At 39.8% G+C, this 72089-nt stretch overlaps 1 protein-coding gene across 1 annotated transcript; it reads right to left on the reverse strand.

Annotated features, from left to right (window-relative positions):
* Positions 1 to 655: 655 nt before the first annotated feature.
* On the reverse strand, positions 656 to 50079 carry cd164l2 (CD164 sialomucin-like 2). Its single transcript, XM_028819414.2, has 5 exons — positions 49686 to 50079; positions 48731 to 48823; positions 17219 to 17293; positions 13570 to 13611; positions 656 to 1190 (listed from the first exon to the last, which is right to left on the reverse strand). The coding sequence occupies exons 1-5, from the start codon at positions 49759 to 49761 to the stop codon at positions 1030 to 1032; spliced, it is 447 nt and encodes a 148-aa protein (XP_028675247.2). The 5' UTR covers positions 49762 to 50079; the 3' UTR covers positions 656 to 1029.
* Between the last annotated feature and the right edge of the window lie 22010 nt (positions 50080 to 72089).

The raw sequence follows: 72089 nt of genomic DNA on the forward strand, positions 1-72089 counted from the left end.
GATTATAGATATAGAGGTATAGATTTTTGTACATCATCTAGGGTTGCTGTCTTATGTCTGCTGAAATAACTTTGGATTCCTGTGGCCCTGATCTGGAATAAGTGTGTTAAGAACAAGGCATAGATGAATAGTTGTGAGATGGCCTATCTTGTAGTTGTGAACTACATGTCTTTGGTAAGTGGGTGGAAAACCAGAGCACCTAGAGGAATCCACACAGATATGGGGAAAATGACACTGGCAAAGATTTGAACTCTGTCTTCTGGAGCATAAACTCACATAAAAATATAACAAATCTGACAAATGAGAAGACCCATTATGACATGGCATCTCATGACATTATGTGATGTCTTTCAATTCAGCACTAGCTGGACTATCCATCTAAGATGGGTGAAATCGAAGTAATCAATGGTAGACCTCAGAATTAACGCATATGTCTCTTTTAAATGGCATTTGCAATGGGATTCGTAAAAGCAGTGTTAATGTTTGTGTGCACCATCTGTTGGAATAGAAAATGCAATGCATTTTTATTACTAAAAATGTTTGTGATGTGCCATAAGTTGGAATGACAGAAACATAGCATTCAGATGGAAACACAGACACTTATCCATTTGTTAAGGTGGATAGCATTCTTCAGGTTCAAAAGCATAGAATTACAAAAAATCCCTGCTTTATTTTATTTAGGATCACAGCAGAAGCTGACAAAAGATGGCAAAAGTCTGCACAGCCCATGGGAACACACAGACAATCCCTGGGTAATTCAGTGCTCATTGAGTCCCCAGTCAATCACACTGAGAACGTATGTGCCCCAAGCAAAGTAGGTCAAACTCAGGACCCAAGCACCTACTTTATATAATTTTCTAAACTAAACTTCATGTCCATACTATGACAGGAAGCTTTCCCATTTCACACTTGAGTCCTTCACAGCCCACAGCCTTACCACATTTAGCACATGCAGAGACCCAGTCACTTCATCCACATCCTCATTAAACAGTCTAAGGTAAAATTATAACAAAAAGAAGAAGAGTGAACCTACAGAGTCTGGTAGGTGCTGTCTCTGGACTTGAAAAACCTCATTACAAAGAAGATGGCTGACTGAATTCCAAGCACCAGGATGATTCCCCCAATGAAGCTTGCCAGGTTGAAGTTCGGCTGAGAGTATACCGGCTCGGGTTCTGTAGGAGCAGGTGCATCTGATATGCATTAAAGAGAAAACAACAAAAGGACACGTGAGCAGCAAAGAGCAAAACACTAATCATGCTGGCAGCTCTATGACATAAAATGTTCAGGAAGAAAAGAAAACACAGTACTAAAAAAACTGAGGTCTTTGCAATTTTTTAAACACTTTTTAGAGTCCATTCATTCATTAGGTGAAGCTGCTTTTTTCAAGGCAGGGTTGAGAGGATGTCAGATCCTCTTTTAGCACAAACATATTCAAGGTAGGAGGATCGTTGCCAGGCCCATTACAGAGCCCCTGATCAGCCCAACAGCTAGTGTTTGGACTGTGGGAATTAAGCAAAGCAAGCACCCCCCCATCCATTAGCAATCTTGTTTAATTGATTTCATGGTTGGGTATATTTGCCAAGAGACCAAATAGCATAGTGGATGAGTTGTTGGGTAAAATCCACATGAGCAAGAGGGGAACAAACAAAATCCACTCCAAGCTTTTACAGTTTGCCAACCCCAGAGAAAGGACTGGGAATGAGTCTGAAAAATATGGATGCTTCAGGGCCATTCCGCTTACTTTTCAGTAGGGAACTTGATGTGTGCCAGATAAGACAGGGGACTAGAGGGCAATCTGTTCTAACAAGATCAACAAAGTAGAAAAGGGTTGTGTGAATCCAATTCTGCATAAACTGGGAGAGTACAATGCAAGTTAACATTGCTAGGGACAAAACAGTGCCATCTATGAGGCTCCTAGCACCATATTATTCTTTTGATGTTTACAATGCCTATAAAAATTATTCATGCCCTTGGAGGTTTTCATGTTTTATTATTATACAACATTGAATAAAAATGGATATAATTTGGCTTTTTTTGACATTGATCAATAGAAAAAAGACTCTTTAATGTCAAAGTGAAAGCATATCTCTGCAAAGTGGTATCAATTAATTAGATTTTGGCTTGTGCAATGAGCCTGATAGAGAAAGCAGCTGCCCAGAAAGGCCATGTCAAAAGCTAGCAAAATCTGACTAGCAGCTTGCTAATGGAGATCCCCCAATGCTAAGTGCCTCATTGTTGAAAACACTCAGATATACTGTATTCATTCTAACTTCTCTCTAAAATCCACAAATTGGACAATCCTGGACACCTTATTGTTTCTGCATGCAACTACTCAAATTTCGGCTTTCTTTGATAGTCTTATAAGACCACTGGTTGGAGATCTTTCTTAATATTTAAACGATGCTAACCATGCTCTCCATTTGTTTGGCAGCTTTAGGTTTCACTGTCCTAACTGCTATATTTTTCCCATGAACAATACCTCTCTGTACACGGCCATTCCTCATTGCTCCTGGACAGACATTCAACAAACGTCCAGTCCAGGATTGTTCCACAAACACCCTCATCAGACTTGCAGAACTAGTTCTAACCCCCAATTCCTTCTATTTTAATAAAAATGTTTTTCACTAAGTCAATGGCATTGCAATGGGTACTAGAACAGGACTTAGCTATGCCAACGTCTTGGTTGGCTGGGTTGAAGAGCATTCCTTTTTTCCTGCTTAGGCTTTACAGCATACCAGACCTTTGCAAAAGATATTTCAACGATTGTATTTGTGCCACCTCTTGTTCCAGAAGCCAGCTACAGGAATTCATGAATGATTGTACCACTTTACATCCATCTTTCAGGTTTATAGTCAATATTTATACCACAACTCTACCATTTTAGATATCAGTCTTTCTATCAGCTTTACAGGACTTAAAACCTCTGTCTATTACACAAGTCAAGTTGGGGAGCATGCACAGTGCGTTGCTGCACCTACTATATGACGAAACAACCCTCCAGGCAGACACGCGGTCCAGACCCACCCTCTGGAAATGACCCTCTATCTGCTGCAGCCAGGTGTTACGTGGGTGACCCCTTGGCCTGGTCCAGCCACTCGGGTCCCCAACAATGAGGATCTTACGAGTCGGATCACCCTCGGGGAAACGTGCCACACGGCCGAAGTGCCGTAAGTGACACTCCCTCACAATGCAGGTAATGTACCTCATTCGCAACTCCATGAGCAACTGCTCATTCGACACAAAGTCAAACCAACGGTATCCAAGGATTCTCTAAAGAGACACAGTACTGAAGGAGTCCTGTCTTCATCTCAGGTCACTGGATAGCATCCATGTCTTATACCATATAGCAAGACAGGAAGCACCAGGACTCTAAAGATTTGGATCTTCGTCCTTTTGCATAGATATCGGGAGCGCAACACACCCTTTTACAGTGACCTCATGAACCCCCATGCTCTCCCAATCCGTCTTCTGACTTCATAGGAAGAGCCACCAGAGACATGAATGTCACTGCCAATGTAAGTAAACCTCTCGACAAGGTCAACACTCTCTCCGCAAACAGATGGCTGTGCCAAAGAGGTCATTAAAGGCCTGGATCTGGGTTTTTATCCAGGACACTCGCAAGCCCAGACACTCAGAGTCCTCAGTCTCTCGAGCGCCCCGATCAGAGCCTCCATTGACTCCGCAAAGATCACAGCATCGTCAGCAAAATCAAGATCCATGAATCTTTCTTCACCAACAGATGCCCCACAGCCACTGGACCCCATGATCTTGCCCAACACCCAGTCCATACAAGCATTGAACAGAGTAGGAGCAAGAACACACCCCTGACGAACCCCAGAATCAACTGGGAAAAACACAGAGGTTCTGCCTCCACTCTGCACATCACTCACAGTACCAGTGTACAGGCTGGTCATGATATCCAGCAACCTCGAGGGGATCCCGTGAACCCTCAGGATGTCCCACAGGGCAGCTTGATCAACTGAGTCGAATGCTTTGCGAAAATCAACAAAGGGTGCAAAGAAACTCTGACGATATTCGCGTTTGTACTCCATGAGAATCCTCAGTGCCAGGATGCGGTCAATGGTAGACTTCTTAGGCGTAAACCCAGACTTTTCCACTGTTTGGTGAGCAAGTGATCACGGATCCTATTGAAGACGACCCTAGCAAGGACCTTACCCAGCACAGAGAGCAGTGTTATCCCCCTGTAGTTGCTGCAATCCAGGCGATCACCCTTCCCTTTCCAGATAGGGATAACAAGTCCCTCTCAGTGAGATTGGGTGGTTCACAGCTAATTGGAGGATCAGCCTCAAGAACCGTGAACCCAGAGATATCCAGTGTCCTAGCTGGAGGATCATCTTTGAACAACTGCTCAAAGTAGCCAGCCCAGCAGGTCACAACTGCAGTGTCATCCATAAGGACCGTTCCAACAGCTGCACTGACTGTGACTCTCTGAGGAACAGATTTAGATGTGCGTAATGCTTCAATTCCTCTATAAGCAGGACGTGGGTCGCTAGACCACAGATGGTGTGTCACTTGCTCACAGATTCCTCTAACAAACGCCTCTTTATCTGCCCTCAGAGCCCTCGCAGTCATCCTTCTCAGTTCCGACTACAGACCAGAGTTGCCATTGAGCCATACGCTGCGACTCCTCTCGATGAAAACCAGGGTGCTCTGTGAGATGAAACACCTTCTTAACAACCTTCAGGGTCTTGTCACGGAAGGTCTCCCACATCACACCAACTTGTAATAGCCACACGGTTCTTTCACAGTTTCTTAGACTCTGCTGTCTCTGCAGTAATGAAGAAGACTCCGAATAAGGAGTTTATTCATTGACAGAGGATACCATATTGTGGACAGGGCCCTCAATCAAGCCAAGAGTAGACCTCATAACATCCACTCTAAGAGGAACTCCAGTAATGAAACCTGCATGCTGCTGGTCCTCCCATTCCACCGTAACACTCTATCTCTTCCACGGGTCATTTAACAAAATTTCCAATTTTTAAGACTGATCCTTTCACATGAGCCTTTTTTCCTAACCCTCCCTTGATCTCCTTCTGTCCATTATCCAACCTACACAAATTTCTCATTTGCAGCTCACTTCACATGGAAGAGCCACATTCCCCATTAAGCACTTTAAGCTGTCAGGGGTGATGCTGTGTCACTTGCAAATTTCTCACCAACAATACCATTATATCTGGACCCTCTGATAAATTTAGCATTAAAGTATGAGCCTCTTACCAGTCTAAAAATCTTATTTAAAATATTTCCTGTAAAACGTGTCCAGCCATCTACCTAGGTGAAACAGGGAGATGGCTTGCAGATCGTTTCAGAGAGCACATTTTAGCTGTTAAAATAAAGATCTTAGAGAGCCTATTTTAGAACACTTCACATCTCTTCTTCATAGCCACACTGATCTCTTTATTTGTGTTCTTTCACAGAGATTCAAAGACACTTTCAAAGAAAAACAGAAGAAGCTAAGTTCATTTCCACACTGCAGTCACATATTTCTCTGGGTCACAATGACTGACTTTCTAATCTCTCTCTTCATCATCTTTAATGGCAGCTTTTTCTCATCTACTCTTACCTTTCCTCTATTTATCTGCTCTGACTTTGTACCTTATATATCCCTCCCTCCTATATATGGTACCTGCTACCTGATGAAGGCTATACAGCTGAAACGTTGTGTCTTTTACCTTCTTTTCAGCATGGAAATGATATGCATACTTATATACAGTATATTACTATTATAGGGCAAAGGATTTCCTTCAGCCTCACTTAAAACTTGGCATAGCTTGGATTATGTGCTAAGTTGTACTCTTTGAGTTTCCAACTTTTCTAGTAATTTTCCACAGGTGTTATATCATATTCCAACATTTTTTTATTTGTTCATTTGGTTAACCTTTCATCTATATACTATTAGGTACTGGTGGCAAATTACATTTCTTTCACATGAGAAATATGCAGTAATGCAGAAAAATACATGAGGGGCAAGTACTTTCTAAGAGGACTTTTCAGAATGGTACTATAAATAATTTGCACATCACACAGCTTGTGGGAGTCATGTGCCACCTTAAGCAGTTGGAGACTGTGCCCCCAAGAGCACAAGAGGGCACACATTTGTGCTAGTGGCACAGCTATTAGGTTAGCTAATTAAATATACATTTACTGGCTTCTTAAGTTACAGGTCTCAATTAATTATATTTTCTCTCCGGGCTGCTTATAGCTCATCTTAAGAAGAGAGCTCTTGAATAAAAGGTTTTAGCAGACTGCATGCTCCAATAAATGGAGTCCGTGTTCAGCGATGGATGTTTAACAGCCTAGTGCTTCTAAATGAAGGACCACAAATCCTAAAGCATTAACAGGAGACTTCTGTGGCAAAGCATAAATAATAGAAATCATGTCATCATATTAATTAAATTAGGCTTTAGCATACTATTTTGACATATGCTGTAATAATAATGATAATAATAAATTGTATTTATTTAGTACCTTTCCTATGCTCAAAGCAATTTACAGAGATTTCAAAATGAACAACAGGTAAAAAGCAGAAAAAGAGATCAAATATACAATGGATACAAAATTATATTACCATAAAACACCAAATAAAATATAAATACAGGAAACATCAAATTTTTAATTAGAATAAGAAACAATAAACTTTAATGAAAAGACAAAAATACAAAACACTACAAGAAAATGCTGAACAATTAACCATATCATCCTGAACACCTGGACAGACCCAATAAACTGATTAATAAACAACAAACAATTTGCAGCATTCTGTTAAGGTCTACATAACAAAGAGTATGATGGGAAATGGGGTCATCCTAGGACCCTAATAAAACAAAACAAGAATGCACTCCCACACACATGAGGAATATTTATGTCAGACACTAGACCAACACACTCCACCTCCAGCTCTAAGTAGTTTTAGCAGTACCAGCAGGTTGTCACGTGTACAGATTACAGTGAAATTCTTACTTGCATGTTCAGCCAGCATGCACACCCTGCCACTCTTCATCAACATGATAAACAAGAAAGTACGGAAATACATAACTTCATTTTAATTCAAAATACATGACTTCATTTTACTTAATAAAAAACACAATTCAGTTTACCTGAATTACTTATTCCTGTTGCTATGCTCTCATTAACTGAAACTTTGTGATAATGAATTATTCTGTGCTGAATCACCCAAATTGAAAACAATTCTGCCGATGAGCCTTATCTGTAAATAACAACCCCACTGTGACATCACTAGTGACGTTCAGCTTGTACAAGCAAATTTAAGCTATAATTTTAAACTATTGACAATTTTGCAGTTAATGTTATACTGTTTGCTTGTGCCACCTGTTTTTTACTTTTTCTGATTGGAATAAATTGTACATCTATGCTCACTTTTATCTTTTCATTCTGGTGACACATTTATTCATAATATTTTTCATTGTATTGTCATTATTCTGTTTATTTATCTATGCCTTTTGCACTTTGCCTTTGTCCCAATAAGTGTTTTGTTATTGTATGTTTCAGAGACAACAGAAATAAATACAGGAGATTCAGAAAGCATTTAGACTCCTTCAGTCTCTATGAATTTTATTCTATTATAAATTAAGTTTTAAATGACTACATTTGAAATTTTTGCAAAATCAATCTTCAATCAATAACCCATAATGACAAAGTGAAAGAAACAGAAATCTCCTATTCATATGAGTATTCAGACCCCGTAGTCAGTACTTTTTAGAAGCCCTTTTGGCAGAAATTCCCACTTTGAGTCTTCTTGGATAAGTATCTATAAGTTTTGTACACCTAGATTTGGTCAGTTTTTCCAATTCTTCCTGGAGGTTCCTCTGAAGTGCCATTAAATTGGATGCAAAGTGTTTGCAAACTGCCATATTTGGGTCTCTCCAGAGATGTTCTGTGGGGTTTAAGTCTGGGCCACTAAAGGAGAGTCAGAGACTTGTCAAGGGGCCACTCCAATGGTATCTTAAATGTATGCTTTAGGTCAGGGGTGTTGAACTCCAGGCCTGGAGGGCCTCAATGGCTACAGATTTTCGTTCTAACTCTTTTCCTAATCAGTGACCACTTTTCACTGCTAATTAACTTCTTTTCTCTTCATTTTAACAGCCTTGTTTTTAAGGATTCAGTCCTCTGAAATTATTTCTTTCCTCATTAAATAAAAGCCAAACAGAAATGAGATGTGAAACTAGCCAATGGATGACCAGCTAAATTGGGATTTCAAATTCCAAACAAATTTCACTCCAACAATCTCTTAATGAGAAGCCAATTCTTGCTGTTAATTAAACTCATTATTTAATTCCATGGCTTGTTGCTTCTCTCATTCTACCACAGCAGACATTTCCAAAACTGTTGATTTTTTTTGTTTTTTCTAAGAACATTGTCAAAATGTTTTGGTGACCTGAGTAATCAACCGTACTGAGTCCTTCACCTTTCTTTATTTTCAGATATTGTGTGATGGGCACAGGTGAGCTGGTCATGTGGCAGCTTGTTTTGTGTCTCATTATTGTTTGGCTGCTAACTAAGGAAAAAAGAAACAACTAAGGGGCCTGAGTCAAGTTAATTAAAACTAAAGCAAAAGAAGCTAATTAACAGCAAAAACTTGTCACTAATGAAGAAGATGGTTAGAATGAAAACCTGCAATCACTGCGTGCCTCCAGGACCGGAGTTCAACACCCATGCTTTAGGTGATTGTCATGCTGAAAGGTGAACCTTTAACCCAGTCTGAGGTTGTGTGCACTCGGAAGCAGGTTTTCTTCAAGGACCTCTCTGTATTTGTCGGTATTCACCTTTCCCTCAATTCTGACCAGTCTCCCTGTCTCTGCCACTGAGAAGCACCCCCATTGTGTGATGCTGCCACCACTATGCTTCACTATGGAGATAGTATTAGACAAGTGATAAGCAGTGCCTGGTCTTCACCACACATAGTTCTTGGAGTTCTGTTCAAAGATGTTCAGTTTTTTGTCTCATCAGATCACAGAATCTTTATCCTCATGCCCCAGGAGTCCATTAAATATCATTCGGCAAACTCCAAGCAGCCATATTGCCTTTTACAGAAAAAGTGGCTTCCATCTTGAATGCTGCTGAGATGGTCATCCTTCCGACAGGTTCTGCCATCTCAGCAGGGGACTTCTGAAGTTCTGTTAAAATAACCATTGGGTTTTTAGTCACTTCTTGCCTGGTTACTCAGTTTGGCTACACGACCAACTCGAAAAAGAGTCCTGGTGGTTCCAGGCTTCTTCAGTTTCACAACTATTGACAACACTGTGCTCCTGGGAACACTCAAAACTTTACAAATAGTTTAATACCGTTGCCCAGATTAGTGCCTCACCACAAGTTGATCACACAAATCTACAGACAATTCCTGAGACTTTCTGGCTTGTTTTTTGTCCTAACATGCTGTGTGAATTGTGGACCTTAATACACAGGTATGTGCCTTTCTAAATGGTGCCCAATCTATTCAGTGTAGTCAAGTGGACTCCAATCAAGTTCTTGACACATCTAGCAAACAGGATATACCTGAGCACAATTTAAAGAGCCACAGCAAAACGTCTGAACAAACTGTATATGAAAGAGAGATTTCAGTTTTTGATTTTTAACAAATTTGCAAACCTTTCTGAAAGTATGTTTTCATTTTGTCACTATGGTTTATTGAAGAGCTGGGCAAACTTTTCTCCTCGAGGGCCACATCTGTATGGTCTCTAACGAAACACATGTGACAAAAAATGTGACAAAAATATAAATTTAATAAATAATCAATATTATTTTCACGAATATGAATAAGTTTAAATCTTTGGTACACAAAGAAAGCAGCAAATAAAATTAGCTTTTTGCTGTAATTGACTTTTTTATAAATTACTTCCAAACTTACTATGCTTAGTTTGAAAATGTCGCTTCAAACTGAGCGCCTTAAAAACAGCAAGACTGTCATGGCATATTAGGCATACTGCTTTACTTTCAATATTTATTAAAAAATAATTGCATGTCCATACCTTGTTAAAAACGCTGCATTCATTTTCAATTTTACATTTTTTCACAGTATCACTCATTGTTAGGGATAAGAAATTTTGAAATACACCGCTTGGATGACAACCATGGCTGAATTAATTGGAGCGATTCAAACACACACGCGAGAATGTGTGTGTTTACATAGCAACCAGTCTTCCGACTACGTGTGATCGAAACATCAGTGTACACGTATGGTTACATGCAGTACAAAGACCACTTCCGTAAACACAATCTTCTGCTTGTTCACAAGTAACGTTATAAACAAACTTGCTCATTTGTTCACATGTTCCAAAACAAGCACTGTTTATGTATTTGTCATTTTTGCTATCAGAATCACATAGGTTTTAAATTTGTGTGCAGGCTGCAGAAATTGACATCACGGGACATATTTTGCCCATGCTTGGTTTATTTAGTCAAGACTGATGAGCAAAAATGGCAAATTCATCACTCCTTCAGTATCTTATGTGACTGCCTCTTTCAGTCACCACTGCTTGACACCTTTAGTGCACAGGTCAATGAGCCATTGAATTGTGGCTTGTAGGATACCATTTTATTCCTGCAGAAGGGCCTGACCAAGCTGCTGGTCATTGGCTGACAGAGGGTCATGTCTCTGGATGTTGCAATCCAGAACATCCCAAAGGTGTTCTATGAGATTAATAATAGGAGAGCAGAGGGTGGCCTGACAATATCCTACTGTAGGGTCAGATTAGGTAGAAAGTGGAACAATGGACCTCTGACAGGTCAATATTCTCAACGACTGGCATCATGGATCTATCCTGCCACTGATGATGGCATTGCACATAACAGCAGTTTCAACAGCAATATGGGTGGCAGATCTTATTTGATCTCTCAGATGCATCAGTCTGAGGTGTCAGTCTTGCTCTGGTGAGGTAAGCAGATGTTTAACAATCATCTGTTCTGTCAGCCTGCTGAAACCTTCTCTGCAGTCCCAACACAGCACAGCAGCTTAATCCTTAGTGTTTGTCATCAGTGGTGCATAACATGCCTGCCTGTAGCTTTCCAATGGTCTGCTCTCTTGCTTCTAGTGATATTTAAGGCATTACAGAATGCACAGAACAGTGACTGTTCTGATCTTTGTCTTGCTGTGACCTGAGGTTTGGGTAATGGCTTTTTTAAAGGTGATCTCATTAGACATTGTTCAACCTCAAAGGGTAAAATATGGCTTGTCAATAGTTGTGGTAATATATATCTACAGTATACCTATTACAGAAAACATGGTGTTTCTTTTTGCCATCAGAACATTTATATATATATATATATTTATATATATATATATATATATATATATATATATATATATATATATATATATATATATATTGTCGTGGATGCCCAGAGGACTTGCCTGGCTGGAAAATCTTCCTCAGGATGCTAGAGGGCAGCCCTATGGGTTGCTGGGGCATCACAAATTCAAACAGGACACACTGGGAATTGGAGTTCACTGTGGCCCTGTTGGGTTCCTTGGGTGCCGCCAGAGGGAGCTGTGGAGGTTGCAGAGCCCTATTATGTTGGGCTATCACCACACCTGAGAGTACTTCCAGAAGATGCCAATGGGCCACCTGTAGTGCTCCCGGGTGTGGTTTAAAAAGAGCCATCTGCCACTACTCAGGGTGCCAGAGTCATAAGGGAGAAAGATGAAGCTTGCTGGAGGAGGAGTAGAGGCCAGAGAGAGAAGAAGAAGGCAAAGAAAGTACTGTGTACTGTAAAGAGCTTATTTGTACTGTGCTGCTGTGGGGAATGACAGGGAAGCGTTTCCTACTTAATAAATGTGTGCTTGCTTGGAACTTGTACCTGGTGTCTGTGTTGGGTTGGGGCTGGAGCACCCCCAGCAGGCCACAAAGATATATAATGTATATCTTTATATATAATACGCTACCGTGGCCGTTCGTTTTTCTGTCCAGGATTTTAAATCACTTGTAGTTTGCAAACCGTTTGAACTATTGACCTGAAATTTGGTTAACATATACTACATGACGTCTACTATGCACTATTGGGGTGATGATTGACCTCCAAGGTTATTCCTCTTTTTATTTTATTTTGTTGTAGAATCAACTCTTGGCAGCAGCCAGCAGGGCATTGCATGCGTATGGGCGCCGTTCTCATCCCTACCACCTTCGCCATCACTTCCCCTACCTCTTCCATCCATCCATTTTCCAACCTGCTGAATCCAAACACAGGGTCACGGGGGTCTGCTGGAGCCAATCCCAGCCAATACAGCGCGCAAGGCAGGAACCAATACCGGGCAGGGTGCCAACCCACCACAGGACACACACACACACACACCCACACACCAAGCACACACTAGGGCCAATTTAGAATCGCCAATGCACCTAACCTGCATGTCTTTGGACTGTGGGAGGAAGTCCAAAGCGGAGCACCCGGAGGAAACCCACGTAGACACAGGGAGAACATGCAAACTCCACGCAGGGAGGACCTGGGAAGCGAACCCAGGTCTCCTAACTGCGAGGTAGCAGCACTACTCACTGCGCCACCGTGCCGCCTCCCCTACCTCTTCATATTTTAAATCATTCTTGAGACAGATTGAAGACTTAAGTGCTAGCTTAACTGAAAAATTAAAGAAAGTGTACTAAGTAATTGCAATTAAAAACACTTAATCAGTTTTAACGCGAAAAGATGCCGATGAAAGAAGAGAATAAGCAGGCCACTAGGGTGGAGAAAACAAGAGCTGCTCATGAATCAGCAAGCGCATCAACCGCTGAGCAAACGAATGCTAAACGTACAGAGAAAGAGGATGAAAATTATGAATGCTCAAGTCAAGTGTATTCACTGCACATTATCGTGCAGTGCGCCATTACTGGTTTATATATATATATATATACTGTAGATACTGTGATCTGTTTACCTAGGCCAAGCTGTACAGGAGTTGTGTTCCACCAAACCACCAGTCAACAGCAGTTTTTGACCTGCTTTTATAATTCAAACTCCTGCAAGACCTCTGCCAAATGTAATGTTTACTGTATTCGCTGTGATAATATGGGCAGCCCAGTGGAATAAAGCATTATTAAAGTATTGTTGATGAAGCTACTTTGTGTTGTATTCTCTGATCCTTCCTTTATTCCCTCTGTTGTGTTTTTATTGGTTTTGTATTAATCTGTCCTTCCTGATCCTAAGCTGATCTGCATTGGTGTCTGTTCTGAGTTCAGGGCTGACTTTATAGCTCCCTACACAGCCACAATACACATGCATATCCCACACAAATTGTTTATATAATATATATAGCATACAGTATGCATCCATATATACACACACATGCAGATACACACAATCATTATGAAAGTTGATTTATAAATAATGATCAGGTTTTATTTAATAACCATTCAAAAGGCTTGGTATGTTGTAGTACATCCATGATTGCACAAGCCTATACATTCATACTGTTATCTACTTTCTGCAAGGACAATATCTTTTGCACAGATATGCTTCTCATCACTTGCAAAAACTTTAGTAGAGAAGACTATTTCAGTATTTTGGGTAACAGCACTCTGAAGAGCAATTTGGTTTTACCTGAGCTGGGGCTCAAGCCGCCGGAAGTTGGAGATGGTTCACCTAAGGAGACAGATCATTGGACAGTATTAATGATGAAAAAATGGAAAGTGCCAAGTTGCAATAACATTTAATGATCACCAGTCCATCAATAATGTATACAATACTTTTTTACACTGCATACATCAACATAAGCTCATTAGAATGCACACAGTAATATTAATTGTTTGTTCCACAACAGTTGAAATTAATACGCAAAGCAAGTCATAACATCACAGGGGCAGAGAAAGTGAAAGAAGTGTGAGGCACTAGCATTAATCACTTCTCCATCTTGCCTTATGGTGTATTGTATAGTAAAAATTTCTGAATGAGTTAGAAGGCTTTACATTTTTTTTAATCTCTATATATAAAATGCTACGGACTGTTCATCTGTCACACAATTACTAGCAAACTACTGGTGCTAGAACCTTGTTCTTTGCCTTGATCAAAAGCTTGTGAGCCAATGCATACTGGAAATTGAAAAAATATCTGAAGTCAGGAACTGACCTCTGCTTGTGGGTTTATTACAGCAAAGTGATTGGCCAACAAAGTAAGTAGCAAAGTGTCAAGCAGATCACAGAGGCTTGTGATGTGACAAAGAACACCATAACAGGAAGAAGAAGAAGAACTGCAGTGTCATCTGCTGTATGTCAAGTACAGAATATAACATGCATATAAAATGATGTTTGTTTTTCTCATAATAATGTTGGGGTGAAAGAGACAATCACAAAAGTTTGGCAAGCAGATCACAAAGAGATGAAAACAAGTAAGTTGCTTCATTGGGTAGCCTCATAGCTTTGCAACAATGGTTTCAACACCCAGATGTGGTCACCACTGTGAGTAATGTGTGTGTCTCCCTATGTCTGTAGTGGGTTTCTCCCAGAAAGTCTGGTTTTCCTTCCACAAGATGAGGCTGTTAGGATGAATGACAAGTCAACGTTGGCCCTGTATGCGTGAGAGTAACAATGGTTTCAACACCCAGATGTGGTCACCACTGTGAGTAATGTGTGTGTCTCCCTATGTCTGTAGTGGGTTTCTCCCAGAAAGTCTGGTTTTCCTTCCACAAGATGAGGCTGTTAGGATGAATGGCAAGTCAACGTTGGCCCTGTATGCGTGAGAGTGGGTGTGTACAGTACATGAGTGTGCCTGGTCATTTCCAAGCATTTGATGCTACCTGGATGACTACAAGTAGAGAAAGTGGGTTCATTAGTGAATGGATAGATAATGTACTTTTAGTGTTTATTGTACACAGGTTCCATTGAGTGTAATAAATCATGCAATTCTTAGTGTTTCCATGTTCCTGTGCTCTAATTGAAAGAATGTATTTAAACCAATTGTACCAGAGCTGTTTACTTTAAAGTGTCTTGGGATGGTAAACAGTATAGAAAGGCATCTTACTCAAGAGCTAACTGGAGGACCTCCTGAACATCTTGTTCGATGAGGCTGCTTTTCCGACAGTTTCTTTACTCATATGGTGGATACTGAATAACCACACAACAAGCACTTTGTCGTCCTTTAATTAATAAGAATGTGTGATGCCAGTAAAAATATTAGGCCCCACTGAACTGATGCATTTTTCTTACACTTGCACAGTATAGACTAACTACCTTATGTATTTACAAATCATTGAGTTTGGAAATCCAGAAACAAACACAGAACACCCTATCATGGACCAGTAGGTCAAAACTTGAATATGACACTGAGATCAGGCTCACAGTACAAATTGATCTCAGGCCAAGTGCATAATGTGAGAGGTCTGCCAAGTTTATTCCCAACAAGGAGTCAGCATTTGATTGAGGAAACGTCTTCTATGGCTTGAAGTTAAATTCGGTTAGTAGAATCAGTGTGGTATGGAGCTTAGTAATTAAAGTAATGACATGTCAGTTGCAAAGCTGCTGGTTCAACCTCTACAATTCGCTTACTGTGCCACTCTGAGCAAGTTACTTATTTGATCCATACTCTTACTGTAAAAATATGGAAACAGTTGGGATTAGGAATTTTATTTTAAAGAAAATTATCACATAAATATAGGGTCAGTTACAGTAATATATCAATGCACCATTTACTAAGCCTACTTAATCTAATTCAGTGTTGGCAGGATGGAGCCTGCTACAGCAGCATTCAGTGCAAGGCAGGCACAACACTGGGTGGGCTGCAAGTCCATGCAAATTACTATTATTAATACCAAGTCTCAATAAACTAGTAAAGAGCCTACAGTATATGAAAGTAATATACTAAATAACAGCCAGCTCGGCTTTATGAAAGGAAGATGTAACTAAGTCAATCTTTTCAATATTTGTTAAGCAGGTTAGTGCAGTAGTTGACAAAAGTAAAGCATACAACAACATTTCCTTAGACTTTCAAAAAGTCTAAATTGTCAAACCCAAAGCTGTAGGCAACAGAGGTAACCTACAAAACTGGATCTCAAGTTGGATAACAGGCACGAGACAAAGAGTACAAAAGAGAGGAGAGTGTTCCATGTGGAGTGAGGTCATCAGTGGAGACCATCAAGGGTCTGTCCTGGGACCACTATTTTTTCTGATTTATATTCATGGCATAGATTTGGGTCCATCCATTCATCTATCTATCTATCTATCTATCTATCTATCTATCTATCTATCTATCTATCTATCTATCTATCTATCTATCTATCTATCTATCTATCTGTCTATCTATCTGTCTATCTATCTGTCTGTCTGTCTGTCTGTCTATTAAGCTTGTGAAATTCGCAGTTAATACTAAAACTGGAGAAATGGCAGACACTGAGGGGGTAGCAAAAATAATTCAAGTTTGAACTAAGCAATATTTGGAAAAAGCAGTTTAATGTAGAAAAGTGCAAAGTGCTATATGTGGGCAACAGAAATGCAAATAGTAAATACAAGATGGGAGTCCTAAAAGAAGAGGCCTCTGAAAAAGATTTAGGGGATTATGTTGACTCAATGTTCTCATCCTCTAAGCAATATTCAGAAACAATTAAGGAAGCAACTAAAATGTTAGGTTATATTGTAAAAACTGTTGAATACAAGTCAAGAGATGTTATAGTGAGACCACATCTGGTGTGCCGGGGGCCGTTCTGGTCACTACAATACAAGAAAGACATAGCAGTACTTGATATTGTGCTATTAGCTAAGACAACCAAGTGTATCCCAGTGCTTAAGTGATAATTAAAGGGAAATGGACTTAAGACTGAAGGCAGGAAGCACTTCTTTACGCAAAAAGTTGTGGGAATCTGAAACAAATTAAAGAGTCGTGTAGCTGAAGCAGAAAACTTGACAATGTTTAAGAAGTATCTGGATGAGACATTGGGAGAGCTTAGCTATTAGCTGAACAAACAAGCTTGATGGGCTGAATAGCCTCCCCTTGCTAGTCAATTATTTTATGTTCTTCTGTTTGTAGTGAAAACCACTATGATGCTTCTTCCACTATGAGTTCTTTGACTTGCTCTGTAGCATTTAAACCTATCACCACAAAGCTTCTATTTCTTCTCAAGATTTAAAATAAGGCTGCTGCTTTAGAGATAGAACTCTAATCATGTCTTTGCTGAACAACTCCATTGCAGTGCAGTCAAATCAACAAAGTAATCAAACCACAGAGTCTCGAATATCAGGGAAGGCTTTCCAACTGTTCTTACCGGAGCATTTGTCTGTATCATTGAAGAGAGAACAACCTTCAGGTGCCTCACTTTTTTCCACACAGCTGGAGTTCCCTGCAAGGAAATGAGCAAGTAAACTAAAAATGAAGCATGTCATACAGTATTTTGAAAAATCACAAGAGTCCCTGTACAGTCTCATAAATACATACATATGTTTGTGCCCATTATGGTGTCTTACCTGTGTCAGTGGTCTCAAAGCCTGCAGTGAGGACCCAGATATTTTTACCAGCTTTTGTTAGGTATTGTTAATTTAACAAGGGTTTAGAATTAAATTGTAAATATGCCCAACATTATTTTAATCATACTTTAAAAATATGCAGTATACACTGTACAAACAACACAAACATAAGCGTAACATTCTCAAATCCACATAATCTAATCCAAGTCCATGGGGACAAACACTGCTGTTCTTAATAATTCAGATTAACAAACTCATTCAATTGCCTAGTGACAGTTTTCATTCTGGAAAAAAGAAATGAGAAAAAGACAAATTTTAAGTATTTTTGTAAAAGTAAGTGATAAAATGAGCCTAATTTGGGTGGCAAGGTAGCACAGTGGTTAGATGTGTTATGTTAGGCCTTAAGATGGACTTGTGCCCTGTCAAGGGCTGTTTCCTGTGGTGTACCCACTCTGGTCCCCCACAGTTTGAGAATGTTTTTCTATGACCCTAATCTTTGGAATTTTTATAATAAATATTTGATTAAAGCCATGTAAATATTTTTGTTACATCTAAGCCTGTGCATTGTGAAATAACATTAGTCTTAAAGACATGACACCTAATTTGCATATAGGCTCATCCATTTGGTGCCATAATTTTGAAAAGCAAACTTATCCACTCCATTCAATTCTTTCCATTCAATGTATTGTTCCTTGTACGAAACCAGCATATTATACTATAATCACAAGTAAAGCCTGAAAAATGAAGTGCAATGTAAAGGCAAAACACATAACAAAGCGACATAGTAATATATATATAATACTAGGGGGCTCTCGCTTCGCTCACCAATCCCTGGGCAGTGCTATCCGCTAGCCTCTTTGCGGCACTGCTGATCGCGTATGGGGAAGCAGATGTACAATTTAAACAGATTGTTATTTTCATGGGAATTGTTACATATGCATAATAGAAATAACTATTTTACATTACAGCGAGTAATTAACCATAGTAAAAAATAGCAAAACATAATAAATTGAAAGAAAATTATGTTTCATGTTGCGTTAGAGGTATTAGTTGCATTATACATTTTCATTCTGTTCGGCTTTGAAATTAAAACGCAAATACTTTTTAAACTTACACTTTTACTGTAAAACTTCAGTAAAAACAATTTTTTTAATTAACTTTTCATCAATATCGCATTGAATTTTGATTCCATGTTTGGATTTACATCGTGACAACATAATGTATAACTGCCCATGAGTGAATATTGTTTCTTTCTCACTAATAAATAAACCGACTTTTTCAAATGTTTGTCCCTGTGATTTGTTAATTATCATAGCAAAAGCTATTTTAATGGGAAGCTATAAACATTTTAATACGAATGGCATATCAAGAACTCCTTTGGTGTCTAATGTTATCCGCGGAAGTTGTACTACATTACCTTTCTTGTCGCCTGTTAAAATTTTACATGTCAGAATTGTTCGACCAATTTTGAATACAACTAATCTTGTCCTATTGCATAGCCCATCACTCAGACATAAATTACGCAATAACATTTCGATACATCCTTCTTTCAACAGTAATTTGGCCATTGGAAGACCAGACGGTGTTAACGGTTGTAGATATTCTACAGGATATTGTAAGTTGATTTTTTTCATCTTCTGCAACATCACCACCACCAACTGTTTCAGCATAGTTTATTGATACGCATTTAACCAATTTGCCATGTAACCGATCAACAATTTTTGCGTTAATTGAGTTAATCATTTCTCTGTGCTAGGATTGCCTGTGTACTCATTTCTTCTGTTGATAACCCTTCAGGATGAAATTCTTCAATAAGATTTGGACATAATAAGTCTTCTTTTATTGGGAACTTAAAGTGAGGAAAACGTAAAAATTTATAAGAGCTCAGGAACTGTGTCTGACAAAAGCACTCACATGAATGAGAGGTGAGAGTACTGTGGGTGTGGTTGAATATGGTTGAGAGGAGGGCAGGACTTGAAAAAATCTCCTGGCAGTAGTCTCGTCTCAAGATTTTCTTTTATAATATATATATATATATATATATATATATATATATATATATATATATATATATACAGACACACACTTAAATGCAAGTAAAAGTCAAGACTAATACTAAAAGTGCCAGAGAACTGGCTGAAACTTGGCTATCCAATGAAAAAGGCATTAACAGACATTTGGACATGAACCCAGAGTATGCTGGCTTGAAAGGAAGAACATACATATAATGAATAAGACTTTATGACCAACACCCTCCAAACCCCACCTCATTAATTCCCCCCACACACACCCATCTCCCCTCCACTCCTTATTTGCTATATATTGCCTTGGATTCCTAAGCGTCTAATCATTTTCCTCTGATGATGAGTCCTAATATAAGTTAAAAGCTTAGGAATAAAAAACTATTTTAAGATATGCAAATTTCCAGCTACAGATATGCAAACTGTATCACAGACTTTTAACTTCCATGTACTGCATATACAGTATATAATAAGTAAATGGCATAAATCCAGTACTCCATTAACAATTAAATTGCTCCAATAATTTAATGTTATGCCTGCCTTTAAGGCCAAAAATATAGGAAGGAAATTTTTCTTCAAAATAAATAGATTTACACTATGCATATGGGTGGAAGTAAGCAATTTCATGAGAAACCAGACAGCTACACGTGACAGTTCAGCCTTTGCCACCAGTAGGTTGTTTTCATGCTTCCACAATAGCAATTACTTACAGGGTTATTAGTGCCCTTCACTCTATAAGTGCATGGCCACTTGAGAAGATTCAGTCATCTTTCTCATCCACAGTGCAATATTCTTGGAAATGTGGCTTTTTTATAAGAAAAGACAGAAACACTGCTGGAAAAGCACAATGCACATACAAATTCTATTTACTAATGGTGTTGAGTTCACTAGACTTGCTTTTCATTCATGCTTTTCAACTCCCCTGCTTTCATAAAGTACAGGAACTGCATCACTGCTGGGTTCCAGACATAATCTCCTTTCTCCAGACAGTCTGACAGTGTCAACAAATTTAAATCCTTCACTGAGATTCACTTCTGTGAAATCTTGAGAATTATTACTGTGGTGAGGGACGATCCTCTAAAGTAGTATTTTTCAACTGAAATGTTTCTCTAGATGGGTTGTTACTTTAAGTTAATAAAAAAAAATGAAATCACCCATTGCTTTGTAGTGGGCTTCTGATTGTAGATTTCAGTTCTACACCCAATGAAAGAGACATTTGGCTCCTGCATACTGAGGAACTGAAATGACTGATATAAGTCCAGTTATGAGCAGATGACAGCCTGTTATACTCCATGTGATTCATTATGAAAACCCATGACCATGGACTAGATCCTAACATGCCCAGTAGCATCACCTACTCTAAACTCTTCTGAATCCATAACAACCAGACAAGATTTATCCCAAAAACATGAATTAGGATTGTTAATGAACATACATCTCAGATTTTCTGAGGGTTATACTTTGTGTTAACTGTGAAGAGTGGCGAGCAACGGCCATTATGTGTCATCTGTGGTGTGGTACTACCAAACGAAAAGCATGAAGCCTCAGCTGTAAAGACATCTGGAAGCATAGCTTGCTACTTAATTAGTTTTACACCAGTTGGTGGGGCAAAGTAATTATTACCGGAGGATCATGTCTCAGAAGAGGTTACAGAGACATTTACCTTTTATAAAAATCCATAACAAAATGATCTTTTACTGTGCAAATCGACATCCCAGAAAAATTCCGTTATTTGAACGATTTGGACGTGACTAAAATTGCAGAGGTCCACTGGTAATAATTACTTTACCCTACCTCAAGCTGTATCAATAATCCCAACATAACAGGGCTTAAAAGGAGTATGTCATTCGACTTTTTTAATGAAAAAATTATAAAAATGATAAAACAAATATTTTAGTGTGTTTGTATAACAAGCCAGCAGGCATTCAGGACAATGTCTCATTGCACACCAAACTGACAAATATAAAAAAGAGGACCCAAATGCAGAACAGCTCATCCTGCCTTGTGCAACAGATGTGAACACCAACATTCTAGACAAGTCAGCAGTCAGCCCACTAACACTTTGCGACAAATATGAAAACCAGACAAGCCCAGGATACCATTTAAAAAGACAAATGGACACTAAATTGATGAAGTATTAAACACCCATGTGTCAAGATATTTTTAGACGAGTCCCATACATACTTCATCTATTATGTACACTGTATTCAAATGTTGAATATGAATTTACTGGTAATTGATAATATGTGCCTTTCAAGGAAAAATGTTGGCTAGTTTCTATTAAAATTACTGCTAATAAAGGATCATCACTGAAGAAAAGTAGATAAAAGTGGGTCTCAATGTTAAAAAGGTTTAGAACCACTGTTCTAAAGAATTTCAGAAGTCAAACTATAGTGTCGGTTAGCTTCTCTGCCCTCTAAATCCTGATATTTTAACATGCCATGCCAATAGACAACACATACTGTGCCTAATAGTTCCAACCTGGTCTACCTCATGGGCACTAGTCAAATTTGGGAATGTAGTCTAACATCTCATAAAGTGTTAATGCCGTGCTTCTGACTGAATTTCAGAATGTTAAGGAGCAATGGGTTATAGGGATATTGGTAGAGAGGCACAGAGAATTGCTGTAAAGCCAAAAAGAATGCTTATAATCTCATAAGGATAACTGATATTGATACCTACATTCTTTATCACAGGCATAGCGAAGCAATGGATGAAACAACACTAAATGTAGCCTAACATCATTCTGTATCACCGTCTCATTACATTATTTATTTTAAATGGAAATGGTGAGATAGCATAAAAATAAAAATAAAATCAATCAAACACAATGCAGGTAATGATGCACTTCCTTTCCTGTCCTAATTACTGTTTTAATTTCAGTTTTTTATAGATTCCTGACGCATTCACAGTTGCAAGTGTAATTAACTACGTAGCTATGATGCTTTGATCATGTCCTATGAAAGCAGAAAAAAGTCAACACAATTTTACCTGGGGCCCTAAAAATAACTAAGACGTCTCTCTTTGGTTTTGTACACTAAGGAGCTGAAACAGGTACCTTGCTCCAGGATATTATATTTCGGCTGTATAGCAGCATTTCATAGCCTTTGAAAATGAAATATTTACCCAAATATGCACAGGCAGTCCGTTTAGTGGAGCAAACCGAGGGATTCATATTAGTAATGTTAGGAGCATTTCAAAACACTGGTTAACTCATTCTGTTACTGCATTCTAAAAGTGTGTAAATCTGGATATTAAAGAATATGTTATACAATACAGTTTCAGTGTTTTTTTGTAAGGTATATCATGTATTATTGTATGGATCTGCCTTTGAAAACATTCATTTGACAGGTTATAATAAAAATACCAAGGCAGAGAATGCAATATTTGGAAATCTGACATTAAGTTGTAATGATGGAACACAGAAACACAAAGCTGATGGCAGAAGGAGGTTCCACCAATGTTTAAAAATTTCAACTTAGGATGATGGTCAGGCAAGCTGAAATTAGTTTTTTGTAACATCTTCAGATTTTAAATGAATGAGTCAGCATCTCAGAGATGTAATCACACGATTGCATGGAGAAACAAATAAGATGACTTGCCTCTTGAGATTCTGCTGTTGAGGAAAAGCTTCTTATTTAAGGATCTTTCTGCCTGTGAGGAAAACTCCTTCCATTCCATTCATTTTCTGTTTTTCTCGGCTCTCTTTATGCCTTGAAGGTATTGTGTCTATCATGAGCATCACTTCTAGTCCATCCATGTTCTGCTCAGTCACTGCTAGTTATGCCTAGGAATGGGTTTGTCTTGATAGTGCTCCTCCACATTGAGCCAGACATTTTACACATACTTGTGGTTTTAATGCAATTCAGTGTGCTTTCTATGTGTGTCTGGGGGGATGATCCATCTGTGATGGGTCCTCTTGTAGTTAACCCACTTTCGGCTCAACCACTTCCACTTTATACTGTGGTTATTGGACAACTAGTGCGGTCACTTCTTATACCTAGGGAGAAGTCTGTTTATGATCAGGGCTCTGCAAGTTCAGCCATGTTCCAATTAGCTACTCTGCTATGTGTTATTGCTCTTGGATTTGGTTGCTTCTTGCATTATTGTGGAAAATGCTTTTCTTTTCACACCAGCACTAAACTTTAAGTTTTTTGGTATGTGGGAGCATAACACCTTCATCTGACAGGCAGATTAGCAGTGCAGACAACTGTTCATTTATTCAACATAATATACATGACCTGAGATGAAGACTGGACTCCTTCAGTACTGTGTGTCTTCAGAGAATCCTTGGGTACCACTAGTTTGACTTTGTGTTGGAGTGCTGAATGAGACACATTACCTGCACTGTGAAGGAGCATCAGGTACGGCACTTTGGCCATGTGGCGTGTTTCCCGAGGGTGATCCGACTTGCAGGATCCTCATTGATGAGGACCCAAGTGGCTGGAGCAGGGCAAGGGGATGCCCACATAACACCTGGCTGCAGCAGATAGATGGTCATTTCCGGAGGGTGGGACTGGACCATGTGTCTGCCTTGGGGGTTGCCAATGCGCTGTATCAGTGCATGCTCCCTAACCTCAACTGACCTTATACCATAAGAAGCACAGGCAGAAATACAATAAAATATGCAACTGGGCTCTTGTAGCTGCCGTAGTTTTAAGATGGTCTTTCACTCCAGGTAGCGCAATTCTTTGTTACAAAACATCTCTAGGTGCAGACACACAGCAGCTTATGTCATTCTCCGATTTAAAGAAGTAAAAAACCCCAAACTAGGTTATTATCTGGTTTATATCTTTATTGGCATGTCCATCATGTGAATGTGGAACCATCCCTCCTTCATTTCCTTAAAAGCACTCAATAAATAATCATGTGAGCTAAGCGAATGTACCATTCAAATGGATTTCTCATCAAGCCTTTCGTTAAATAAAAAAGCAATCCATACCCTAACCAAATTAAATGACAATGCTAAAACAAAGATAAACTGTTAAACCATAACCAAGTCCAGTAATTCCACTAATGTCAGTTCAGCATTTCAGTTTATACAACAAAGTCCGTATATGTTCTTTTGTGGGTGCACCAGTCTAGAGATGATGGTTGTTTCATCCAGTTTACACATGAAGACACTGGTAACATTTTGCTGCTGTTATCTAGGGAGAGGTCTGATTATGATGGGAAATGTTTCCGGTCCTCTCACTTTCAGGTCCAGTATGGATACTCTTTATGTCTAGAGATGGGTCTATCTGTGCTGGGCCATCTTCTAGTCTACTGTCATTCAGGTCAACCACTCCCATACTGTAGGTGTCCTTCCTGGAGTTATTAGACTATTGAGTATGCTCACTCTCTAAGGTTACAAAAAGATCTGATTTTAACCACTCTGATATGTATTCTGTAGTTATATGAACTCGTATTATACTGTAAGTTTAAATAAATGGTCCAGTCAAGATGAATGATCAAAACTAAGACCCTTAAACTTGTCAATGACATTTTGATCCAGCCAACCTTTGAAACACTGCCACCTTTTTAAAATTAAATTCTTTGGATGGTAGTCAAATTGCATTTGTGTTATGCATTGAATTGTACATTATGTATCCTGGATATTTTCCTCCTGGAAAAGTTTGTGAATGTGCCCTGTGGTAGACTGGCATCTCGTCTACCTTGCCCAATAGACCTTAACTTCGGAGTGTCATTCAGAAACTTAAAAAAACAATTCTATATTTAAGAGCTCAATTTCTCTTAGTTATATATCTACAAGTAAGCCCGCGATTCACTAGCGAATCAGAAATCCAAGAATGGCAATCAGTTTCTGTTCCGTCCGATATCTGGATGGATGACAGACATATCATGGAGGGTGGGTGCGTCGGGGGAAATGTCATTTAATTACATAAGCAAATCCGTAGTAAAGCGGTCTCGTTTTGTGGAAACGTGATTCCGTTGCCTTTGCTGACACCGACTGTTGGCAGAGTGGAGCACAGCAAGTTCAGTTTACAGACTGTGGTGTTCGTGTGCCAGCCACTGAGTCTGGGAAGCCGCTGGGTTTGAGTCTGGGGCGGTTCGTTTATTGTTTTTTTCCATCTGGTGTCGTATCTGTGATTTCTGTGGCTGGACTGTTAATAATGTATTACTGTAATACTGTAATGTGATTCAAATATGCTGTGTAGTCTGGACCTTTGTGGATTCCGTACTGTAATACTGTAATGTGATTCAAACATGCTGTGTAGTCTGGACGTCTGGGGATTCCGTACTGTAATACTGTAATGTGATTCACATATGCGCTGAATCATTTCGTTTTTGTTTTCTCCGTGGCTGTGTCGTTAGCTATGGGCTCGGATTTGTATTTCCATTAGTTGAGCTGTTTCGTTTTTGAGCCGTGACTCCTTTGCCTGAGAGCTGTTTCGTGTGCTTCATTTGTCTAGCGGGTGTGTTGTCTGTGGCTGTGTCGTTAGCTATGGGCGGGCTCGTTGCAGTGGCGATCACACTGGTAGGCGTGTTTTCTGTGGCTGTGTCGTTAGCTATGGGCGGGATCGTTGCAGAGCGGCACTGCGCGTGCGCTTCAATGCGCCCTGCGTCCATAACCTTTGGTTAGTAATATGGATCTTATGTCATGTCATGTCATTTTCTAACCCGATTAGTCTTGAACAGGGTTGTGGCAGGGTGCTGGGGCCTATCTCATCTAGCACAGGGCACAAGGCAAAAACAAACCCTGAACAGAGCTCCAGTCCATCACAGGGCATATATACAATATCTCATGTAAACGTGTATTTGTTTAGTATAGTATGTATGCATTATTATTCTTATTTTTATTTGCTTTTCTTTTTATGTAACTGCTTACATCTTGTAAAGTACTCTGAGCTAAAGCATTTAAATGAAAATGTGCTACAGAAAAAAATGTTGTTCTTGATTACTGCTTTGTTCCTGAAAAAGCTACAATTCCTCCCGACTCAGACTAAACAAAAAAGCTGGCTAAATAATGGATACAAGTGTCCTTCATTATTTGTGAACAGCTGTATGTGAGTGAAAACATCTATTAACTTATTGAGCTAAATGGTCATATTCAAACTGTACAGGACAGCAGGATAATCCAAGGCCTCAGGTTTGAAATATGTTAGTGAAGTAAAGGAACAACTTGAAAGAGAGTTGAAAAAAGGTTTTCTGATATATTAGATTTCTAATGATTTATTGCAATCTGCGGAGTAGTGCCTTTGGAAAGTATTCAGATCCCTTCACTTTGTTCACATTCTGTTATATTACTACGCCTTATACTACAATTATTTAATTTTTTTTCCCACATCAAGCAACACTCAGTACTCCAGAATGACTAAGTGAAAACAGGATTTTAGGAATTTCTAAAAATATATTATAAATAAAAATTGGAACATCACATTGACACAAATATTCAGAACATTTGCTATGACAATTTGGCTCAGGTGGATCCCATCCTAGTGCCCATCATCAAGATGTTTCCGAAGGAGTCCACCTGTGGTCAATTCAATTGATTGGGCATAATTAGGAAAGGCACACACCTGTCTCTAGAAAGTTCCAAAGCTGACAATGTGTATCAGAACAAAACCAAGCCATGAGGTCAAACGCATTGTCTGCAGGGCTTAGAGACAGGATTGTACTGGGGAAGGCTATACAAAACATGCTGCAGCATTTAAAGTTCTAAAGAGTGCAGTGGCCTCCATTATTCTTAAATAGAACAAGTTCAGAACGGCTATGACACTTTCTAGAGATGGCTGCTGGCCAGCTTCCAGATGGACAACAATCACTGCAATACTCCACTAACCTAAGCTTTATGGCAAAATGGTCAGATGATACATGAACGCTTGTTTGAATGTTGTAAAAAGGAACATAAAGAACTTTAAGACTATGAGGAACAAGATTCTCTCATCTGAAGAAGCCAGGATTGAACTGTTTTGCATAAATTTTAAGTATTATGTCTGGAGGAAACCAGGCACTGCTTGTGATCTGCACAGTACCATTCCAACAGTGAAGAATGGTTATGGCAGCATCATGCGGTTGATTGCTATTCAGTGGTGGGCACTTATAAACTAGTCAGGGTTGAGGAAAATCTGAACTGAGCAAATTACAGAAATATCCATAATGAAAGCCTGCTCCAGAACACTTTGGACCTCAGATTGGGCTGAAGGTTCACCTTCCAACTGGACAATGACCCTAAGCACAAAGTAAAGACAACAGAGGAGTGGCTTAGGGACAACTCTGGGCATGACCTTGACTGGTCCAATCAAATCAAGGACTTGAACTCAACTGAAAATCTTTAGAGAGACCTGAAAGTAGCTGTCCACCAACAGTTACCATCCAACCTGACAGAGCTTGAGAGGCTCTGTAGAGAAGACTGGGAGAAAATTCCCAACTCTAGGCATGCAAAGCTTGTTCATTACATCAGTCACAAAAAGACTCCAGGCTGTAATCGCTGACAAAGGGCTTCAACAAAGTACTGAGTTAAGGATCTGACTACTTGTGTCACTGAGATATTTCAATTTAATATTTTTAATAAATTTGCAAAAATTTCCAAAATTCTGCTTTTCTTTTATAATTCTGGAGTATTGAGTGTTTCTTGATGAGAGAAGAAATGAATCGAAAATTATTTCATCAGGCTGCAACACAACAAAATGTGAACACGTAAAAGGGTCTGACTACTTTATGAAAGCACAGCATACCTAATATAAAACAATTCTGTTCTTTGTTTATATCACAAGAACTGGCCTGCTAAAGCCTGGTGATACCATCCCACTTTGATAAGTTGACTCTCTCCAAATCAACAAATCAAGGAACCTAAAGAGTACTGTTCTAAGTTGTACAATTGGGGCCTGCTGGTCAGAGAAACTAGTTTACTCACCTGATAAAATGTTTCTTCTGACTTAGATGAACCTTACACAATGCAGTGCCTTACCCTTCACATTGCAGAAGAGCTCAAATTACTAATGAATCGATTGATGGTGTCTGCTTTGAACTGTAAATATTATATCAGCTGCATGTAATGTCTTCTAAATGTATTATGTTTGCACTTGTTATTTGGTAGCTGATGACTATTGATTAGGCCACAGACCTAATTTACTGCCTGAGGTCAACTTCCACATATCAGTAACATAACATTATCAAATCTACTTAAACTGACTTAGGGTTTGGAGCTAAAACATCCGACTGGCATTAGACACAAGGTTGAGGCTACCCATATATGGAGTTCCAGCTCATTGTAAGGCTCAATGATTAACCCATTCCTAAGGGTCAATTTATAATTGTCAGTAAACATGAGATGCCTGTCTTTGGGATGGGGAAGGAAAAGTGGGACACCTGGAAAAAAAAAAACCACAGATAAACTGTACACAGACAGTGACTGGGTGTGCGATTTGATCCAAAGTTAATGGATCCATAAAGTAGCCTCACTACTTGTATGACTCACTAACTATTGTGTGACTCTACTGCAGCTATGATGACCAATTTAAATGGATTTTTTTAAAGCAGACATCAAATTAGCACAAATACCACTGAGGCTAAATTTAAGATAAAGGAAGTTGGGCAATTCCAGGAAGAAAACTCTAAAGATCCTCAGATGTATGGCGTGTTCTTTCTTTTATTGAAATCTACTCATTGTACATATACATTTTATTCAGTATTTGTTGTATGATTTTCAAAGCACTTTATGATAGTGCTGGTGTTGAAAGGAGCTATATATAATCCAGAATGATTAACCAAGCAGCCCTGCCAGTCTTCAAAAGGCTTTGTCTCACAGACCCCCGTCAATGTCACTTAGCAACTAGTTCAAGCAGGGAAACTGGAGCACAAGGTTGGTTACCTGGGCAACACTGCCAGCCACCTGCCAGCTCAGTTCAGCGGAGTGCATCGTCGGGAGATAATGCAGCTTGATTTAGAACAACTACGCATCAATCAAATGCGAGGTAAAGTGAGGAAGTGCCCCCCGCCCTAAACTGGGAAGGACGTTTTCCTTTAAGGTGTACATCAGATGCTAGAGAGGTGCACAAGGATAGATAAGTACAAAATCAGAAGAGCCTGATTTCCTCATGGCACGGCACTACACAACCTCTTAAGCACACACACCGTGGCAAGCGGTCAAATGGAAATGATTACTTCCATGGTCTGAGTATGTGGGAATCTGCGGGGGAGGTTTCTACTGTTAATTAAAACTTCAATATTAAGTTAGTTGAGCACTGGTTAAGAAATGAATGTTACTCTATAAAGGAGATGTACAATGAAGCATGTTTCCCTCAAAGTCTTTCACCCTGCCATCCATTCATCTTCTGATTCCATATGGGGGCTGCATGGGGTAGGAGTTGATACCGCTATTAATGGGTGTAACTCTAGACTCACCTCCCACACAACGAAAATAAACCAACTCATACCAGGCCAGGTAAACCAAGTGCAATGAGGATAAAAACATACAGTTTGCTAAATATGAATCGTAATATTTGATTTGTGCTTTTTTAGTTTTTTTTTTTATTTTAGGAAAACTTACATGTAGCTTGTAAGTGAATACACTGACTAAAACTAATATGATATTTGACAGGAACCTAGCAGGCAGGCACATGAGAATGACCCATATGATGTTTTTCAGATGATAGGATAAGAGTTTGAAATGCATGCAAATATTTTAAAGAATTCTGGGAAGACAAATGTAAAAGTAAATATTAAGAGAGTTGTTCTTACTTTATTCATGTATATGTTTAAGCTCAGAAAAACTAACCAGTGTGTATATGCTTTTAAGTAGATGTAAAACAGGGGTTTGGGACTTTGCAAGAGAACATGTTTCTCATAGTTAGCTTAAAATAACCTTACTGACAACTAACCACACCATGAGAATTTATCAGTGGTCTGCTTTCAGCTGATGCAAGATCATACATAAAATAGCAATCAAAGACACACTATAAAGGAAAAGACTTTAAAAGCATTTTCAGAGACATCACAGCTGCCAGAAAGAAATAGCATCTCTGTCAGATTTAGGCATCTGCATTACGTCTGGCTTAAGAAGAAAAAAGATTGCAGCAACTAAAACTGTAGCCACATGATATGAGGTTCCCGTGTAACCCTGATTTGAACTATTCAGACTGTATGTTTTTCATATTATAATTTATGCCAGTTTTTGCTGCAAATAATCATAAGTAATGACTGAAATAAAGCTTTGGTATTACTTTACAGATGTTGGTGCATTCTGACATTGATGAATGTTAATATACTGTAACAAGCTCTGTTCATTTAGGTTAAGTTCTTTCAGGTGTAGTGATTCAAGTGTGGAAGGCCATATCCATGGATCAGCTTTCAAGCAACCCCTTTGCTTCTGTTAGTTTGGGCAGCCTTTTCAAAGGAAGCCGTCTAAGCACACAGTGTCACATCCATGATTCCCAGCAGGACTGCAGGTCTTGAAGTGTCTTTGTTTAGCTGTTATTAAGTTTAACCCCTTCAGGTGTAGAGATCCAAAGGTGGACCAACATATCTGTGAATTCTGGCAGGGGTGCAACTTGTGAGTGGAGTGGCTTCTCCATTCATGAGTATTTAGCACAAAGTGCAGTATGTTGAGCTGGGAACTGAATGGTGTGTGAATGTTAATTAGATACAGTGTAAGTATTCTGAGGTGTACATGTAAATCCAGACTAATAATTTAGGCATTTCCAGCATTAATATGTCTGTCGATAAAAAAAGACCCTTAGGGGTAAAAGTGCCTTTCACGAACACATTTTCATGATAAAATACCAACCCATGCATCTTTGAGAATGAGCGAAAATGGCCACATGAACTCAGGAAGAACATGGCCAGCTGGGAGGAGACCTCGGGGAAGATCCAAGGCTCACTGGGAGGATTATATCTCCCAGATGGCCTTAGAACACATTGGGATCCCACAGTATGAGTTGTCAAGTGAAGCTGGGGAAAAGGACGTTTGGGCCTCACTGCTAAGACTGTTGCCCCCACGACACGGTTTTGGATAAGCGGTGGAAAATGAATAAATGAATGAAATTTATAAGCCACCAGCACAAACACCGAACTGAAGTTTCACCTCCCAAAAAGGCACCTCCTAAGTCGCACTGCCATAGTGAATTATTCAGTGGCTCTAAAGTTTCTAGGGCAAATTAGATAGCAACCTCAACGTATCAGGTTGCTGCAATGCAGTCTGTGAGAAAGATTCCCAGTTTGCACCTTGACTAAAAGAAGTCTCTATGGAGAATCATTACACATTTCAACCTATTCTCCTTTAAACATCTACCCCATATTCCCCATTTCCCAGCACTAAGGGATCAGATGAGGCTGTGGCAAAGAACAAGGTTTAGTATGGCATGATAACAATTAGCTGCTCAGTCCAAAACTACCAGCTAGGTAATGGTTTTTAATTGTCATGTATGTTATACGAACTATGCAGTTAGTGGGTATAAGTGTGCCATACTTTAAACATGAAATTAATGTAGAATACAGTGCAATAAGCAAATCCCATAATCCATATTTAAGCCCCAATTTGCTGTTCAGGACCATTTTAATATCTGAGTGACCAGGTCTTAGGTTAGATCTCCCTCAAGATGGAATGCCAGGCCTGGGTCTTTTTGGAGAGGTCAATCAATCTATCCAAAAATCATTAGACTAAGGGTAGCAATCTCTCTGAATACAGCAGTCCAGTCATAGAGCTTACACATTCAAACATTGAGAGGTAATCAACCAGCCGTTCAAGTGCGCATCAAGGACACCATACCAGCCTATGGGATACAAAAGATAAATTATAAAGGATTGAATTAAGAAAACATAAAAGTTTGGTTTCACAATAAAGTTTAAATCTACTACAATTTCTTGTGTGATACCTAGCTCTTTATTAGTTCAGTTATATTAATAGACAGTGTTCACCAGATCAGTTCAGGGGACAAAAGAAACACTAAAATTGTTGGAGTGGTGGGGAAAGCCAATTAAAAATCTAGGTTTCAAATCAATTAATTTATATAATATTAACCATTATGAATACCTATATCTGCCCTGTCTGTGGGGTGGGTGAATCAATCTCATGTGGGTGACATTGCTTTGGGACCAGTACACATTTTAAAATGCATAAAGATATCCTTGTATGGAAACTTGGATCAGACACATTGTATTCCACTTTGTTCCATAAAGAACCTTTTGAAAGATACTCTTCAACATAAAGACTGACTGGCCAAGAAGCAGGGCAGAACTGCTGCAATGTTGATCCAAAGTCTCAGGCTATTCCCAAACGACTACATTTTTGTTTAAAAATGGAAACTAATATTCACCTTTGAAACACACTACTCTGGCATTTTTAATCCCGGAAAACTGAGACTTTTGAAAATGCTCTGCAGAGTTCTGTACTTCTAAAAACTGCTGGATGAAAATGCAGAGTTTTGAAAACACAGATTCTAATTGGTTCCTGTTTATTACATGCCCCCCTTCCTGATTGGATTTACTTTATTTCAATGTCTCATACCCCGATTGGTCACCCTTCATTACAGAAAACCATATTCCACCATAGCAGACATACTGTAGAGGAGTTGCTATTCATGGTGATTGTTTTGTTGCTTACCTGTATGCATCTAAATAGGTTTTGTATAGTTTGAATGCCTTATTAATATAGAAATGCAAGTAAGATACCAGTCGGTACCATTTTAATAATATTTCTTTATATTTATATAGCGCTTTCTCACTACTCAAAGCGCTCTCCACACAGGGAGGACCTGGGAAGGGAACCCACAGTCTCCTTACTCAAAGCAGCAGCACTATCACTGTGCCACCTGTTTCTTCAAGGAGGACACTTTCTCTTCCTGTTTCGTTGATACATGTATGCCCAGTGCCGGTGAATGGCTACGTCATGTGCATTTTCAATGGTTTTATGGTAGGCAAAGATACTTTCATAAACAATGTGAAAATGCTATTGAGGACAGACTTTGCTTTCCTTTAAAAGACACCATTTTTAAATGAAAATGCACTAGTATGGATGTAGCCTCAGTTTTGAATTCCAGCTTGGTCACAGCCTGTGAGGAGCCCTTTATGTGTCTCCACCTTTCTCACACATCATGAACACATGCAGATTCAGTTGATTTGGAACTCTAAACTGACCTGGTAAAAGTGAAATTTAAATGTGTATATATGTGCATCCTGTGGTGGACAAGAAGCTATTTGATTGCAGGGCACACACGTCCATACTCTCTTAAACAAGAGCCAATTCAGAGACACCAATTATCCATCCATTTTCCAACCCGCTGAATCTGAACACAGGGTCACGGGGGTCTGCCGGAGCCAATCCCAGCCAACACAGGGCACAAGGCAGGAACCAATCCCGGGCAGGGTGCCAACCCACCGCAGGACACACACAAACACACCCACACACCAAGCACACACTAGGGCCAATTTAGAATCGCCAATCCACCTAACCTGCATGTCTTTGGACTGTGGGAGGAAACCGGAGCGCCCGGAGGAAACCCACGCAGACACAGGGAGAACATGCAAACTCCACGCAGGGAGGACCTGGGAAGTGAACCCAGGTCTTCAGGTCTCCCAACTGCGAGGCAGCAGCGCTACCCACTGCGCCACCGTGCCGCCCAACACCAATTATCTTAATTTAAATAACTTAGAAGTGGGAGGAAACTGGAGTAGATGGACAATAAGTGGGGTATATGGAGAGAATATGTGGAATTTAAACCTGAGATTCTAAAGCCTGATGTCACTGGAATTAACCCCAGCAGTACTGTGCCGCCCAGTAGAGTATGTGAGAAATGGTGATGAGATATTTCTGAATGATCTAGAATTTAATTTAAAAAAAAAATCAAAGAACGAAAAACAGTTATGGTAGCAGTCACTAACTAAGGTCTGAACCAAGAACTGAATCCAGATTTTTAGACCTTTGAGGCAGAAGCACTAACCACCATGTCACCATTAAAGTAAAACAAGATTGGTTTGAATTATCCAAATTTTAAACTTGCATCTGGCTACCAAAAATTTTAAAATATCTCAAACAGAACTGGCGGATTTTTCTCTTTACTTTCTTTTTGAAATAAATGAAAATTGAAACACTGATTTGATGGGGGCTACTGATACTGGCCAAGATATTCCTCGGCAGTATTTGCTCTAATTTATAATTTATTTTGCTGGGTTCAAAGGAGACAGCATGGAAACCATTCTGACGCAAGCTCTTAACACCAAATTAAATTAAAGTTGATAAAGAAAAAACAGACAATGAACAGACACATATGCCCTGAAAGCTCTATGGATTTCATTATGAACACAGTCTACATATGGAGGCGTTTGTCTTACTCTAGAGGAATACAATGACCTCAATTCAAAGGTGACACTGACCTCTAACCACAATGGTTACTGCTACTGCCTGGCAGCTCCAGGAGACTGTGTTCAATTCACACCCCTCCTTATGTCTGCATGACCTTTTCATTATGTACTTTGATTTTGATATCTGTGTTATGTTAACTGGCATCTCTGAACCGTTGTGCAATGTGTGACTTTGTGGTAGAGTGTGCCACCTGACACACCAGCTTTGTATCCACAGCTACAAGGTTAGGCTGCAACACCCTGAACTGGATTAAAGGAATACTCCATCCAAAAATAACATTTTTTATATATTACTTACCCCTTGTAGTTTGTAGTGGAGTTGAGGTACTGCATTTTACTCATTTACTGTTAAGAAAAGGCGTCTTTTGGTGTTAATGATACTTACAAAGCATCAGTAAAATGATTTTTCATCTGTGTAACGTGGAGTAGTAAATTAACTTCACTTTAGAATGGTCAGATGGAGCTTAACAAAGACATATTCCTTTAAATCTCTCCATTATAAAAGGAAATCCTAAAATGAGACTTTATTACTATTAAAGAGATAATTTCAAGTCCCTCGAGATGAGACTTTGGCCATGAGATTTTTTTCAAGTCACGCCCTCCTCTCAACCATATTCAACCACGCACACGGCCCTCTCACCTCTCAATCGTGTGAATGCTTTTGACAGACACAGTTCCTGCTCTCTTAGCTCTTATAAATTTTTACATTTTCCTCACTTTAAGTTCCCAATAAAAGAAGACTTATTATGTCCAAATCTTATTGAAGAATTTCATCCCGAATGGATACCAACAGAAGAAATGAGTACGCGGGCAATCCTTGCACCAAGAAACGATGAAGTCAAACGAATTAATGCTAAAATTGATGATTGGTTACACGGCAAATTTTTAAATGCGTATCAATAGACTTTGCTGAAACAGTTGGTGGTAATCGTGTGGAAGATGAAACATCAACTTACAGTCTTCCACCACCCGAATTACTGTTGAAAGAAGGATGTATCCAAGAAAGGTAATGTAGTACATCTCCCGTGGATAACATTAGACACAAAAGGAGATCTTGATATGCCATTCGTATTAAAATGTTAACAGTTTCCCATCAGAATAGCTTTTGCAAAGACAATTAACAAATCAGAGAGAAAAACATTCAAAAAAGTAAGTTTATTTATTAGAGAGAAAGAAACGAAATTCACTCGTGGGCAGTTATACGTTGTGTTGTCATGTTGTAAGTCCAAACATAGAATCAAAATTCAATGCGATATTGATGAAAATTTAATTAAAAAAATTGTTTTTACTGAAGTTTTACAGTAAAAGTGTAAGTTTAAAAAGTATTTGCATGTTAATTTCAAAGCCAAACAGAACGAAATTGTATAACACAACGAATAACTCTAATGCAACATGAAATATAATTTGTTTCAAATTATTATGTTTTACTATTTTTTAATACGGTTAATTACTCGCTGTAATGTAAAATAATTAGTTCTATTATGCATATGTAACAATTCACATGAAAATAATAATCTATTTAAATTCCCCATACATGAGCGGCTGAACCACAAAGTGGCTAGCGCGTAGCACCAGCCAAGGTGTTGGCGAGCAAAGCAAGCAGGGGTGAAAGCCCCCCAATATTGTAAAATTTCAACATGAGATCAATCATCTTTCATATTCATAAGTAATTTTTCTGGTGTATCAAAGGCACCTAATATGCCACACTGCACAAAGATTAAAAGCCTATTTATTTGAGTTTTGTAAGGGTAATTAAAACCAAATGAATCCTTAGTTAGGGTCTTACTACTTATGAGTACATATGTAATACATGCTTTTCTGCAGTACCTAAACTAAAGTGTTACCAAAATTTTTAATTTTGTGCTTTCATGGAGAAAGTAAATAAAAATTGTAACAGAAAAGGACCCAATAGTCACCAACATTGGACAACAACAAACAATATGAAAAACATCCACAGGAAAAAATTAATTCTCATGTAACTTGTGTTGCATAATCAACATGTCTGTTATCCATTGGCATGCTCAAAACATGCAAAATGAATGCATTTTTTGCTAAATTATTTTTAATGCTTACATCCGGAAAACTATAAAAAGGAAAGGCACATTCCCATCATACTGTGCTTTTGAACTGAATACAGGGTTCTTAACTAGTAAATGAGAGGGATAGGTGGATCTTCATTTCAAAAGCTACTAGATTCTTTTCTGTTTGAATCTTTGCTACGCCCTTTCTCAGCAAAAACATGACATTAAAAAATTTTCTCAGCTGCCACAACAAACTACATGGGGTAAGTAACATATAAGAAAAAATATCATTTTTTGGTGGAGTATGAGGTGAGACACAAAAATAACTAGACTGAACTTGAATCATGAATCATGAAACTATGAATGAATCATAGAACTATATCCCCTCCTACATGCCCTCTCAAACCGCCGACCGGCTAGGTATATCCTGTCAATAGCCCAGTCAGTATTTGCACAACAATCACTACAAGAGTTGCCATGATAATGTCGGGTGAAAAAGTTGAACAGTAAATCAACATCAGATTTCTCACGAATTTTCTCTTTTTCCGTAAAACAGTTTTTGACTGACAAAAACATTCCTGTCCTCAATCATCCACCCTATTCGCCCGATTTAGCTCCCTGTGATTTTAACTTGTTCCCGAAAATCAAAAGTGACCTGAAGGAAACACATTTTTCTTCAATGGATGAAGTGAAGTCAAAAACAGCAAGCCTGTTGAAGACCCTCAATCAAGAAGACTTCCAGCACTGTTTCAATCAATGGAAGATACTTATGGAGTGGTGTAGAGATCGGGAGGAGGAGTATATAGAAGATGACAATGTTTAGAATGCTGTAATTCATCAGTGAATATTTCTTTTTTTACCAATCCGGTTATTTTTGTGTCTCACCTCGTATTTCTTTAAGTATTAAAAGAAAATGAATGGATGGAACTGGCCTCTTACTTAAAGCTATAATGAAACCCAGCAGGTCTAGGCAGGGTGTTCTAAAAGTGAGACAGGCAGAGTAGACAAAAATACATGGTCTAAAGATGGAAACTAGACCACATGAAAAATAATTGGTGGTCCTAGAGGATATGTCACTGTCCACTATCAGACAGCCCCAAATCAATTAAAATACTAATAGGATGCTGGGATATAGTGTATAATGGTCGCCATTTAGAATAGTAATACTTATTTACATAACATACTAAGGACAACATCTTTGGAATTCTGCCTATGCAGTTTGTGTCTCTATATTATAAGAAGGGCAGGCAGCATTATAAATAACATGCAGGTTAAATAGGTTGGTAGTGGAAGGCAGTCAATCTGTTTATCTTAAAGCAGTGTAAACACTAAAAGGAGATAAGACAGAAGTCTCTGACTTTTTAAAGGAAGCAAGTGTGGTGCAGAACTCAATGGTAAAAGCTGCTTCCTGATATCTTCACAAAACTTATTCAGCTCCAAAACAGTTACTATATGTATGGAGTTTGAATGTTCTCCTTATCTCAAAGGGGCTTTTTTCTCACATGACAGAGACACATTGCCTGGTATGAGTGAGTGTTTGTGACTTACAGGTGACCCACCCAATGTTGGTTTTACCTTTTCACCTGACGATAGGCTCTAGTTATCTGTGACCTTGTAATGGAAAACGTAGGTTCCAAAAATAGGTGGTTGAGCTCGGCTGACGTCAGACATTACAATAAAGTCTTTTGTAAATACTCTTTAGCACAGATGGACTCTACTTAAGAGTAAATATAATGAAAATGTTTGAAGGCATGCTTTTTCACAAGGGTGACAGTAGGTATGTTGAACTTAGATAGAAGAAATGTGGAACTAAATGTAACACACTTAAGAACCTTCAGTTCCCATTTTCACAATGTTTCAGACATACAATTTAAGACGTACAGAAATTAATGATTGTACAGGGTCCCATGCAACAGTTTGGCCTTTAGGGACTGATCACAAGAGTGCACAGGGGAAGAAAAGGATCTAGCTGCAGACCTGCAGAGCTCAGAGATTCAGAAGCTCTGTTCAGCAACCAATGAGAGTGCATGTGTATGTCACATGATTCACACAAGAATGGTCTGACTATGATCCACAGCACTACATGCCATTCCAGCTACACAACATGTTCACAATAAGACACTCCTGTACAACAGTCATCATTAAGTTAACCCTCCCACAACTCTAATTTAACCATAGTGTAAGGATGTTTACTAAGGATGATGGGAAAGGTACATCTTGAAATGGATATGTTGAGAAAGATGCAAAACACTGGGCGTGTTATGTAACATGACTGACATATAATGTGAAGGCAGTTAAACATCATTGGATATATGAAATTGATTGGCTCATCAATGGAGCAGAGCTCTGGAGGTCTGCAGCTAGACTTTATTGCACAAATTAGAAGAAAAAGACCTAGACAAAGACCACTGACTCCACTTCTGACCATGTCTCTGCTCACACACCCTGTGCTAACTGACAGAGGAAGGAAGCAACAATGTTAGCCCTGCTATTTTGTGCTTTTGACTTCATCACCTCAGCCTAACATACAGCTATTAACCACAGTTACTTGTACTACCCCAACCTTTTTACATTACCTTTTGTAAATACCAGAGAGGATGGTCTGGCATACAGATGGTGGTTGAGGAGGATTTCTTACCTGGCCGGGTTTATGTAATAGAAGGACCACTGGAGTGGTGACCCAATTAGTATCAGGGACAAGTAATGGAAGGACCGGATGAAATAGCTTTTTATGGACAATTTACCAAACCCCCCCACACGAGCGATGACTGTGTTCCTTTGGCCGGCTCTCAATTTGGACACCTGATGGGTTGCCTGGGAGTTGGAGTCCAGAGGACCACCCCTGTAGGGATCCTTGAGTTCCACCAGAGGGTGCCATGGAAAAGGACCTTGTGGATATTATGCAGCTTCCATGTGACACAGAAATGCAACTGCAAGTTAACATCTCGATTCCAGAAGCACTCCCTGGCTCAAGATGAAAGGGAGCTGTATCACTGCATTGGAGAGCCGGAGTTGGGAGAAAGTTAGATAAGGCTCAAAGAGGACAGGAAAAGGACGGAAGATGCTGGTGTGCTGTTTGCTGATTGTTTGGTGGATTAAAGCCTGAAAAGGAACCATTGTTAAAAAATTAGAGTATAATTGAACTTGGAACTGTCTGTGGTCGAGTTGTATCTGATTTCGGGGCACTGTGGTGGTCACACTCTCTAGTTTATTTACACATCTGCCACATCCTTTCATCTCTTTTATCTAACGACAGCGGCTTTGCATCCTTGAAAAACTCATTTCTTCCTTGTGACTCAGTCTATTCTGCACTTAGTGTCATCTACAAAAGCATGGCACCTCATTTTGCTCTCTAGCCTCAGTATATGCCACCGGGTTTTGATGAGAGCAAAGTCATATTCAGTTATGTTCAGTCATAGGATTAATAATAATACTAATAATCTTTACATTTAAATAGTTCGTTTTTCACTACATAATGTGCTTTACACAGTGAGCAGGGAAGCACCTCAACCACCATTAATGTGCAGCACCCACCTGGATGATGCAAAGGCAGCCATTATTATGCCAGTACACTCACCACATACTAGCTGTTAGGGATGATAAGTAGTTAGCCAATTAGAGACAGATGGTGAGTAGAGGGCCAGAATGACCAGGCCGTACGTAGTTAGCCAATTAGAGACAGATGGTGACTATGGGGCCAGAATGACCAGGCCGTGGTGGGCAGGACATTGGTATACACCCCACTTTTTACGAAGGATGCCCAGAGATCTTTAATGTCCACAGAGAGTGAGGACCTCGAGTGTTAAGTCTCATTCAAAGGATGGCACTATTTTTACAGCTGGTGCATTGGGATCCACATTCAGAGCACAGGGCAGGCGCCCCCTGCTGGCCTTGCCAGCACCTCTTCCAGTAGCAATCCAAGCTTTTCCTAGAGGGTCTCCCAACCAAGTACTGGCCAGGTCTGAACATACTTAGCTTCAGGTGGATGACCTGTTCCGAAGTGCATGTGGTATGGCTGCCGGCAATCAATCATAACAACTGAAATATTGTATATATTTTGCAAGCTATGTATACATTTTATTTCTTTATTAATTTATAAGGGTATCAGTTAATCAATCACCTTTGTTACATCTGCAATTCGTACAGAATGCTGAGGTGGGATTATTAGCTAGCACTAAGGTGCTAGTTTTAGATTCAGTTTAGTTTTAGCTTCCCATCATTGGTTCACATTTTGGTTTAGGATTCATTTTGAAGTACAGTGCTACTTTTTGTTTTTAAACCTTTTGGTCCCATCTTATGCTGCCATTAAAGAAATCATGTCAGCTGTTGTTAGTTGTGCCTCGATCCTGATTAAAACTTGAGGGGGACTGAACCTTTGCAATAGCTGCTGCAAGACTGTTAAACAGCCCACCTCTCAATGTCTGAACTGCTCCCTCCATTATTGATTTTAAATGTAGACTCTAAACACATGTTTTTGTTGGCTTTTGAGTCCATCTAGATACATGTTTACACAGCTGGCCTTTATTTTATGTCTTCAAGTGTCTGTGCTAGTGATTATGTGATTTGTAACTTTGCTGTACTTTTCCTTGCCTTTTATCTCTAATATGTACAGCATTTTGGTCAACACAATGTGTCTTTAAAAGTGGCTTATAAATAAAATTTGCTTACTTGCTTATTTAATTATTGTATTTTGTCAACTTTCTGAAGAGACGTGTAAGTAAGAATTTCATTGTACTGACTACACAAGACAATAAGCTTGACTTGAGTTGACTTATGTCTGCCTAATGAAAACAATCCTGTTATCACTAGGGGGCTCCGCCCCTGCTCGCTTCGCTCGCCAACCCCTGGCGTTGGGACATGAGAAAGAGTCAGATGTATGAATTAGATATAGAATAGTGTGCAGCTTTGGATGATGCCCATAGAAATAACAAATAGAGTGTTTGTCATATATTAATGTTTTATTGGAATATTTCTTTGTATACAACATTAGTAGTAAAGATGGTGTCTTGTCCTTGAATGAGTCTTCCTTGGCATGGATTATTTATAATTTTAACTTTAACGTCAGATGAACGGCGAACACGTGAGAAGGCAACATAAAGTTGTCCATGTCCAAAAACGGGTTCAGAGAGGTAGATGCCAACCTTGTCCATGGTTTGTCCTTGTGATTTGTTGATGGTCATGGCAAATGCAGGTTTAATGGGGAACTGTCGGAGTTTCAATGTAAAAGGTAATTCTAGCTCAGAACTTGTAAGGTCAATTCTAGGAATGAGAACAGTATTGTTAGCATGTGATCCTGTAAGAACTGTTGCTTGAATAACATTGCGTGTCATGGTGTTGACGACTAACCGTGTGCCATTGCATAAACCCTGTTTTGTGTTAAGGTTTCTTAATAGCATGATTATTGTTCCGTTTTTAAGGGTAAGGTTGTGTTGTGGTAATCCGGCAGGGTTAATAGTGTTCAAATATTCTAAGGGGAAATTTATATGTTCATTGTCGTCATCAGAGTCAACTTTGTCTGAGCTTAGAAAGATCTGTGTCTCTCCAGGAAGTAATGAAATGACTTGGTTATTAATGTGATTAACATTAATATTTTTTGGACATAATATAGTGCGTTGTGTTAACAGGGGTATTTGGTCTAATGTGATTGCTGTTCCAAATATCTCTTTTACTAAGTCGTCTGAGATAAAGGATTGTGGAATGGAAATAATATCTGGGTGAAGTCCATCTGTATTTGTGAGTGTACCATTTCCCAGTTGTATTAGCCAACTGTTATATTCTAACAATAGCTAAGCATTGTCTAAAATCTCCTCCTAATAAAAGAACTTTTCCTCCAAAGGGAATATTATTATTCATCAACGTTTGTAGAAGTTTATCAATGGTGTTGAGTAAGTGACTGGATGCCATTGTACATTCATCAATAATTATCAGTTTTGTAAGACGGATGTCTCGGGCATTGCTACTGTGAATGTTCATAGTGGATACTGATGTCTCTGTGATTGGGACCGGTATTTTGAATATTGAGTGACATGTACGACCATTTATTAACAGATTTGCTGCCACTCCGGTTGTAGCAGATGCGATAATCATCTGTTGTCTTGCAGCAAAGAAATGTATAAGTGTTTCATAAAGGTATGTTTTTCCGCTTCCTCCAGGGCCGTCAAGAAAGAAGCATTTGGGTATAGGGCTGTTGTCCTCCATGGCATGAATAATTTGTTGAAAAGCATCAGATTGTAATTCATTTAAAGAGGAAAGCATAGTTTGTGCAATTCGTTCTTCTTGTTGTAGATCAATAGGTGTGTAATTTATATCCGGTAAGGAATCTGGAACATTTGGTAAATGGAAGTTTTCCAATGTATACCCAAGGAGCATAAGAGCCAATCCTTCCTGTCCAGTTGGAAATAATATGGGGTATGTTAAAGTATCAAGAAGCGGAAAGCAAATGTCTATGCGTTTGAATGTAGGTGTGTTGTTTTTATCAGGACGTAAATGTAGAACAATATCTCTGTGAAATGGAGGCTCACCATCTTTACTTTGAAAGACAATTGCCACTTCATTAACGACGGGCAGATTGTATCGTCTTGGATCTTGTTCTTTGTCCTTTATCAAGACCAAAGCAATTGTAGTTGCTGCTATACCTTCTGCATTTGCTTTTGTATTTGCCTCCTTTTCAACTTCATGTAGCATTTTTATAGACTTAGCTAATGGGTGATTGTTTATGACATGAGTGACGTTTCTCATTATAAGCTCTGTGCATTGTTTGTTTTCAGGAAGGTTCATGCGTTGATAGATCGCCTCATCCGGATCTAGGATGTAGATTTGTGCATATTTGCGTTGTTGATTTGTTTCAGGGTGCACAGTTCCAATGCGATGCAAAATTTGTCCACATATGCGAAAGCAGTATGGGCCATTGCCTTTTGGTGGCCTGATATTTACTCCGGTAGATGCAAAAGCAAATGAACTATTGTAGGATCTAATACAGTTCATAAAGTTTTTACTTTCAGGCACATCGTTAGTTAGAAGCTTCTTTAGATATTCAGGATATGAATGTAAAGGAGGCAGTGTAATCTGACCTTTTTGACAACAACGTGTAAATTCATTATTTGTATTGCCAGTTGTTTCTTCTGTGAAGTTAAGTGAATGACAATGATTGCAAATGACATTCATTAATCCCAATGAATTTTCCTCAATAGTGGATTCCTTATTGAAGGCGTTTTCAGCCAATTGTCGTAAGCGTTTAACAGGTGCGTGGCGTTGATGACCGCGACGGGCATGTTTTGCTTTTTGCGGTTGCTTGCCTTTTTGTTGCATGTCCATTATTTGTGACGCGCTATTTTTTTCTTTTTTTTTATTCGCCTCGGCTTTGCGCAAAGTCCGTTTCAGTCTACGCCGTGCATTGTTTGTATCGAGCCTTGTCCGTTTTTGTATGTCGGTCATTTGAGCTTTGTGCTTTTCGCGTCTTGCTTTTTTTTTTCTGTCAGTTCATTTGCGCGTTGTTCACGTCTCCGTTCCTTGTAGGGTCTGTGGGGTGGTTTTGTGTTCTTTTTTTTGGTCTTCCATGGGCTTGTTGAATCCCCCTCTTGGTGTGTGTCCCGTCCCGTCCCGTGCCTGTAGGGGGGGGGTATGGTCGTGCCTTGCTATTGTGCGCTCGTCTGTTCTTTTTTTTTGGTGTGTTTAGTTTCGTGTGCAATGTGTTTCGTGCTTTCCCCTCGTTTGAGTACTCTTTTATGTGCCTTTTCCTTATTTTGGTGCTTGTTGAGCCTCATTTTTGTGACTCCTTTCTGTATGTGCTCACTCCTGTTTTCTGTGCTCCTGTCGGACTCTTTTTGCGCCTGCGTCTCTCGCGGACCCTCATCCGCCTCTGTCGCCCTCTTTTGTCCGCCTTTCTCGGGTCCTCAGCCGACTCTTGCGGACTGTTTGTTGCGCTGGCGCAGTACGTCTTTTTGCAGCTACGGCCCATGGCCGGATGTGCCTGCGTCCATCATCCGGTTTAGCATTCTCGGTTAGTAATATGGATTATAACAGAGTTATAATCAATAAGTAGGAGGTAAGGAGGAATAAAAACAGCACCCACTGCAGCCTGCCAGAAAAAGCATTCTAAGGAGAAAGAAGTGAAAGTTAGCTGAGTGACCATAACAGACAAAGGAGAAGATATGGAAAGACTGACAACCTCTGCGTCTTGGCTTAACTGTTAAGAGAAGCTCCACAAAATGAAAGGAGGAGGACAAAATTGTGAACAAAATGGAGTCCAGGCAGGGACATCTTTGCTAACTAAAAGTCCCGGCAGACTTAAAAGAACTCATGCACCCAAAGTAATTAAAAAAGTCATGTGTGACCTTTCCAAATGCTGACAGATGTAATTTAATGAAGGCGTATGGGAACTCTTTATAATGATAACTGCTACAGTATGAATTACATTAGGTAATGAATGATAGGAGATCAGTATAAGCAAAAGTAGAAACAGCACACAAAAAACAAGAAAAATAGGGAGCATGAAGTGGTAGTATAGCAAGTCATAAAAAAAATGCAGGAATGTGTTTGTTCCAAGGAAAATCGAGATGAAGAAGGAAGAAAGGAACTGAAAATAGGAGACAGCTTGTCAGAGGAGTTACAAAAAATGCTTTGTTTTTGCAAAATTATCTTTCTCACTTTATTGTATGTAGCACCTATCAGAATGAGCAGCATTCCTCCTGCAAAATGTACCAATAAATAGTAACACATGGCTTTTATTTGGAACTCTAGACAATGGACTGACTTTCTTAGAGTCACAGAGGTGGTCCTGAGGGTCACATGTTCAAATAGTGCTGCTGAATCACAAACCATTCAAAATGGGAAAAAGTAGAAGATTAAATTATGTGCCAGGCCAATGCAGGTCACACGGGAAATAATACGATTAGGCAACCGAGTCACATGCAGTCACATTTGGACATGAGGAAAATGAACAGGAATCTCCATCCTGTTCAAGAAAATCAGCAATGAGCAACTTTAAATAAACCGAAGGGATTTGGGAATTATGTAGATCCTCAAATACTGCACTTGTAAAGGGACATTGCTTCTACCCACCACCCCATTTAAAACTGCAACTGAATGTCAGTGGAAGATGAACAGAACTTTGAGGCAGCAGATTCATCTTTTCTGCTAAGATAAATATCTTCCATTAGTCTGTTCATTTTCTAACCTGCTTAAGCAGTTCAGTGTCTTGTATGGGGTTCTGCCTGATGGGCACAATGCAGGAATAACACCTGAATGATCTTACAGTCTTTTTGATGTGCACAGATAGATAGATAGATAGATAGATAGATAGATAGATAGATAGATAGATAGATAGATAGATAGATAGATAGATAGATAGATAGATAGATAGATAGATAGATAGATAGATAGATAGATAGATAGATAGATAGATAGATAGATAGATAGATAGATAGATAGATAGATAGATAGATAGATAGATAGATAGACAGACAGATAGATAGATAGATAGATAGATAATGGTCTGAACACACATGTCTAACTTGTCAGTCACGGTCGCAGTGAGGCATTATGCAGACATATTGCTGTTGGCATTAAGAAGCCCCTGTAGGATTTTCCGACACACTTCTGCTAAATGATTTGTTGGCTGAAAGGCCTCAGTGCTGGTGTGTCACAGAGAGGATGTGCAGCATAGTTCATAATGGCACTCAGTTTTGTTTTAATTCTCTCCTTTGCTATGACTTCCAGGGGGTCCTGAGTGTGCCCCATAACTGAGTTTGCCCCTTTTATTAGCTTGTTGATTTGTATTCTCTCTTGAAGTGATGTTACCAGCCCAAGATTGCACTGGTCTTCACAGAGTTGCAGAAGATTTGAAGGATGTCACTTCCCACATTAAAGGAATGCAGTCTCCTAAGAAAAAGGAAACTGCTCTACCATTTTTTATATAATTCCTCTGTGTTCCGAGACCAGTCCAACCTGTCATTGATATGGACTCCCAAATACTTATATAAGTGGACCACTTCTACATCCACTCCGTGAATACTAACAGGACACAGAGGCTCTTTGATGAGGTGAAAGACAATACAGTAACCAGTTCCTTGGTTTTGCTGGTGATGCAGCTCTGAACACAGTTTACTGGACTGAAACTCAAGTCATGAGGCAACCTCATTAACAAAGAAAAAAAACTGCATTCTAATTAGGACGCTTAGTTAATTTGGGACACAAGAAAATGAGTCTTCAATAACTGGGAAGAGTTCCTGTCTCATTGTTCACACCTGTTGTTTTACTGAAGTAAATGTTACTTTTTAAACTCTATACTTTATTCTCAGGTGCAGGCCCATGGTGACCCAGTATTAGAGCAGCCAAGACCACAAAATGAATGATTACAGTAGCAGAGCACAAACACTTGTAAAGCACACTTCATGGAGTCTGACAAACTGAAAGTGAGAATATTCACAAATTACTGAGTCAACTTGATTTTCCTAATAATTCATCCAGGTAAAAAAATATGTTGCTGAAGAATTGGTTCCTATTTCCCTCAAGAATTTATGTGATTTTGATTTTTTTATCTTTTAATTTATTCGCCTTATCTTAGTATTGACTAAGCAATTAAAAAAAACCCTACTGGAATAACTTTGAAAATTTTGAAGCCAAAGATGAGATCACCCTCTCTTTAAAAATAAATACATAAATAAAAGTATTAATGGATACTCATGCTAATGATATGATTCACTTTATATTTTAAAAAGTGCAAAAATGTGTCTCGGGTGGGTGACATTAGGTGCAAATTCTCTATCTGGCACAATCGTTGATTCATTTTTAAATTTCAAGTGACCTCACAAGAAGGAGACCAGGGTTCTCGTCCTGCATACTCCCTGCATGGAGTTTGCATGTTCTCCCCATGTCCATGGAGGTTTCCTCCCACAGTCCAAAGACATGCAGGCTAGCTGTGTTGGCGATGCTAAATTGGCTCTAGTGTGTGTTTTCGTTCACCCTGTGATGGACTGATGCCTGATAGTTCCTGCCTTGTGCCCCATGTTTGCTGGGATAGGCTCCAGCTTCCTCATAACCCTGCTCTGGAAAGGTAGCTTTGAAACATGAATGGATGGATGGATGCTAAACTTCACTTGTAGGTGAGCCCCTATTTCTTACTTGGCTCCTTGTTAGCTGTGTTTTTGTCTATTTATTTTAATTGTCTGCTAAATTTTAATAGATACTTATCTTATTGATGAGGCTGCTTGTTTGCATTTACTCTCTTCCACTTTATTCAGCCCACATTTTTTTTTTTTTTTTATAAAATATGTTCCAATCAAGAAGCATAATTTTAAAGAGCTGACCACAAAGCACTGGGTGATAAATTATTGATTAGCTCCTGTCATTCACAAGTGTCTACACTTGACAAATTCAACCTATTTTAGAAAATAAGTGATCAGATGAAAAATAAGCAGAATTAACTGTCATGTGATCTCAAAAACAATACCAATATGAAGTGATGTTTGTAGAAAAAAGAAGTGAACAGCGTTCAGCCTGCCAGGTTCTAGTACATTAAATACAGGAACAAGTAATGTTGGAATTAATTTGGGCTCAGATCAACTAAATTTCTGTAGCCAGGACAGGGTCAGCACATACCAGTAGAAGAACATCAGCCCTTCCAGCTTTTGATTCAGTTTAATCTCGCTCAAAGTTAGAGGGAGACAAATCGTGTTCTGGAAGCCAAGCTTGGTCATGTGTGATCTGTTTGGACTTGTCAGATAACCAAACCTGGATACCTCTGGGAGGTAGGCGGAAGCCAAAAAAATACCCCATACAGATATGGGGAGGACATTTGTCCTCCACACAGACAGCGTCCTGGTTTGTAAATGAACCAGAATTGTTGGGGAACACTGCTAACCACAGTGCCACCATACAACAGAGCTATTAATGTACAATGCTGACATAAATGTAAATGTCACAAAGGCCTCATGTGTTCCTTCATTTTGAATGATTCCACAGAATGTCTTACCTGAATCACACTGAAGCCACAGACACTTGGTAATGTTCAGAGAGGCGTCCCCTGAAATGCACTTGTCGCAAGTGTTCAGCTGCACACAGCTCCCTGTGGGACACAAATTAAAAACTTAGCATGAGTCCATCTAACATTGTGAATGTGATCCAATTGATAGGATGAAGCTTGTTTTTCCCCAAAATAACTTAAAAAATCAGATTACTCTGAGGAGCAATTGAGCACTGGCAAGTAGAATTGTGGAAGTAAAATTAGCCATCTTGCCGTTAACATTCAAACACAGACATACGAGTACTGCCACCATCTATTTAGTCAGCTGTTTAAGACCAGTTTTAATGGTTTATATGAGGGATTAACAGCTGAGGCTACTAACGAAACATGATACCACTGAATAGTACATACTCCCTCACTTTACAATGCAAAATTAAACCACCGATTGTAAAGAGCTGTCTGGGTAAACTGAACGTCTATATTTTTCTTTTACCTCAACAATGTTTACAAAGTCCAACAACTTGATATGTCGGTCCAAATAAATATAACCGACTGTCATAATGACTACAGACTCTTTAAAATATTCCCTTTAAATGTGAAGAATTTCACCCTGACAGCAGTTTAGTTCACCGTTCTGAAATTTAAAAGTGAAAGTATCCGACTCCTGAGCTTCAGGATAGAAAGTGACTGTCCAAGACTTGAAAAGACGCCAGATGAGATTAAGATATTCTTAAAACATTCCAAAGACTTTGAGGTTAGTTGGATTGGCGTTGCTAAACTGGCCCTTACTAAATGGACATTTTCTTAAATGCGATGTTTAGATAATATTAGGTACATCTCGATGAAAAAAGCGCGCACCTGCACGGTCGCAAAGTGCACATCAGCCGAGAGCAGCTGTGCATGCAGCTTAAAGCGCTCCTGAAAATGTCAGCTGGCTCACGCTATTCCACAACGGAAGACTTACCTGTCGATTGGCAATAACTGCTCTGCATCACAGTCGCGATTACAGCAGCTCCAAAGACGATTCTCAAAGAACTCATCGTTTCCACACAGTTGCGCAGGATAAGCAATTATATGTCGTCACGTTATCAGCAATAGTGCACGCGACGGCTACAGGAGCAGTGAAAGAGTTTAAAGAGGCTCTTACTACAAGTTTTTCAAATGAATAGAACTAGGGCGACATCCGCAAGAAAAGGACCGAAAAGTCCCGGTGTGCACTGTCTCTTATTGGCTGTTTTACGGGACTGGCCGTCACACCAGCCTGTAATTGATAGCTGATCGGTCGACCGAAACGGAGGTCCAACGTGATCTATCTGTGTGTATCAAGTGAAGAAAGCGAACCACCCTCCTTGCCACACACACACACACACACGCACACACGCGCGCGCGCACACACACACACAACCCCTCCTGACACTGCTACCCTCATCTGGCGCATGCGCAAAGTGGTTCTTTAGCCGACTATTAACAATTGCAACCTTGTCTACGGACCCAGTCTCCTGAAGTCGATGTATGAGCTGCTGTTCATCTACTCGGAATTCTCAAGAATGGATTTCCATGTTTCTTCAAAAGTGTATTTATGAAATACATGCAGTGCGTCTTCATAAGCTCTCGGGTAGGTAAGGTATGAGAGCGTGGTGGGGATGAAATAAATCGCTCCAGACCTGATCAGACAGAGCAGAGCTTACAATTTTTACAGCATTTTTGAAAATGGTATATATCGTAGAAGGAACAAAACTCAAGCGCCTCAAATTGTCCATTACGTCTGCAAAAACCTCAGTGCCGACTATGAAGGGTTAAGGGGCCCCTCAATATATTGTTCTTTATTTTAATAAACCCCACGGGTGACCACCCCCTCCTCTCATGGACTGGCGCTAAACCACATGGGAGACACCCGAACCCCTTAACCTGGCACAAAATCCAAAGGGGGAACCGCTCTCAAAAACCATGAGCCCCCAAGATCTCTTCACATACCGCTAAACCACAAAGGGGGGAAATCGTTTTCTTTGTTGGTCTAAAGTATACTGTGACCCTTCAAAGCTTGTATTTAATTTCTTATTCCAATCTCAAATTGAGCAGAATGTCTAATTGGAGTGGCCACAATTCAATCAAAGATTAAGACCAGCGATCCAAAACAAGTCAGGCTACAGGTCTGATAAAGACAACATGAAACTTCAAATGGACACTTGAAGGTTCAAGCACTGTTGCCTGTAAGAGTGATCCCTGAGTCTGTCAATGTGTTCAGTCAGGTCAGTCTTAACAGGAGTGTCCCAAAGATGCAGGAACAAAAGCCTGTTGTGTCAAGTGAGAAGAAGCTGTCCCTTAGCAAGCCATTTCATGGACAACACAGTTATCATGTGAGTAATAATACATACAGTATAGACATATACTGTATATAGAATACTAATGACATACTTATGAACTGGAATGGAAATTTTAAACACCCAGCTAAATAAGGAGGAGCATGTCAGACTTGTAAACTAATATATTTATATTATATAATATATCCTATATTTCGGAATGCCTCTCATCTTACACTCCAAATCAAAACCTTAGATCTTCAAGTGAGTGTTTGCACCTGTTACGCACCTAAAATCTGGAATAGCTTACCAATAGAAATTTGTCAGGCTAATACAGTGGAGCATTTTTAAAAACTGCTAAAAACCCATTATTTTAATATGACTTTCTTATAGCTTCATTTTAATATAACCCTGATATTCTGTATATGCATTTAATTATCATTTTACCATGGCTCTGCAATCTGTACTAACCCCTACTTTCTCTGCTGTTCTTTTTCTGGTTTTCTATGGTGGCGATCTGCAACATCACCACCTGATCAAGGCACCATGCAGTCCTTACAGTGATGGACTGAAGGCCAGATGTCCACATAACCATCATCATCTAATTCTTCCACGTGAAGTCTGAAAACCATGAAGACTGATTTACAGTAGATCATTTATGTTAGGTAGAATGCCCTCATACAGCCTCAACTGTACAGTATGTCCGGTTACTATTTGGGGAGTGAATGTAGAGGCTGTGTGCTCCTACAAGAACCTGAGGGTTCACAGCAATGGCAGGTTCAACTGATTTCACAACACAGAGGAACTATATAAGAAAGGGCACAGCAGACTCTTTTTTTCTTAGGAAACTACATTCCTTTATTGTGGGTAATGACATCCTTCATATCTTCTACAACTCTTTGATGGCCAGTACAATTTTCTGTACTGTGGTGTGTTGGACCGGTAACAGCAGTTCAAGAGAGGCCCACCAAATCAACAGGCTAATTAAAAGGGAAGACTCAGTTATACAGTAGGACACACTCTGGACCCCCAGGAGGTCGTAGCAAAGGAGAGAATGGAAACAAAACCAAGTGCCATTATAAACAATGCTGCACATCCTCTCTCTGACACACCAACACTGAGGACTTTCAGCCAAAGAATTACACAGCAGAATTGTGTTAAGAAATGCTATCGGGGTTCCTTTATACCAATGGCAATAGACCAGCATAATGACTCACTGGGGCTGAGATTGTCAAGTCAGAAATTTTTCATTCTTTTTAGCTTTCTTTCTTTTCATTCATTCTGATGCGTGTTCAAACTATGTGATCTATCTATCATATAGTTTATTTCATATCTATGTTATAGTTCATTTCATATATATTATATAGTGCCTTTCATATCTATCTATCTATCTATCTATCTATCTATCTATCTATCTATCTATCTATCTATCTGTATTGTTTGTTGCATGTATTTATCATGTCACAACAGATTAATAAAGTATTCAGTATTTTTCACATGTCCATATTGTCCATTGTCCATAGATTGATATCCACAGAGCTTGTTTGGCTTTAGAATTGAACAGATGAATAAAAGCATACTGCCACCACTGGTTCCACATTTTTCAAAGCGGTTTATTTAGTAAGTGCAGTCCATAATCTCATGTGTGCTCTTTGCAGGCCTTTGGTAATGGCAGAGCACTTGCACTAAAACAGGCTGCTCGATATTACAGCTAAAGTGCCACTTGGTACAGTGTCTCTGGGTTTATAGCCGAAGGCAGCTCACACTTTCCAAACCCTCAATCCGTGCGGTCGGCATGGTTACCACTAACTCTGGCGCCTGTTGTTTCCGAAGGTAACTCAAAATTAAACCTCAAAACAGAAAGATAAAAATCAATCAGTCAAATAGGACACAGTGATTGTATTTCAATAAATGGATGATGAAATTAGTAAAACAACGGTCGTGATTTTTTGTATTTTTGTTTCATTCCCATGAATGCTTTCTTTAGTTCTGCTTTTGTGCCTTCCTGAGTTGTTAATTTTTATTGAGTATGAAGACCTGAATCTTCTTTGTTGCATTTTCAAACTGACCTGCCTCACTGGGCTCACATTAATATTATTGTGTGACACTAGCTCTTGTTTTAAATAATTCATATATAGTGCATTGTTGTGATAACCGTTCAGGGTGGGTTGCTACTTTGACCCCAAAGCTACCTGGGTAGGTTCTATATTTCCCTTAATTTTTAAAAGTAGAACAAGAAGGTTCTGTTGATGGTCAGATGTGGTGCATTGTCTTCTCTTCTTGATGTCAACTCTTTTCTGTCTTCCTCCTCATGTTGTTGGTTATAATTTTGTTGGCTTTGTATAGTGTGTTGTGATGGAGCATGCTGTTGATAGTGCTATACACAATAAAAATGCCCTATTCTAATTAATAATGATTGTGGTGAATTTTTATATTTTACCCCTTCACTCTTAAAAATAATTGCTCTAAAATGGCACTTTGCTGGTTTCTGTGGTTCCTCATAGAACTGTTGCTTGACAAAAAAAACAATTAATTATGGGAAAGGCTCCTTGGATCTTTAGGCTTTGAAAAGGTCCCTGAAATTGGACAAAAGAGAAAGCTTTAAGGTGTAAAAGGCTACCAAGAATTGAGAAAACCTGGAATTAGCCTGTAATATTATATATGCTGAGCCCCTTTAAAATTCAAGTTTCTCACAAATCTGTTATCATCTATTCATGTTATTTATGGGGCCTGTTATGGTTCTAAATAAAGATTCTTTCTGGTACCTCATGTGGATGGTTCCTTTTAGTTCCACAATAGCATCAGGCTGAAGAACTTCTCTGGCACTTTTATTTTTAGGAGTGTTCTTCATGTGAATTTTATCTGGAGATTTAACTATCATCCTGATGTCTTAAAATGTACAGTTAGGCTTCTCTGCATCTCCTACACTGCCTGTGGCATGCTTGTGTGAGAGGTGTGAGAGTCCACCATGTCATAGATTTGGTTTGTACCCTGCCTGTACTGCTGTTTCAATATATTACTGTTACCCATGAAAAAGCGGATTCAGAAAATTAAAGGGCAAAACATTTTACTTTGACCAGAGGATGGAAGATCTGGCCTTGCCCCAGAAACTTGTAAGAAGCTACGTATGCACAGATAATTTGGTACAGGTGACTCTGAGATTTACGTAACACATATTATTCACCCATCAAAGCTCAAAACCTTTTATTTTTGTTTCAGGCAGAGTAGACTAACACTAAGACAGCATCCGCACACACACACACACGCACATCACAGAGTAGTTTAGGGTGCCAATAAGCCTAATGTCATCTTTAGGAACACCAGACAAAAGACATGGAGAGAAAGAGCAAACTCGACACAGGCAACGAGTTCTGTCGACATCTTCTACAGCGCTGATGCAGCAGAAGTAAGGACTGTATCACCGAGCCACCATATTTGTATATATACACAAAATAAATGACATTCAATTAGGGCTCCTTTTAATTTACTTGGATCTCATGCACTAATTGAAAAAAGAGGCTTAGGAAATGAATGGATGGACACCCTCTGCAACATATTATTGGAGCTTATTGGTTTAGACACCACAGGAAGGCTTTAAGCGCATACAAATAGCAAGATAAGTTGTATGAGGACAGATATATTCAATTTCACATTAACAGACTGTAGAATCTATTGGAAAATAGGGATTATTTATTAATGTCAGGGATCACTATGCATTCTGGAAGAATAGTTTTTGACTCAGTTGCATAATTTACATACAGGCTAGTTCTTTATTTTCATGAATTTTCAACTAACTCATCATTAAGGAAGAACATGTTCAATTTTATTTTTTCCAGAATTATTTTTGGAGTCAAAGATTTAAGGATAGGAAAGGTTGAAAACACTTTCCACTTTCCTTTCAATCTTGGCAGCTACCACATGAGGGCGCCAAAGCACCGCCTGTTTAAAAAAGAAAAGAAAACAAGCGCTTTCTGCAATCAAACTACATACACAATCAAAATCTTTCAGCGCGATGATGATTTTATACTCGTATCATAATAAACACCTACATGCAATAAACCCACGAATGTTTTCTTATTAAAATGATTTCCTTTAATATTGGTCTGCAACCGTGAAATGGGTTGATGTGGACTATAGTATTCATACTGTGGTTTAACAAAGCTGATGCAAATCTATCTATCTATCTATCTATCTATCTATCTATCTATCTATCTATCTATCTATCTATCTATCTATCTATCTACTGTACAGTCCCTAAATGTGTTTTAGTGGATGAATTATAGGTATAATATATAAGGTTCAAAAAGGAAAAGAAAATGACACAATTCCAGTAAGATGTGCTATTGTTAAATATTGTCACATTCACCCTGAAAGGTTCACGTGGGGGTCTACGTAGAGCGCTTAATGCTCAGTGTGGGTACTGAGAAATATTGGTCCAGTCTGAATGCTTTTATCAGACTCATTTGGAGAGCAAAAAGAGAGAAGGAGAAACCTAAAAAAGAGCATCAAAGTAGGCATCAGATAAAGACACTTGCTGGAAAAAGAATGAGTAATAGAAGTAAGCGAAAAGCATTCGGAAAATACAAATTGCAAGCTTGCAAAGAGCGAGCGGCGAAGTGGGAGAGAGAGAGAGAGAGAGAGAGAGAGAGAGAGAGAGAGAGAGAGAGAGAGAGAGAGAGAGAGAGAAACACGAGCCAGCGGAGCGTATTGCTTGTTGCTACGGCAACCAAACTGCGCTGCTTCAGTCCGCCAGCGTTCTGACTGGGCTCCGCGGGCCTGGCGTCGCTCTTTTTCTAGATTTGATGGTTAAAAAAAGAAAAAGATTTTTTTTAGCAGTCTTAAAAAAGGTAATAAACAATAATGGATTAGATGTAAAAAAAATGGACGAACATTAAAAGACGAATACCACAGTCATCGGCTAATCTGAAACATTTAGCAAGAGTTTAAGAAAATTAGGTTCCCACTTTCCAAGCATTAAAGATTTGCATTTAGGAATTTTTAATTACCTCGTGTGCAACTTGGGTGAGTATAGATTGGTAGATGTGTATGTCCGCATCTCATAACTGTCATTCGGGAAACCTGCCTATCACCCCCTTTGCAGCCCGGACTAGAAACTCTGCAAAGGAAAAAGCCGGCTTAGAAAATGATTAGATAAGCTGTTTGTTCTATAATGTGAAGATAAATCAAACTTAAAATTTAAGTCTTATTTTTAAACACTGTACGCAATAAATTTAAGCTATATCCATTCATCTATTTTCTGATCCCAGTTTTCCAATACAGACTTTTAAAGTGTTCGCGACTAAGAACATTTGGGGCAAGAATGATTTGGACTCCGGTCTATTTGGACTATTATTTGGACTAAATACGCTTGTTGTTAATATGTTCTAAATTCCTCCCCTTGATGCAGAAATGCAACGTCTCAGATTTTTGTTGACTGGTGGATCCTCTTATCAATGCCCACCAATTTCTACACGTGCGCAGCCCAGTGCAAACACACCATCTGCATAACAAACACCCGGCTTTCTGCTAAGCACTGCAAAGCACCAGGGTGGTGAATCCAACTCAGAAGTATTACTAGCACACTGTCCCCTTCTGTCTGGGTCATGTATAACATTAGCTACTGTAGAAGACAAACAGCATTATTAAAGACCTCTCTCTTCCATTCCGTCAAATGGTGCAGGACCTTTAGCACCCCCACCACTACATTCAGAGACATTGTATATATCATGAAATTGTATATATCTTGTTATGTTTAATTTAATTTATGATGTTGTATCTACTATCTTGTCATGTATTGTAGTATGCTGTGGAACACATGAACGTCAGAATTTCATTGTGTATATATATATATGTTCCAGGGGAGCAGCCATGGGCATCTCACTACCTCCCCCGGGAAGCTTGGTGGCAGCCTCCCTGGCTGACAGTGGTGCCTCAGTTTCCCGCAGGGTTTCATAGGAGATGGAGTTCTCCACAACCCTGTGGGGATCTGGGGTGGCCGCCAGGGGGTGCTGCATAGAGCCAGGAACCTACCTGGACATCTCTGCAGCCCCGCCCGGAAGTGCAATTCACCACAGGTGATCAAGCACCTGGAGCACTTCCGGGTGGGCTATAAAAAGGGCCAGCATCCACCACTCAGGAGCCAGAATCGGGAGGAAGAGGACGAGGTTGCCCAGGAGGAGTGGTGGTTCCAAAGGAAGGATTTATTGTTTGTTTGTGCCATTTAAAGTGCTTGTGGGACTGTGTTGGGCCTGTGGGACACGGGGAAGGCGTGCCCCATGGCTGAAGAGAAATAAAAAAGTCTGTTTATTTCACATGTGCCTCTGCGTCAGTCTGTGCCGGGTCGGGCACTATATACCACCTTTTACAATATATATATATATATATGTATGGTTGAAATAGTTTACTGTCAAATAAATGCAAAGAGTTCGCGACACGTGTTTCGCCCTCATTCTGGGCTCATCAGGCCTACACACTCCACTGCACTCCCTCTCGGGAATCGAACCTCGGACGTCAGCACCAGAGGCGATGCCCCTAACGTTGCGCCACGGCGTGTGGTTCATTTATTTGACAGCATGTAGATCAGGGTAATTACATTCACGGCATTCGTAGTCTGTGTCACAATCTGATTGTATGGGTGGTTACCTACCAGGTAACGCTTGTGGTTGGCGAGCAATCTGCTAACATCCGCCACGGTGCCCTCAGTTTGTGACACAGACTACGAATGCCGTGATCATATGACAAGAAGAAACGACGTGCTTCCGGGTTGAAGAAAGGAGCTTTTTATCCAACCCGGAAGTGTTCATGATCACATGGACAGAAGAGAGAAATGCTTCCGGGTCATGGACTATATAAAGGACTCTGGGAAACCAGTACACTGAGCTGAGCTGGGAGGAAGGGTGGCGAAGTGTCTGGGAGTGCAGAGGATTGATTATTGTATTGATTAATATCTTGATTAATTTATGAGTATTGTGGAGTGGAGGGTGCTTTGTGCACGTTATTGTTCAAATAAAAGTAATATTTGGACTTTTACCTGGTGTTTGGCGTATTGTACGAGGGTTCAAGAGGACGACAGCGACCTCAATCTGTCACAATGTGTATATATATATATATATATATATATATATATATATATATATATATATATATATATATATATATGCTATAGTATATCCGAGTGGGGAGCAGTAGAGTGTGAACGCCTGATGAGCCCAAATGATGGCAAAACACATGTTGCGTACTCTTTGCATTATTTAACAGTAAACTATGCAACATTCCATGATCTGCTTCTTGCAACTGAAGAGGGCACCGCACCGTTGCGGATGTTTGCCGAACGGCAGACCAACCACAAGCGTTACCTGGTAGGTAACCACCTACACAATTCAGGTCGGGACTCAGACTACGAATACAATATATATATATATATATATATATATATATATATATATATATATATATATATATATACACACACTCACCAGCCACTTTATTAGGTATGCCTGTTCAACTGCTTGTTAATGCAAATATCTAATCAGCTAATCAGTTCAATCAGGAATCAGCTCAATGCTTTAGTCAAGATGACCTGCTGAAGTTCAATACGAGCATCAGAATGGAGAAGAAAGCTGATTTAAGTGACTCTGAATATGGCATGGTTGTTGATGCCAGATGGGCTTGTCTGATTATTTCAGAAACTGCTGATCTACTGGGATTTTCATGCACAACCATCTCTAGTTTTTTACAAAGAATCATCAGAAAAAGGGAAAATATCCAGTGAGTAGCAGTTCTTGTGGCGAAAATGCTTTATTGATGCCAGAGGTCAGAGAAAAAATGTCAGACTGGTTCAAGGTGATAGAAAGGCAACAGTAATTCATATAACCACTCGTTCCAACCAAGGTATGCAAAAGAGCATCTCTGAAAGCACAACATATCGAAACTTAAAGCAGATGGCAGCTAAGAACAAGTAACTGAGGCTGCAATTTGCACAGGCTCACCAAAATTGGACAATAGAAAATTGGAAAAAACATTGCTTGTTCTAATAAGTCTCGATTTCTGATGCAACATTCAGAAGGTAGGGTCAGAATTTGGTGTCAACAACATGAAAGCATGGATCCATACTGCCTTGTATCAGTGGTTCAGGCTGTTGGTGGTGGTGTAATTTTCTTGGCACACTTTGGGCCCTTTCAGCATCATTTAAATACCACAGCCTACCTGAGTCATGTTGCTGACCATGTCCTTTCCTTTATGACCACAGTGTACCCATCTTCTGATGGCTCCTTCCAGCAGCATAATGTGCCATGTAACACAGCTCAAATCATCTCAAACTGGTTTCTTCAATATGACAATGAGTTCATGGTACTCAAATGGCCCCCACAGTAACCAGATCTCAGTCCATTAGAGCAACTTTGGGATGTGGTGGAACAGGAGATTCACATCATGGAAGTGCAGCTGAAAAATCTGTGGCGACTGAGTGATGTCATCATGTCAATATGGACCAAAAACCCTGAGGAATGTTTCCAGTACCTTGTTGAATCTGTGCCATGAAGAATTATGGCAGTTCTGAAGCAAAAGGAGGTCCAACCCAGTACTAGCAAGGTTTACCTAATAAAGTAGCCAGTGAGTGTATTATATATGCCTATGGACAGGCATTCCTTTTGTTTTCAAAACAGCCTCAATTCTTCATGGCATGCATTCCATTAGATGTGTGAGACATTCCTATCAGATTCTGGTCCATGTTGACATCATTGCATGATGCTGTTTTTTCAGACAATTCATGCTATTAATCTCCTGTTCTACCACATCCCAAAGTTATTGTTTTGGATTCAGATCTGGTGACCTGGTAGCCACTGAAGAGCACTGAACTTGTTGTCATACTGATGAAACCAGTTTGAAATTATCATTACTTTTTCAAGCTGAAAAGCCATTAGAAGATGTGTAAACTGTGGTCATGAAGGGATGTAGACGGCCAGCAACAATACTCAGATAGGTGATTGGTATTAACAGGCACGATGTGTGCCAAGAAGACATTCTCCACATTATTAGATCACCACCATCCTGGACTGTTGACACAAGGTAGTTTATGTGCATGGGTTCATGTTATTGATGCCAAATTCTGACCCTACCATCTGAGTGCTTCAGCAGAAGTTAAGATTCATCAGACCAGGCTATGCTTTTCCAGTCTTCTGCTGTCCAGTTTGGTGAGCCTGTGTCCTGTGTTTTCCGTTCTCGGCCTCCTGCTGTTGTAGCTCATCCACCTCAAGGTTCAATGTGTATGATGATATGCTTTTCTGCTCACCACAGTTGTACAGAGTGGTTATCTGAGTTACTATACACTTTCTGTCAGTCTGGCCATTCTCCTCTGACCACGATCAACGAGGCATTTCTGTCTGCAGAACTGCTGCTCATTGGATGTTTTTTTGCACAATTCTGTGTAAATTCTAGAGACTGATGTGGGGGAAAATTGTAGGACATCAGCAGTTACAGAAATACTCTAAGTAGCTCATCTGGTACCAACAATCATGTCAAGGTCAAAATCACTGAGATCCTCCCATTCTGGTGTTTGATGTGAACATTACTTGAAGCTCCAGACCTGTAACTGCATGATTTTTATGCATTGTGCTGCTGCCACATGACTGGCTGATTTGGTAATTGCATGGATAAGCAAGTGTTCTTAATAATATGTATATACAATCTATACAGCATATATGACAATGATTTTGAACTTGAATATCTCCTCTAGCTTGGCCCTCGAAGCTTGAACTGCTCTACAGACTCTCCATGAATATAGATATAACTGCACTCTTTTAGATTTTGAAAAATGTACGCATTATCGTTAATGATGAACATCGTGCAGTTTCTCTTTATCTGGATGACTTGCCTATGCCTAAGCGGAGCCGTAGAGCAGCTTGAATGCCATGCAATGGCTGAGTCTCGGCTGGACTGCTGTAATTCCCTCTTGGCAGCATTCATAAAGCAGCTGTTGCTTTTTCTATAAAATGCTAAACGCTTCCTGATTTCCCCACACTGACTAACAGAAACAAAACACATCACATTCAAAATCCATGTGCTGGCTAACTGGTCTTACTAGCCTTCAGAGATCTGACACTCTAGAGAAACCAGCTGGGTCTTAACAATTAGTCTCTGTGGTCACTTAATGTTACCTTTGCTGAGATGCCACTAATCTGAATGTTTACCCCTTTTCATTTTTATGCCATTTTGTGTTTACTTATAATATTTCATAGGGTGTTGGACGTTAAGTAGACATGAGCTTAATTAGTATGGCACTTGATCTAGAGTCCCGTTTCTCAGACCTGCTTAATCAAGTTGATGCTTGTGGATGGACAAAGCCTATCCCAACACTCCCAGCCAAAGAGGAAGCAACCCTGGAAAGAGAAGCAGTCCATCACAAGGCCCACTCAGCTACTCACACAGGGTCAGTTTAGCACAATGTGTTTGGGGGATGAGGGAAAAAAAACATATAATCATGAGGATAACATGGCAACTCCACATAGACGACAACTGGTTTTGGAATTTGAACCCAAGGCCTTGGGTGTCAGAGGTGGCAGTGTTAACCACTGCGCCACCCACAACTGACAAAACAGGATTTGAAAATAGATCCATGGATGGAATAACTGAATAACATCCCCATTATAAATAGAATAGCTGAGTCTGCCCCTGGAAAGCAAATCCCCTAAATCCTGATACCTGCACTGTAGATTTTGTGTGACTGTCTTTATAGCTGGGCCTTTAGGGTTGCTCATGGAGTCCTGAATGAGGCACATTACCTGCACTGTGAGGGGGCATCAGTTACGGCACTACGGCCATGTGGCGCGTTTCCCCGAGAGTGATCCGGCTGGACTAGGCCAAGGGGACACCCACGTAACACCTGGCTGCGGCAGATAGAGGGTAATTTCCAGAGGGTGGGACTGGACCACGTGTTTGCCTTGGGGGATTGCTAACCAGGATCCTGAGCTGTTTCGTGGTGTGGCGGGTGCAGCAACGTGCTGTACTGGTGCAAGCTCCCCATCCTTACCTAACCTGCCCATTAGGGAACGACTTGGGACAATGGCTTTAGAAAAAAGGATTTGTAATAAAAAAATGGAAAATCAATTGTAATTAATCACTCATCCAAGTGCCATGCTATGGTAAAAAAATAAAAAAAAATAAAAATGCTATTCCCATCTTCTCTCCTCCATTGTGTCATTCCCTCTTAAAAGGCTGCATTAAATGCATGCCCATGGCCCTTTCAAATACTTAGTTAGTCATGGCCATTACATCTTTAAAGGGGTCTCATTAGATCACAGCCATTACCTTTTTTAAGATGAACTCCACCACAGATTGCTTGATAATGTTGCTGATAACAACAGCACCCCAGTGAAACTTTTGAAAGTCCAGCTCTTTGGCTGCTGTTTGTTCAGCCACCCATGGCTTGCACCTCGTAACCGTGTCTCAGGTTAAACCAGCTATAACCCTTGGACTCTTTTCTTGAAATTCTATTCAAATGAAAGCCCTCTGCTTGTATTGTAATTCTATTGTGCTTAGCAAGTAACTTCAAAAACCTGAGTTATTCACCTTGCACCTTTAGCTAGCCCTTATATGGTCACCTGTGCATGCTCTTGTAATTTGTGAGTCAAATCTGAGGCCCCCTCGCAAGCTAGAATGGAGTCAAGCATGACTCTCTCATGATGTGGTGATGAATGTGCGCTTTGAAATGTTTCATCTGGGGCTGCTGTAGCTGAAATGTTTTAAAACCTCCAATAGCAGGTAGGAGGTGGGAACAACACTTGGTGGATAAAAAGAAGGTGCCCTTCACTGTGCTCAAGGAGTAAGGTCAGTCTCTGTGTTTACAGGGTCCGTGGACTTGTGCTTTTTATTCACCTGTCATCCTCTACTTGCTCTGCTCCAGCGACGTTGCTCTTTAAGATTTCACTCAGGATTTCTTGCAGTAGCTCACATGGACGTGCACACTTCACCCAACGTGGTCCCCCATCCCCCCACCCCGCTGCCTACTAAAAAAGCCAAGCAAGTCACTGCAGAATTCACATCACAGGAGGTAACACGTGACGTGGCAGGCTGCTTTTCAAAATGTTCAGAGGCGATCGCAAATGGAGTGCGAGGCTGCAAAACAAATGCGGCGCACCAAAGCAGAAACATTCTAATTGGCTTCATTAGTGCTGTCACGTTACTGTAATGTATGATTATATGACTCCGCAGGGCAGTCAAGCACATCTCTACTGGAACCTCTTCTTTAACAATTTTGCAATCATTTTGCCACTGCCTGAAGAACAGCATATAACGGACCTTAAATCATGACGGCTGAGCAGTGTGCACACTCCCATTATCTGTTAGCATTTCTCAGATATTCTTTTGAAAACACCATCTCTTAATTCGATTCTTAGGGCTGCTAATAATAACAGCGGCAGTAAACAGTAATGGGAGCAGAACTTAACATTCTCAAACCTGCTTAACCCAGTTTAGTGTCGTGGGGGGGCATAGTTGATTGTGGCCGCTTCACGTGCAAAGTGGGGACGGGGGCTGGATGGGAGGCCAGTCTATCGCAGGGCTGATCTGTAATTTTAAAGTGTACGTTTCTGATCAGTATTTTATTTTTGTAAGATCTTCCAGCCATTTTTGTAACTTTCAATATGTTTCACTGTCTCCCTTCCAATCTGAAAAGGTGAGACTGCATAAGTGTGGTAACTACACCACTTGGCAGAGGGCATTCATTGCCACCATCTGTCAGTGAGGCTTTTCCAGGCTGCACATATCTAAGCCTCCTCCTCAGTCTCAGTCTGCAAATGGCTTACAAACACCATGGACGTCTCTTTTTCTTTCTTTCTTTCTTTCTTTCTTTCTTTCTTTCTTTCTTTCTTTCTTTCTTTCTTTCTCTTTCTTTCTTTCTTTCTTTCTTTCTTTCTTTCTTTCTTTCTTTCTTTCTATAAAATATATCCATCCATCCATTTTCTGAGCCCAGTTTTCCAATAAAGAATTTTAAAAAACCATAGTCCGAGAGCATTGAATCAGTAATGATTTGGGCAGTTTATTAAAGGACACGTTCATCTTGGGGTGGCATGGTGGCACAGTGTTAGTGTTGTTGTCTTGCAGTAAGGAAGCCAGGGTTTGCATCCTGGCTAATTTGGCCCTGATGTGTTTATGTGTGAGTGATTGTGTGTGGGTGTGTGTGTGTCTGTGTGTTTGCCCTGTGCTGGTGTAACATCCAGTCCAGAGAATTGTTCCTGCCTTATGCCTTATGCTAGCTGGGTTAGCTCCAGCAACCCCTGCAACCCTATTCAGGAATAAGCAGATTAGAAACTGAATTACATTCACTTTGATTTTGACAAAAAAATACAATAATACCATCACTTCCTGCCTCTGATGTAGAAATGTAACTTCATCTTTACCTGACTCAGATCTTTACATGAATGGATTATCTATCTTCTTTCACAATTGTAGTTAAGAAGTCATATAATTGTTCCCTCTGATGCAGAAATGTAACGTCAGATTTTCACATGACTAATGGATTATCTATGCCCACCAACATCTTTCTTTCTTTCTTTCTTTCTTTCTTTCTTTCTTTCTTTCTTTCTTTCTTTCTTTCTTTCTTTCTTTCTTTCTTTCTAGTTTGACTGTTTGCTGTTTTTCCTTTAGGGATGGTACAGCTTGGGTATGGTGCACATCAATTTACCACTATAATTTCCCTTTGCCTTCCATTCCATCCATTCATGTCAATCACATTCTGAAAATAATTTTTCAAAATCAGTGCCTTGGGGAGCTCACTCCCTCACCCCTTCACTCATTAGTCCTCACTCACTGGCACATTAACCCACACTAATTCACTCACTCACTCACTTGCACATTAGCCCACACTCACTCACTCACTCACTCACTCACTCACTCACTCACTCACTCACTCACTCACTCACTCACTCACTCACTCACTCACTCACTCACTCACTCACTCACTCACTCACTCGCCTACACTCACACATTAACCCAATTCTCACACTCATTCACTCACTCACTCACTAGTCCACCTTCACTCTCACACTCACTCGTACATTAGCCCACACTCTCACACTCACTCACACATTAGCCCTTACTCACTAATTAGCCCACACTCACTCACTCACTTGCACTCACTCGCTCACTCACACATATATTAGTCTACTATAACTCACGCTCACACCCACTCACTCACTTGCTCATTCACACTGGGTAACCTGTATGTTGTTGGGAGGAGAGAAGAAAATAGAGTACATGAAGAAGAAGTCCACATAGACACACAGAAAACACGCAAACCCTGCCCTAGATGTGAGGGTGCCAGTAATTAAAGATGGAGTCTTGAAGCTGTGAGACAGCTGGGCTAACCAATACACCACTTGTTGCACTGAGAGTTTTAAAATTCAGCACTGTGAATTGTTTATAAAGGAAAAGTAAAAAGTATTTGCCCCTTTCAGATTTTTATCAGCTTTCTTACGTTAAGTACGAGTTTTACTCACACACTACTAGTTTTAGAGGGAATTACTCCCAATTCTGATGAATATTTACATTGTACTGTAATTAAATTTCTCCAAATCTGATCTTTCCATGTTCACATATTATTGTCCCATCTTGTATTCTGTAGCTTGTTATAGCACCTTGGATGGATTGGAATGGAAGGATTTTACATGAGCCTTGAACGGCAAACTGCTGTAACTTCATAGTGATTCAGAATTATAATGCATAGGCTTTGCTGTTTAAGTTCTTGGTCTACATTGCAAAGGTTCTATGGTCCAAACTATGACAAGGCTATTCAAAAATATTGATCTTTTCCATCTTTAACCATTATTTTGCATGTTAAGGGTCACTGTCTGTCAGCATGATTTTACTGTGTGATAGAGAGAATCAGTTGTGGACAATGTGGTTATCAAAAGCCCTTTACAGAGACTCATCTAAAGAGAATAAAGGAAGTGACGCAGCACAGGATAAATCATTTGTTTGTTCTCTCAACAGCCCAACATCTCCAACCTGGAAGAAAAGTCCTGGCAACAGCTGCTGTATGCACAGTTTCTCCAGTCTGGCCCACTGTAGGTTGTGGCTCTTTAAGAGTTCTCACGGGTCTCTTGGTGGCCTCCTTCACTACTTGTCTTCTTACACGATCACACAAGCTTGTTTGGGAGGCCTTCTCTAGGCAGACTTACAGCTGTGCCATGCTCTTTCCATTTCTTATTCTGATTGATTTAACTGGATTTCAAGGAATATTCAGTGACTTGGATATTTTCTTGTCTCCAACCACCGACGTGTGCTTTCTAATCTCCTTTTCAGGTAGATGCTTACAGTGTTCTTTTGTCTTCATCGTGTAGGTCATGCCACCATAATGACTTACCCCAAGTTGGATCTTTCAGATACAGAAGCATTTATACTGAAATCAACTGACACCCCTGACAGGTGATCTCCATTGAATTAATGATGTGACTTCAAAAACCAACTGGCTGCACCAGTGGTGATTTAGGAATGTCATAGTAAGGGTAGAGCATGTGGAGTAAGACAAGAACCCACCTGAGTGGGACCCAATCACACTTGCATCAACTTTCGCTCATATGGGGCCAGTTAAGAGTCAGTTGCTAACCTAACACAAGTACTTTTGGGGATGTTGGTGACAAATTGGATCCCTCACACATAGGCAGGACATATAAACTCCACACAAATGATGACCAGGTGGGAATTTAATTCCTGGCTCCTGGACCTGATGTGACAGGAGTATTAAAGATTGTCCCAGAATTTTTGTTATATTATTGCAGACAACAGGAAGGACCCTGAAACGAAGACATAGTTAGGAAAAAAAGGTTCTGTGAGAGGTGATTTGTTTTCATGAAAAGAAATATGACTGCCAGAAGCAGAGTGTGATTCAGCCTTGTGGCCTTCAGACACTGGGCACACCTACACAAACACTGCCAGTTCAGAGCTGCCATTTAAATTGACACACATCTTCACAAGGATAAATTGCAGTGCAATGATAAATATGAAATATTGTTGAGCTCAATTGCAAATTCGACTGCATACACTCAACACAGACAATACATATGGAACGGCATTCAAGAGTTGAGGAAGAACAAAATGAGAATGAGAGCACCTCAGCCTGTTTCCCTGAACTTAAATCATAGTTGTTATACATTGGACCATAACATTTTATACTCCTGAGTAGGGCGGATCGGTGAAATTCAAAAAAGCTTTTTTCATAGCGAATTTGCTGGATTCGCCTATGACTTTGTTTGGTGAATTTTTTTTCCCTAAAAATCATGTGCTACTTTTTTCCCAGCACCCCATGATGCTTTCCAAGGCCAGTGTGACATCACAGAGCTGTATCAGCCAATGTTGGATGGCGTTGTCACTACCTGATCACCAATATCTGCCCGTTTGTGTCACGCATATGCAGAACTTTCACACATGCGTACTGAACTTTTGTGTTGTCCACCTCACACTTTATGGTGCTGCCCACTTTTCTTTGTGAATAAGAGATGTCACTGCCTGATTGGTACCCCAACCCACTGCACTGTGCTAAAATCTGCATTGTCTAGTTGAGTCTATATTTGCACTTTTCTCTGGATTAAATTTTACTTATACATCTTAACAATGTACATATTGCTTTAATTGGTCATTCTGAGTTAAGTGATGTTGCGTTCACATGCTATTTGATAGATGCTAATTTGCATTTTGGAGTGAAGTGATGCACATTTAATATGTTAAGTTTGCTCTTAGTTTTAATGAAAACAAAAACAAATTTAACTTTAATTGCATTTTTTAAGACCAAGTAACAAATCAACAGCAACCTCTGAATAGCCAGACTGGAAAATTGCATGAATGCACTTAAGTGGGAATGTGAACCATCACAACTTAGAGCTCAGAATACTCTGAGAGCACATGAACACAGCATAAGTGGGCCCAGCAATGGACTGGTGCCTCATGTAGATTTGTTCGTTCTGTGTACTCTGACCCCCAAAGAACCTGATTAGCTGAACTGGATTTAAAGATGGTGCATTGTACTCCCCTTGACTTCGTTAATTGTTTATAAGGACAAAGACTTTACTTTGAAGAATAGCTAACACTCATATTTCAGTAATGTTTATTGCATATCTACTCCTATTTAACCCATTTTATTGCATTGCTACATTCAGATCACATGGTGGTTACAGACACCTAAAAAGACACAGGTCAGGTCAGGTCGGGTTCGGGAGCATGCACTGGTACAGCTCATTGCCGTACACACCACACAACGAAACAGCTTGGGATCCCGGTTGGCAACCCACCATGCAGAGGTGACGTCCAGTCTTACCTGCCGGAAATAACTTTCTATCTGCCACAGCCAGATGTTATGCGGGCATCCCCTTGGCCTGGTCCAGCCACTCGGGTCCTCAACAATGAACATCCTGTGAGCAGGATCACCCTCAAGGAATTGCACCACATAGCCATAGTGCCATAACTGACGCTCCCTCACAATGCAGGTGATGTGCCTCATTCAGGACTCCATGACCAACCGCTCATTCGACACAAAGTCAAACCATCAGTACCCAAGGATTCTCCAAGCAGACACAGTACCAAAGGAGTCCAAGTCTTCATTTCAGATCACTGGATAGCATCCATGTCTTGCAACCAGATAACAAAAGAGGGAGCACCAGAACTCTAAAGACTTGGACCTTCATCTTTTTGCATAGATATCGGGAGCACTACACACTCCTTTCCAGAGACCTCATGACCCCCCCATGCTCTCCCAATATAGTCTACTGACTTCAAAGGAAGAGTCACCAGAGACATAAATGTCATTGCTGAGTTAAGTAAACCTCTGGACGAGGTTGACATTCTCTCTGCAGACAGACACACTGCTAATGGCTGCACCTAAGAGGTCATTAAGGGCCTGGATCTTGGTTTTTGCCCAGGACACTCACATGCCCAGACACTCAGACCCCTTGCTCAGTCTCTAGAGAGCCCTGATCAGAGCCTCCATTGACTCCGGGAAGATCACAGCATCATCAGCAAAGTCAAGATCAGTGAATCTTTCTTCACCAACAGATTCCCCACAGCCACTGGACCCCACAACTTTGCCCAACACCCAGTTCATGCAAGCATTGAACAGAGTAGGAGCAGAACACACCGCTGACGAACCTCAGAATCAACTGGGAAAAATGCAGAGGTCCTGCCTCCACTCTGCACAGCACTCACAGTCCAGTGTACAGGCCGGCCATGATAAGCAGCAACTTGAAAGGCTGTATAAACAGTAAAATAATATTCAATAGATTAATATCATATCTAGTGTTGGTTCCTGCCTTGTTCCCAGAGCTGTCAGCATACACCCTATTTCCCTCTGACACTCTTGTCTAATTAATATGATAAGATAATTGATGGGTAATCAGTTTAGCTAATTAATTATATAGTGCATTTCAATGAAGGCAGGCTCACAGTTATAAAAATATAAAAAGGTACTAGCTGTGCTACCCATCTAGGATGGGTTGTAATCTAAGTAATCAACATAGACCTCAGTATTAGCATTTGTAATGCACTATTTTTGGAATGTATTTTATAATGCATATGGTAATAAAATGTATTGCATTTATCATTCCAACAGATGACTCATCACAAATGGTTTTAGAAATGATGTGCATTACCACATATGTTTGTGATGCACCATCTGTTGGAATAACATAAGCAATGCTTGTGTCTCTGTTACATGACATTTGCTATGGCATTCGTAAAAGAAGTGTTAAAGTTTGAGATGTGCCATCTGTTGGAATAACAAATGCAATGCATTTTATTACCACAAATGTTTGTGATGTACCATTTATTAGAATGACAAATTCAATCATTTTATTGCTAAAAATGTTTGTGATGGGTCATCTATTGCAATGATAGAGACCGAGCAACTGGACAGACACACAAACACTTATTCTTTTATGAAGATGGACTAGACATGTGCAAATATATGTGACATTTTATTTACATTTACATGAATAAATGCCACTAACTGAAGGGAAAGCTAAGGTAAGATATGGAAAGTTGGCACAAGAGAAGAGGAAAGTAAAACTCCTGTTAACTTTGTGAGAATCTGTAAACCTCAATGGTCCTTTTCCATAACCCACTGTTAACTAAGGTATATGACAATATGGTACTTGCTCAAGGTTATTACAGGGCTACCGTTATTATTATGGTCTGATGCTATGTCGGATACAGGTACCAAATACTCTCATCCACTCATCTTGATCCATATCCAGGATGAATTAGTTTGGTCAAGGTGGCCTTATCACCAACTGCCACCACGGAATACTGAGAACAGTTAGATGGGAAAGGGTCAGTAGCAGATGTAACTGATGATAAGTAAACGTTTTCAACTGCCATTTCTGCAATATGAATAGCTGACCTAACAGATTTAATAAGAGTATGCTCTGCAATGTCCTTTTGAATAAAAGCAAACAATTTTTTGCTTACTTGGATGATGAATTGGCAATATGACACAATGATGCTTCCTCTAACTGATATGACTTTGGGTTAGCTGCTGATTGATTTTCTTATTATGTGAAGTCTCCCCAAATACATGTAACAATAAAAGTACTGCTACTGGAGATTGATTTGTAAAATGATTTAAAAAAACTGGCAACAATTGTTATGAGGCTTCAAAAAGGTCCAACAAAGCAGGCTAGGACCTTCACCAACTTGCTCAGATGCAGACTCTCCCCAGACATCCAGTCCCTAAACTCCACAGGCATGCTTTGGCCTAAAAACGGGGTCCTGGCTATTAAACTTCAAAATATACCTTTAAAATGTCTCAAAAACACCAAAATTGTTCCATAAGGGAGAGGAACCATACGACCTATAGCCTGAGTGACAAGTTCAGTGCAAAAAATATTTAAAAATGAAGAAATATTTATAATAATAATAATTCTTTGCATTTATATAGTGCTTTTCTCACTACTCAAAGCACTCAGCAATTGCAGATTAAGGGCCTTGCTCAAGGGACCAACAGAGCAGAGCCCCTACTGGCATTTACGGGATTCGAACCGGCACCCTTACGATTGCCAGTGCAGATCCCTAGCCTCAGAGCCACCACTCTGCCTAAATTTATTGGTAAAGCCAAAAAGGGCAAAAACAAAGCAACAAGGTTTTTCCTAAAAAGACAACCCAAAGCAAACAGACAACAAATGAAATTCAATACTTGAAAAACTAAGACAAGAACAACAAAAATCCAGAAAGTAGAAAATCAATACCTACAATACTACACTGTTTGAATATCAATGAACCACAGACGGACTCCTCCTCCTCCTCCTCCAAAAGATATAGACTGACGGTGATCCTTCAGCATTGACATCACATGGGCCCATCCTTGGTTGGTTTCACCCACAAAACATAAGAAATAGTCAGTAGTCCTTTGGATTTGAAGAAGACACTCTCTTTTGCAGTTCATCTGTGGACATAATGATGACTCTGCAGTCCCAGTCTGGAAGCTCAGAGTAATCTATCACAATAGGGACAATGGAAATTTGTTGTTATAGTAGCTGTGGGTGTTATTCTATGGTGCCCCTCACAGTTTTCCATCTGTATCTTTGTAGCACAAGGCTCGCCAGAGAGTTCCATCAACAGCTACAGATTCTATTTCCCTTGTCTGGATGTCACAGTAGCATAGGGTTGCCTTCACAGCAACTTTAATAGCACTTACGTGGACAACCTTAAGGTCTCCTCTGAGTCTCCTGTTTACCAGGGATATGGTGGTCACCCATTCTGATGTCATGTCCCACCCTCCACATTTGGGCAGTAATAATCAGGGACTCAATGATGGAGGACTTTGTGTGGTATAGCGGGTCTAGGGATTCAAAAAAAAGGGCCAGGTTTTAACCCGTATAGCCGCGTCGTTCTCCGTGGGCATGATTGCACGATGGAGGTCGGCCGAAAGAAGCTTGTGGCTGTTGAGTCTCCGCCGGCTACGCGAGTTATTAGTGAGCCGGGGAGAATGAGAGACGGAGGTGGGCTAAGACTGGGAAGAGTGAGACTGCATGTTTAACCTCAGATTTTAAAAGATTTATTTATTGTTTTTATCCCCACTTTGCACTTGT

The sequence above is a fragment of the Erpetoichthys calabaricus genome, chromosome 14 (assembly GCF_900747795.2).
Source record: "Erpetoichthys calabaricus chromosome 14, fErpCal1.3, whole genome shotgun sequence".
Lineage (NCBI taxonomy): Eukaryota > Metazoa > Chordata > Cladistia > Polypteriformes > Polypteridae > Erpetoichthys > Erpetoichthys calabaricus.

Excerpts from the sequence above, each read along its gene's own strand:
- cd164l2 (XM_028819414.2), bottom strand. The coding sequence starts at position 49,761 with ATGAGTTCTTTGAGAATCGTCTTTGGAGCTGCTGTAATCGCGACTGTG. Across the intron at positions 17,294-48,730 it reads GTGGCTTCAGTGTGATTCAG|GGAACTCCAGCTGTGTGGAA; the intron begins GTAAGACATTCT and ends ATTTCCTTGCAG. Across the intron at positions 13,612-17,218 it reads TGATACAGACAAATGCTCCG|GTGAACCATCTCCAACTTCC; the intron begins GTAAGAACAGTT and ends CTGTCTCCTTAG.